The sequence below is a fragment of the Malania oleifera genome, chromosome 10 (genome assembly GCF_029873635.1).
Source record: "Malania oleifera isolate guangnan ecotype guangnan chromosome 10, ASM2987363v1, whole genome shotgun sequence".
Classification (NCBI taxonomy): domain Eukaryota; kingdom Viridiplantae; phylum Streptophyta; class Magnoliopsida; order Santalales; family Ximeniaceae; genus Malania; species Malania oleifera.
Window position 1 is genome coordinate 5,228,557 of NC_080426.1, and position 72,089 is coordinate 5,300,645.

A 72,089-nucleotide genomic window follows, 5' to 3' on the forward strand; every position below is an offset into this window, starting at 1 on the left:
AATTGAGAAAAACTAAATATTAACGATGTGTAAAATCAAAAATTTGTTCATGAATTTAGTATATTTTTTATTTTCTTTCCTACTTTTCTCAATAACCAAATGTGAAAACATAAATTCCTTGATTTTTTTCTTTCCTTTCTTTAATATTTTTTGAGTTCCAAATGAACCTTAGAGTTCAATTGAATAATGATTTATTGAACTGGTGTGTTAATTAAGACATAATTGAGCTTATACAGGAAGTTATTAAGCAAAACATGAGCTACATATTACATTTTTGAGTGATGGCACTTATAAGTTGACCTAGAATACATTTTGATTCGCTATATCATTTGGGATTTTTTTTTTTAAGCATTTTTTCTCAAGCACTGATGACATCTCTTTTTTTTCACAATTCAATACAGCAAAACACAAATAAAAATACTAACTTAATATTTGGAGAAATTTTAAATTTAAAATTATAATGAATTTACATAAAATATAATATAAGATTATATTCAAATTTATTTAAATGCATCGAAATCTAAACTAAAAATTTAAAATTCACACTGATAAATACAACGTAAGCTAATTTTAAATAAATCACACCATCTTGTGAGAGAGAGGATCAATTATTTGGAAATTGAAAATGCAAATATGCATATGTTGTTGGGGCAATACTGGCTCCTCCCACCCAGGAATCCACTACATTACTGCAAGAAACTCTGAAACCTCTCCGAAAAAGAAAGAAAGATATCAACCTGTTAAAGCTAGAGTTCCACCGAATCACTCAGGATCCAACATGAGGATCCACCAAAAACCATATTCAACCAAACAACACCACAGATTTCATCCTGCCAGTCCCCATCCCCATATGCACATATATACATATATATAGTCAAAAAACAATGATTTCTCTTCAGCACAAATCTCCTCTCTTTTTAGGTTTGACCAAAAAAAAAAAAAAACTCCTTCAAAATTAAGGGGAAAAAAAACTGATGTCGCTTATTATTTAACATGGCAAGATAAAAAAAAAAAAGAACAATATAAATTTCTTAAGAATCAAATATCAAAAATATTTCTTCAAACTTTTAGAGCCTCAGAAAAAGAGAAAGGGAAAAAGAATCTTGTCTTTATTAAAACAAACTTCTGAAGAAGTTCATAAAATTGCGGGTACAAGGGTACAAGCACAGACCCCTGCTGGATCTGCCTATGTTGTGATAATGTCAATGTGGAAGCATGGGCTTACGCTAATGGGAGAGTGCAACGCGTCCCAACCCCATTGCTTTTACTTTCCTAACAATCCAACCAACATCTTCACTCTCCTTTCCCTTCCCTTTCGTAGTTTTGCATCTCTAAATATAATGCATATGTATAGTGTATTCTGTATGATGAAGTACTACAAACTAGCCACTAGCTTAGCTAAGCTAAGCTAGTGATGGCAAATTATTATTTAAGAATTTGAAGGTTCAGCCCCCTTGCCGTGAATGAACCATTTGTGCTGCTTCCATTGTATTGCCTGCCTGCCTGCCCCATCATTCATGATGTGGTGTGCGCTCCTGTCACAACCATTTGTCTCCACCCACTCTCTCTCTCTCTCTCTCTCTACATGGCATATACATGCATGGCCTTGTTAGGCTTAAAACAGTAAAATTGCCTCACTAAGAAATGATAATCACAACCATGTACCCCCTCCAATTACAACAAACTAGTCAAAACAACAGTAGCGTAGGCAACCCAATCATGATTGACATTTGAAAACTACTGCTTCATTTATTTATTTATCAATCATCATGATGACTGGATACATGCAAGAACCATGGTGAAAATAAAAGTAAAAAACAAACAGAAGAACATCAAACTTACAGTAGTTCATTGCATTTGGATGATGATGAGTACATCCAAAGTCACAGTATAAGACTATGATCTATATCCCATCTCTGATGGATGCATATGACATCTTCACACTTACAAATCGACTGAATAGTTTCGACCAAAACACAAATATAACCTTTAAATATAAGGTTGGATTAAAAAAAATTAGTTGGTCAGTAATTAAGTAACACTAGCTAGCAACTGGCTTGAAGCTTGCCACTAAAATTCTGTAATGAAACGCTCTTAAAGTGCATCAGCTCCCCCCCACCCCCCCCCCCCCCCCCCCCCCCCCGCCATGCCGCGTTGGGATAGTTACACGCAAGAAGAGTATGTTGCTTCGTTCAGTTTCATGTAACGACAGAAATTGTTTCCAAATATATATATGGTGACCCTTATTTGAAGAACATGATTTTTTAAATGTATATATATCAAATTTTATACAAATACAATTTTTCTGACCAAAAACATAAAAATTCAAATAAGTTAATACCACAAATAGCATGTATAATTTAGTAAGCATGTTTAATTTCTTAAGCATGTTTCTAAAGGCCTAAATTTAATACAAATATTTCCTTTTTGAGATAAATAAATCTCTATCTAGCTCACGTATATGGACCAATCAACACAAGCCTACACAAGATCTAGAGTCGTTGAAATCTCTCCATGCAATGAATTGTTAGATATAAACAACATAAAGTCAAGAAAGTACAAACTATACACATAAACAACCTTATGATTATTGTAAGCATCATAATACCCACAAGCATACTATCATATCACTTGTATATAAATTTATCAAATCATGAGATTTATTGTCTAATTTCAACAACTATTGCTAACTATTGTACCCTGATCGAACTTAGGCTATGAGGCCAACAAATTTGTCATTGTGCAACATAAGCATTTGAAGTCTTCCCATTTCTACATCTGTCTTATGATTGTTGCAAGCATAATGAACACATAAAATATAAAATTATGTCCCTTATACCCAAATCCCACTTAATTTTTCAGACTATGAGATATACATGCCATCCAACTGGAATTATGGCTAATTGTTGATCAAGCCTAGGCCCCTACAACACAAGCATTTTGAACCCTAAGTCTGTATGTATATTAACCTCCGGTTGAGAGCATAGATTTCGAAACTTTGATTTACATTTGAATAAACTTTAATATAATTTTATATTATATTTTGTCTAACCACACAAAGACCTCTCCTAAACATAGAATAACTATCTCATGATTGTTGCAAGCATCACCATAGGTGCAAGCACAAAATCATGTCCCTCTGTCCAAATCCTTCATAAATATCTCAAACCACAAGATGTGTTGGCCAATTTGTGCAACTAACTACTACTACTAATGTCATACACCTGTCAAACTCATGCCATATTTCCGATACATCCATCATTGTACTATTGGGGCAAGCATAAAATCATATCCCTTGTATCAAAATTCCACATTAATTTTTCAAACCAAGAGATGTGTTGTTCAATTGAACCTAATCAAACTCGGGTCGTGTGCCCAATAAATCTGCCATATTGCAACACAAAGCCATTTAAACCCTTCCCAATCTGCAGGCACATCAACACTACCACGCAACTAAGCCTTGGTGACACAACAAGCACATAAGACACACAGCATGTACTTGCACAAGACATAACATTAGTCACGCCCAGCTCATGGTTTGGTTGATCAAATGACACATAGCTTATTTCAAGCCTTTGATCATTTCACTGGCACAGAGCCAATATCAAAGTAGCCCACATGATTGCAACCACTAAACCACCATATGCTACCATCTAAACCACTACAGTAGCAAGACAAACCATCAAGTCCGTCAGAAGATAGAATCCCAAAAACAATAGTACTGCTTCTACGGAGAAGTACTATTTAATTTACACTTAAATGAATGCTTAATTTAAAAAGTAGTTTTCTAAATTATATTTTCTTTTTAACAAAAAAATATTCTTGAAAAAATATTTTTTTTCAATTACTTTTCTAAAAAAATATTCATAACAACTAATCTCAAATTACTTTTAAATAAGTAATTTTTCATATAAGTACTTTTTAAATTTTCTATAAGTAATTCCAAACAATCCTAAACCCATAGTTTCCTAAAATATGATTTGAGACAATGTCAACTTTGTCGAGTAACCAATGCACACATTGTGAGAAACCACCGCAGCAGCCATTGTTTTTTCAAAATGTATAGCTACGTAGGAATAAGCATAGTTTCCTAAAATATGATTGGAGACAATGTCAACTTTGTCGAGTAACCAATGCACACATTGTGAGAAACCACTCCAGTGGTCATTGTTTTTTCAAAGATGTATTGGTACGTAGGAATAAGTAATAAGCATATAATCTTTTAAAATATGACTTTGAATGTATTTTAAATAACCTTGTTCAACTAACAAATACCTTTAGTAGCAAAATGATTGTTATATTAATTTTAGTGCCTTGTTTATGTGTGTATATGTGTATATATATACTTCTTGTAATTTTACTATTTTAATGACTAAAAACTGTAAAAATACTATTAAAATAGACAAGGAATTAACTAAAATATTAAAAAATAGAGAATTAGATTTAAAGGGTCTCTATCGTCTAATGAAATATCACTACCAAAAAATAAATATTACATATTTAATTACTCATCATATTTTTATTTGCAAAGTTATCACTAAATATACTTAACATGTGTAAATAGAATAAAAACTCCGCTAGTTTCAATGGAGAAGCGATTAATCATCTGCAACACTTAGCAATTGCTTGGTAAACTAAAGAAAAACATAAAGTGAACACACCATAAAAATAATCAAAAATTTTATTTTGAATTATTAAATAATTAATCTTACAATGGGAAAATGACAAAGAATTTTCATTCAAGCATAGAACTTTGTCTTTGAACTAAAAATCAACATAGATATATTAGGAGACCAATTTCAAACATAGATTATCAACAAACTACTGCCAAGAAATAAACTTAACCATATGATTGAAATTTCAAGCTTAAATCACTATTTTTGAAGCAAAAATTAAGTAAACCTAAGTTGGAGATATGTAACTAGTTTAAAACAAAACAAAACTTTAACAAATAGTAGGAATCTAACTTCTATGGGCTGATAGGTCAATGTTTCTGTAGTGACAAACCAATTTGCTAGGAAAAAAGCTTAATGTTACGGACTTACCCACTTATTCATTACAAACTTACTTGATGGCAGCAAAGAGGATGAAATACTGCGCAGCCCATCTTCTGCACTCATTCTGCTACTGTCACGTGAACCCATAATAATATATATGTTCTTGTATAATAATATTAGTCAACAAAACAAACATTTTCCCATAAAATTGTTGTTGTAGTATAGTAGTCGGGGTACCATTTTTTAGGTGTTAGTTGTAAGAACTCCAGGGACAAACAACAATAGGACACTTTATCTGTAATAACACTTCTCTTTTTTGTGTAGTGAGATTGTTCAACTCAATTGATTATGTGGGTCCAAGCACCCACTTAATTATTCCAAGTGAAAGGGATTGGACATAATCCCTCCCTCAATAATGTAGGAATTAAATATAAAAGAAAGGCATTCAAATTAACATGGAATTGTCTTTCATTAGTTTAATAACAAACATTGGCTCCTTAGTAGGACAATTACATTGAACACCATCATTTGTGCTTCCACAAAATCACTGATGCCCTCTGAAAACACCACAAGTGTCCTAAAGCACAACATAAAGATGTATTTGAGGATATGTATGCATAGGTCCCTTTCACAAAAGAAGCACACCACTCCCAAATTACCTACAACATTTGCAGTGATGCTTTTATTATTTATTCTAGACATTCCAAAGTGGATTTGGGGTAGTATGATTAGGAGGGCCAGCTAAATCTGCTAAGAAATTAAAAATGCTTCTTGACAATAATTAGTAAAGGCCAATCTAGCCAGTCTTATCACTTGGGTTAATTGGGAGAGATGAGATATGTACTATCCAAGCACGTGATAGACAAGGGATTTTTTTTTTTCTTTTTTGCAGTCAAATTGCAACACGAAAGCTCCATCTCTTTCATCATCATCATCATCATCATCATGGACCTATATAGCTATACAAATCCTGGCTGTGAACTTGGCCAAGACTATGTGTTATGTGAGGAAATTTTGATGTCACTAACCACCAAACCTATGACCTAACACAATGAAGGCTCAAAAACATAGTTGGCTCACGCTCAGCATGCAACTTTGATCATCATCTAAATAAATGTGCTATAGCTAGCACCAACAATGTGAGATCTCAATAATAATCAACAACCCAATTAAAACTGAGGCAATGTTTGGTACATAAAATAATAATAATAAAAATAAAAATAAAATTATATAGAATCAGTTACTTATGTATTATGTGAGGAAATTTTGATGTCACTGACCACCAAACCTATGACCTAACACAATGAAGACTCAAAAACATAGTTGGCTCACGCTCAGCATGCAACTTGGATCATCATCTAAATAAATGTGCTATAGCTAGCACCAACAATGTGAGATCTCAATAATAATCAAAAACCCAATTAAAACTCAGGCAATGTTTGGTACATAAAATAATAATAATAAAAATAAAAATAAAAATAAAATTACATAGAATCAGTTACTTATGTGTTATGTGAGGAAATTTTGATGTCACTAACCACCAAACCTATGACCTAACACAATGAAGACTCAAAAACATAGTTGGCTCACGCTCAGCATGCAACTTGGATCATCATCTAAATAAATGTGCTATAGCTAGCACCAACAATGTGAGATCTCAATAATAATCAACAACCCAATTAAAACTCAAGCAATGTTTGGTACATAAAATAATAATAATAAAAATAAAAATACAATTATATAGAATCAATTACTGATTTTGTAACGACCCAGCACTTTATATGGACCCAGGTGTCACTCACTCATACAGAATACATGTACCTGTTCAAGATACATAGACAACCCATCCTAAACAGGGACCTACGGGTATAAACCATACATAATTACAATGTAAATGTCACGGAAAAACATAAACATTCATTGAGATTTCTACTAGACTTATACCAGAGCTTACTAATACACCCACAAGTACATAAATCCATACATAAAATAAATCTTGTTATTACAATCCTCCAAAAAAGACCATCATCTAAGTATAATACATGATTCAAATGCTTACATAAGCTAAACCAAAATACAATCTCTCCAGTTCCTTTAGCTACTAGGACCGACGTACTGATGGACCTGAAAACAAAGGTTGTATAATAGGATGAGACACATCTCAGTAAGGAAGAAAGTGTTACAATAGTGTATGACTGCATATATGCATATTTCCATACAAACTCATACGTTTGAAACATTTGTTTATAATACTGTAACATATAACATTTATCTGCACATCAAATATTTAAATTATGCATGTGATTATTAGAACACCTCCAGTTTGGTATGACAATTTGCCTATTTACTCCGTGGCACGAGTTGTGCACTGATTGCCTCTGACAGTGTACTGTTCGTACAGATAAAGCCGAGCATCTTTTATAGTCCAACCGCCCCTTGGTTTATTTTTACCAGCAGCTTACTAACTCCTCGTAGGTCGACCATCTAACGTACCCATACTGATTTCTCATGTATGGTTGCACTATACTGCCAACATCGGTACCTAGCCCTATGAGTTTATTTCAACCCCCGAACTGGAGTATCTTTCAACCTTTTTTACTGAAGTTTCTTTCAACTTCTTTTGGTCACAAGTTGTGGTTCCAATATCATATATATAATTTATAGCAAAATATAGTAACCTGTGCAATTCCAGTATTTTCACAATTTCAGATAATCACATTGGGTTCAAATCGGTATCTATCTACTCAGTTTACCTCTTTTTGTTTACTGATACAGCTCGGTGTATCACCGGCCTCTGTTTTTTCCACATACTCAGTATAACAAATTAGAACTCAATTCCCATAATCTATATCAATAGTATAGAAAATTCATACATTTCCATTTCAACGTATTCAGTATAATAAATTGGAACTTCGTTCCCATAATCTATATCAATAGTATAGAAAATTCATACATTTCAATTCCAACATATATCACACGAGTTTAGTCCAAAAATCCGCTAAATGATATAAATTCAGTAAATGTCTTTTGAAAGAAAAAGTAAAGGATTCAAGCATCTCCTATTACAATATAAATGCAAATAAGTAATTTTCGTAAAATTTGGAGATCATACACCAAAATCCTTATTTTCTTACCAAAAACCATAAAATCGTAAAATTGGCATTTCCACTCGGTAGAATTTAATAAATAAGTAGTTAAATCATACATATAAGTATAAACTAATTTTTTAGCGGTTTAGTTTTTCAAAATAACTGTTGTAATCAAATTCCCCTTACCTTAAACTTGAAACGAAACTTCATATGAAAACGATCCAAACTAACAACCCGAGATCCTGAAAACCTAAAACCACAGAACATAACCTTACTATAATTTCGACTACTATCCAAATATCCAATCAAAATTAAGATCAAATCCTTACCTCGATTTTTGGGAAACCCGAAAATCCTCAAAATAATGATCCGATCCGCTAAAGTTGTAAAATTTCTTCTTCTGATCCCCGCAGGAACTTCCATTTTTAGAAAAGGGTGTCGAACAACGAAGATCCTTAGAGAGAGAGAGAGAGAGAGAATCGCAGGTTAGAGAGAAAGAGAGAGAGCTTTTGGGAGCAACCTTAGCCCTTAAGCAACCAAAATGGATATTTATAGGGCCTTTGACCAAGTCCAACTCATCAACGAGGCGGTGTCTTTGTCGACGAATCCACCACACAACTCGTCGACGAAACCATCCCTTAGTCGCCGAGCACAAGTTCTGGATATTTCTCTGACTCGCTCGGTATTTGACTTCGTCGATGAATGTGACTCCTTCGTCGACGAACCCAGTCTATTACGGTTTGGGTCTCTACAATCTCCCCTCCTTATAAGAATTTCGTCCTCGAAATTTACTAACAATTGCTAACGTAATCTTTTCTTATAATCCCTCTTTACAAAAGAGTCGAACGTCACCTACAAAGTGACTTTGGCCCAAATTCATTACATACCCTCACATATGGCGGAGGAATACTATGGTTACAAAAAAATATTTCGAAAGATTACATCTATAAACAAGACTCCCAAAGATCATACCATTAAATTTATACCATCTACACTACTATACATACTCATATTGTAACGACCTACTATTTAAATGGGTTTTTTTTTTTTTATTATGACATTTAACATGCTCTGATACCATATTGGATTAAATCCAATCATCAACCTAAGCAGCGAGAAGGGGAAATCAAATAAACATAACCATATGTAATTATATACAATATCAGAGTCCTAAAATGTTTCCCAATATATACATCTATGACTATTCCCCAAAATACCCACGACTGGCTAGGGCTATACAGAAATACTCCAAAACAAATACTCACTCTCTACTGACAGAGCAGTACTAAAGCCCCTCTACCTGCGAGCCTGATTTGTTCGTCTATCTGGATCACCTGAAAAATGTTAAATTAATTGAGATGAGCCAACACTCAGTGATGAAATATGCTATTGCTAGTGCGTGACAAATGAGTTACAATACTGTGAAAATCTATTATTATATAATCATATATCATTGAATATGTAAAGTACAGTACCAATAATATAAATCATCATCTTTTATCTGTTGCTTAACATTTCTATACTTTAGGCTTCTCCTCAGAATACTTCCAATAAATATATGTATTTTCTGTCTCTGTAAATATGTATAAATATAGTAATAACTGAAATCTTTCCTGTGGATAATTGTGTGTCATGATTTAACCCCTCATGACAGGGTTGTGCGGCCCATAGGCGGGATCTACCCTAACTGGCCAACTAAGAATAAATCATTATACTCTATAGGTCTGATCAGCCCTCCTCTACCCATATCTGATGGGGAGTCTGTCCACTCGTGGGCTCTATGCGATCGACTTTTATACCACGTATTATCTGAATAGGTGGTTGCACTCTATAAACTGTATGTAGCTACGGTACCGTGCTCTGTAAACTGTATGATCTAATAGAGTCTGATACTATAAAATACATCTCTATATACAACTATCTGTTTTACCATGATTCTGTAATAACTGTATAAACCATAACGCTGTGGAAAACTATATCTATATCAAATGTGTTTCTGTAATTAATATAAATATATATGTCATAGTACTGTAAAACTATATAATCATGGTATTTTTGTAATTGGTGTAAAATATATTCACTGTAACGACCCGGCCCTTTACACGGACTCAGGTGTCACTCACATACATCAAATACCTATACCTGTTCAAGATATGGAAACAACCCGCCCTAAACAGGGACATACAGGTGTAAAACATACATAATCATGATGTAAATGTCGCGGAAAAACATAAACATCCATTGGGATTACTACTAGCCTTATACCAGAGTTCACTAATACATCCATAATTTACATACATTCGGACTTAGAGTAATCGTCATATTACAACCCTCCAAAAAGGACTTTCATCAAGTTTAGTACAAAAATTTAGATGCTTACGTAAGCTAACCAAAATAACCTCCCTAATCCTTTTATCTACTAGGACCGACGCACGGATGGACCTGAAAACAAAGGTTGTAAGATAGGGTGAGACACCTCTCAGTAAGGAAGAAGGAGTTACAACAGTGTGTGACTGCATACATGCATATTTTCATTCAACATCTGGAATATAAATCAAATATTTTCAATACAGTAATGCATCAGGTATATCATTATTCATATTACAAAATTCCCACATCTGTCTTTCGACCATTTAATGATTTATCAGATGACCAACAGCAAAATATCCCTATAACCAGTTTTACCCCGTGGCTTGGGTTGTGCACTGGTACTCGTCCAATGCCCTGTTCGTGCAGACACTGTCGAGTACCTACATACGATCTGACTGCCTCCATTGGCCCAATATCAGCCAATGGTTTCACCCTGCTAGCCGACCATCTTGGTACCCACATCGTTTAGTACGTGTGGTTGCACGTGTACATCTAGCTACGATATCGTGCCGTATCATATAACAGTAGTTTATTTCAACTCTGCAAAGAAAGTATTTTTCAACCCTCCCGGGACTCTCAAGCTGTGGTTCCATGTATCATAAATTCAATTTATACAAATATGATAAGATTTTATTTCCCATAATCTATATCAATAGTATAGAAATAATTCCAGCGGGTTCAAACCGGCGTCTTTCCACCTGGTTTACCCCTCTTTGTTTACTGATGCGGCTCGGTTTATCACCAGCCTCTGTTTATCACATTGTCAGTATAACAAATTGGAATTTCATTCCCATATTCTATATCAGTAGTATAGAAAATACATTCATTTCCATTTCAACATATATCACACAAGTTTAATACAAAAACCCGCTAAATGATAGAAATTCAATATACATAGTTTAACTAAATAAATAAAGGAATCGAGTCTCTCCTACTATAGTATAAACACAAATAAAGATGTTTGTAAAATTTGGAGATCATACGTCGAAATCCTCGTTTTTACCAAAAATCGTAAAATCGTCAAACCGGCATTTCTACTTGGTAGAATTTCATAAATAAGCAGTTAAATCATACATAATAACGTAAACTAGCTTTTTAGCGGTTTAGTTTTCTAAAATAACTGTTGTAATCAAATTCCCCTTACCTTATATTCAAAATGAAACTTCGTACGAAAACGGTCCAAAACGACAACTCAAGATCCCGAAAACCTAAAACCACAGAACATAACCTTACTATATTTTCTACTGCTATCCAAATATCCAATCAAAATTAGGATCAGATTCCTACCTCGATTCTTGGGAAAACCCGAAACTCTTCGAAACGACGATCCGATCCACTAAAAGTGTAGAGTTTTCTCTTCTGATCCACGCAGTACCCTCCGTTTTTGGAAACGGATGACGAACGGCGAAGGATCTTAGAGAGAGAGAGAGAGAAAATGAGAGAGAGAGAGAGAGAGAGAGAGAGAGAGAGAGAGAGAGAGAGAATGAAAGAGAATAAGAGAATTTATAGAATAAATCCTTGTGAGAGAGAGAGAGAGAGAGAGAGAGAGAGAGAGAATGAGAGAATGAGAGAATGAGAGAGGATAAGAGAATTTATAGAATAAATCTTTACTTAGCCCTTAAGTAATCTAAATAAATATCTCCTCAAAGATATTTATATATAAATATCTCAAAATATCTTCTCCAAAATATCTTTTTTTTTTTTTTTTTGGGTCGGGTTACTACAATCTCCCCTCCTTATAAGAATTTTGTCCCCGAAATTCACCAACCGATACCAAACGTACTCAACCTTACGTCAGAGACCTACAGAAGAGTCGGCAGCCACCCTCAAAGCAGCTTCGGCGCGAAGTTATTATCTACCCTCGCTTATGGCGGAGGAATACCGTGGTTACAATGTGATGCTTTGGAAGATTACACACACAAAACTCTCCCGAAGACCATACCACCTATACTACTATACATAATTACATACCTTCCGAAAATAACTGCGGGTACTTCTGGCGTATTTCTGACTCTAACTCCCATGAAGCTTCCTCCACTGTATGGTTACGCCATAATACATTCACTAGCGGTATTTCCCTAGTTCGTAACTGCTGAACTTTCCGACCTAATATCAGTACTGGTACCTCTTCATATGATAAAGTCTCACTGATCTCTAGAGGTTCGTAACTCAGTACATGCGATGGATCTGGTATGTACTTCCTCAGTACAGACACGTGAAATACATCATGAACTCGGGATAATGCTGGAGGTAAAGCCACTCGATAAGCAACCGAACCTATCCTTTCAAGGATTTCAAAAGGCCCGACATACCGAGGACTTAGCTTCCCTTTCTTCCCGAATCTCATCACCCCTTTCATCGGAGCGATTCTCAAGAATACCATATCTCCTACTTCAAATTCCAACTCTCGCCGACGAGTATCAGCATAACTCTTTTGTCGACTCTGAGCTGCTTTAATTCTTTCCCTGATCAATGCAACCTTTGCAGAGGTCTGCTGAATCAGTTCTGGACCTAATATCTGCCGCTCACCTACCTGATCCCAGTACAACGGAGATCGACACCGACGACCGTACAAAGCCTCACAAGGTGCCATCTCTATGCTCGCCTGGTAACTGTTATATGCAAATTCAACAAGCGGTAGATATCGTATCCAAATATTACCAAAATCTAGCATACAAGCCCGCAACATATCTTCTAACGTTTGAATAGTTCTCTCCGACTGTCCATCCGTTTGTGGGTGAAAAGACGTACTGAACATCAATCGCGATCCCAAGGCATCTTGTAAACTTTTCCAGAAACGAGATGTAAAACGCGGATCTCGATCTGAAACAATAGATATAGGAACACCATGGAGTCGTACCACCTCCTGTACATAAAGTTCTGCCAGCTTATTCAAAGAGTAGCTGACTCTGATTGGAATGAAGTGTGCAGTCTTTGTCAACCGATCTACTATAACCCATATGGCATTCTGCCCATGCATCGCCGCAGGTAAACCCGTCACAAAATCCATTGAGACATGTTCCCACTTCCACTCAGGGACGTCGAGTGGTTGAAGTGGTCCTGCCGGCTTCTGATGTTCTGCTTTAATCTGCTGACATGTCAGGCACTGTTCTACAAATTGGGCGATCTCTCTTTTCATATTAGACCACCAGAAAGATTCCCTCAAATCCCGGTACATTTTCGTACTACCAGGATGTACAGTGTAGAGCGAACGGTGTGCCTCCTCTAGAATAACCCGTTTAATCACGGCATCATTCGGAACGCAAACCCTGCTGCGGAATCTCAGTATCCCATCACCAGAAATACTGAAGTCCGGCTTTAAACCATTCCGAACTCCTTCTACAACCTCAACTAACTTTGGATCCTCTTTTTGCGCTACACGGATCCTCTCTTGTAAAGTCGGTTGCACCACCAAGCTGGCTAGGACAGCCTGATGATTTTCTTCTACCACTTCCAAGCCCAACCTTTCCAAGTCCATACAAATTTGGTGCTGAACTCTAATCGCTGAAACAGACGCATCAACAGACTTCCGACTCAGAGCATCAGCTACCACATTAGCCTTTCCTGGGTGATAGCTAATAACACAGTCGTAGTCTTTAATCAACTCTAGCCACCTGCGTTGTCTCATGTTCAGCTCCTTCTGGGTGAAAAAGTATTTAAGACTTTTATGGTCAGTAAAAATCTCGCACTTTTCACCATACAAGTAATGCCTCCAAATTTTTAATGCAAATACTACCGCTGCTAATTCCATATCATGTGTCGGGTAGTTCTTCTCGTACTCTTTAAGTTGCCGAGAAGCGTAAGCAATTACTCTGCTCTACTGCATTAGAACACAACCAAGACCCTTCTTAGATGCGTCACTATAAATAACGAATCCACCATCCCCTGAAGGAATGGTCAGGATTGGAGCAGTAACCAGTCGCCGTTTCAGCTCCTGGAAACTCAACTCACATTCCTCAGTCCAAACGTACCTCACGTTCTTCCTCGTGAGTCGCGTCAAAGGACCTGCTAAACTGGAGAACCCTTCTACAAAACGACGGTAGTAACCTGCAAGACCTAAAAAGCTTCTTACTTCCTGAACATTCTTCGGTCTCGCCCAGTTCACTACTGCTTCAATCTTACTCGGGTCCACAGATACACCTTCCTTGGACACGACGTGACCAAGAAACGCAATCTGCTCTAGCCAGAACTCGCACTTCTTCAATTTAGCATACAATTTCTTATTCCTAAGCATTTGCAAGACAAGCCTCAAATGCCCCTCATGCTCTGCAGCGCTCCTAGAATACACTAGGATGTCGTCGATAAATACCACGACGAACCGGTCTAAATATTTGTGAAAGACCCTGTTCATCAAATCCATAAACGCTGCAGGTGCATTAGTCAAACCAAAAGGCATAACCATAAATTCATAATGGCCATACCGAGTTCGAAATGCCGTCTTAGGAATGTCTTCCACTTTCACCTTCAGCTGGTGATACCCAGATCGTAGATCAATCTTAGAGTAGATCTGCGTGCCTTGAAGTTGGTCAAACAGATCATCGATTCGAGGTAGCGGATATTTATTCTTTATCGTCACCTTGTTCAGTTCTCTGTAGTCGATGCACATCCTCATCGACCCATCCTTCTTCTTAACAAACAAAACGGAAGCTCCCCAAGGAGAAATACTAGGACGAATGTACCCCTTGTCTAGGAGCTCCTGAAGTTGTTCCTTCAGTTCTTTCAATTCAGCTGGAGCCATACGGTACGGAGCTTTCGATATCGGCGCCGTACCTGGAACTAGCTCTATCGCGAATTCCACTTCCCTATCCGGAGGTAACCCTGGCAAGTCCTCTGGAAACACGTCAGGGAACTCGCACACTACAGCAATTGTTTCCAACTTATTTTTTTCAACCGGCGTATCTTTCACAAACGCCAGATACCCTTGGCAGCCATCTAGGAGTAGCCTCCTAGCTTGCAAAGCTGAAAGAATTTGTGGTGTAGAACGCACACACGACCCCTGGAAATTTGAATTCCTGCTCCCCTGGTGGTTTAAACAACACCTCTCGCCTGCGGCAATCAATACTAGCATAACTGGCCGACAACCAGTCCATCCCAAGGATGATATCAAAACCATGCATGTCATAGACCACTAGGTTAACTGGTAGTATTCTTCCCTGAATTTCCACAGGGAAGTTATGGACTAACTTACTACACCCGATTGCAGACCCAGACGGCGTAGTCACTACCAATTCATAATCCAACAGTTGCACCTCCAAACCACATAATTTAACAAAATTATGGGAAATAAAAGAATGCGTAGCTCCAGAATCAAAAAGTACTATAACTTCATGAAAAAACACATAAATAGTACCTGTGACCACGTCACCAGCGTTCTCAGCGTCACCAGGAGTCAGAGAATATACCCTAGCCTGGGCAGTACCCCCCTGCTGACCGCCACGCTGTGTCGGAGCATTCCCTCTGTATTGCTTCTGTGTGACTCCATCATTCCTCTGCCTCGGACAGTCTCTCATCTGATGTCCTTGTCTACCACACCGCATACAGGCTCCCGTAGACAACCAACACTGCCCCTGGTGTTTCTTACCACATAAAGAGCAATGTGGAACACTTGCGGCATTCTGGGACGTGCCACCACTATTTTTCTTCCATTTACTCTGTCCTGCCCCAGATGAATAATTAGGAGGCGCTGGCCTCTTCTTCGTAACCTGAACCTCTGCATCCTCTAGTAAACACTCCTCTGCTACCGTGGCTTTATCAACCAACGTAGCAAAATCTTGTAACTGCAGAATCGCCGTCTGCTTACGGATCTCGCTCCTCAGACCCCTCTGAAACTTCCAAGCCTTCTTTGCTTCATCAGGAATCACGAATGGAGCAAATCGAGACAGCTCCTGGAACTTGGCAGCGTACTGCTGCACTGTCAGTGAACCCTGATTCAAATTCATAAATTCCTCCATTTTCGCATTTCTCATTGTGGCCGGAAAATAACGTTCAAAGAAGAGCTCTTTGAATCGGGCCCATGTCAACACTATCGGTATCGGTCGGTGCTCCTCCATCTGCTTTACCGACCCCCCACCATCTCTCAGCCTCCCCTGCCAACTTGAACGTGGCGAAGGTGACTTTCTGCTTTTCAGTGCAGTTTAACACACCTAAGATCTTCTCGATCTCCTGGATCCAATTCTCAGCACGAACTGGATCTGTACCGCCCACAAAAGCAGAGGGCTTCAATCTGGTGAACTGCTCAATAGAGCAACCCAACTCAGTCATAGGACGATCCTGCCCTCTATTCGTACGCACTACCTCAGCCATAAGCTGCTGTGCGAATTCACGTAACACACTAGTAGAGTCGTTACCAGCCTCGGGGCCGGCACCCTCACTACTACTGCCACCTATATTGGCAGTGATATCCCTAGATTCCATCCTGAAAACATTTACGAGAATTCATTAGAAGGTAATAGCCTAAGCATCAACTAACACTATCATACTATAGACTCAGTTCCTTAAATCCACATCCTGAATATCGAGGTACTCCATTAATTTAACATCATCATTCTAACTCAAGTTCTGCTCTTCCACTTGGAAACAACACCATCAATAGATTGCCATGATTTTCTGAACCCTTCGAATGATCCAGAAAAACACAGAAGTCTGCCAATTGTTTTCATCTCCAGGTATACAAAACAAAACTCAAGCTCATATCCATGTCCTATACTCTGGTATATTCTAGACTGTAACAACTAGCAAGTTTAGCACATATCCCTAACCAGGCAGTATGAATCAAATCATACTTCCGACTGGCTACGGGCTCTGATACCAACTGTAACGACCCGGCCCTTTACACGGACTCAGGTGTCACTCACATACATCAAATACCTATACCTGTTCAAGATATGGAAACAACCCGCCCTAAACAGGGACATACAGGTGTAAAACATACATAATCATGATGTAAATGTCGCGGAAAAACATAAACATCCATTGGGATTACTACTAGCCTTATACCAGAGTTCACTAATACATCCATAATTTACATACATTCGGACTTAGAGTAATCGTCATATTACAACCCTCCAAAAAGGACTTTCATCAAGTTTAGTACAAAAATTTAGATGCTTATGTAAGCTAACCAAAATAACCTCCCTAATCCTTTTATCTGACTAGAACCGACGCACGGAGGACCTGGAAAACAAAAGGTTGTAGGATAGGGTGAGGACACCTTCAGTAAGGGAGGAAGAGAAGCAGTTACAACAGTGTGTGCCCCTGATACATGCAGTATTTTCATTCAAACATATGGAATATAAATAAATATTTTAATACAGGAAGCATCAGGTATATCATTTTCCTATTACAAAAATTCCACATCTGTCTTTCGGACCATTTATTGATGTATCAGATGACCAACAGCAAAATACTACCTCTAAACAGTTTTACCACGTGGATCGGGTGGCACTGTACTCGTCCACATGCCCGTTCGTTGCAGGACCTGTCGAGGACCTACATACGATCCGACTGCCTCCATTGGCCCAATACAGCCAATGGTTTCACCATGCTAGCCGACCCATCTTGGTACCGCACATCGTAGTAAGTGTGGTTGCACGTGTACATCTAGCTACGATATAGTGCCGTAAATATAACAGTAGTTTATTTAAACTCGGGCAAAGAAAGTATTTTTCAAACCCGCCCGGGACCTCTAAAGTGTGGTTCCGTTGTATCATAAAGTCAATTTATACAAATATATAAGATTTTATTACCATAAATCTATATCAATAGGTATAGAAATAATTCCAGCGGAGTTCAAACTGGCGTCTTCCACCTGGTGTACCCCTCTGTGTTTACTGTGCGGATCGGTTTATCACCAGCCTTGTTTATTCCATTGTCAGATAACAAATTGGAATTTCATTCCCATTATTCTATATCAGTAGTATAGAAAATTACATTCATTTCCATTTCAAATAATCACACAAGTTTAATACAAAACCACGCTAAATGATAGAAATTCAAATTACTACATAGTTTTAACTAAAATTAAATAAAGGATCGAGTCTCTCCTACTATCGTATAAACAACAAATAAAGATGTTTGAAAATTGGAGATCATACGTCGAAATCCTCGTGTTTTTACAAAAATAGTTTAAATCGGAAAACGCCATTTCTACTCGTGGTTAGAATTCTACAACTAAGCAGTGTTAAATCAGACATAATAACGTAAACTAGCTTTTTAGCGGTTTTAGTTTTCCAAAATAACTGTTGTAATCAAAATTCCCCTTACCTATCCCACTTCAATAATTGTGCTCTTTTATTTTTTTAGTTTTCCAAAATAACTGTTGTACTCAAATCCCTTACCTTATATTTCAAATGATGAAACTTTCGTTACGGGAAACGGTCCCCCAAAACGACAACTCAAGATCCCGAAAACCTAAAACCACAGAACATAACCTTACTATGTTTTCTACTGCTATCCAAATATCCAATCAAAATTAGGATCAGATTCCTACCTCGATTCTTGGGAAAAACCCGAAACTCTCCGAAACGACGATCCGATCTACTAAAAGTGTGAGGTTTTCTCTTCTGATCCACGCAGTACCCTCCCGTTTTGGAAACGGATGACACGGCGAGGATCTTAGAGAGGAGAGAGAGAGAGAAAATGAGAGATAGAGAGAGAGAGAGAGAGAGAGAGAGAGAGAGAAGAGATAGATATGAAAGAGAATAATAGAATTTATAGAATAAATCCTTGTAGAGGAGAGAGAGAGAGAGAGAGAGAGAGAGAGAGAGAGAGAGAGAGAGAGAGAATGAGAGAATGAGAGAGGATAAGAGAATTTATATAATAAATCTTTACTTAGCCCTTAAGTAATCTAAATAAATATCTCCTCCAAGATATTTATATATAAATATCTCAAAATATCTTCTCTAAAATATCTTCTTTTTTTTTTTTTTTTGGGTCGGGTTACTACATTCACTATCTGTATATTCTGTAAAACACAACTCAGGAAAATACTGTAAAACATATTTCTGTATTATATCAATATTCTCAAGCCACACAGTAATTTTAAAACATATTAATCATACTTGATAAACTGTATAAATCTCTACTGTGAATAATACTCTGGTAAAACATTTATAATTTTATACTGAAATCATACGCAAATAACCTAGCATAACATATTTCGTTTACCTGATTTCTGCTAAAACCCCCTTCTGTAACGTGTCCTATACCCGTAGGGTTCTCCACTCAATATCCTGAAAATCATAAATCTCAGAGAAAAAAAAAAAAAACATTACTATTTCTATGTCTATTACATTTCTCACAACTACTAGAAACTCAAATTCCGAATAAAAGGCCTTACCCTGGATTTTGGATGAATTTCGACTTCGTTCCACCAACGATCCGCTCCGATAGACTTGAAGAGAACTCTGCCAGGAATGCCGTGGTGGCCTCATATCGTTGATCTGGCGACTGACGAGAATCAAAAAGAGAAGAGGGAGAGGCCGTAGGAGAGAGAGAGAGAGAGAGAGAGAGAGAAGAGAGCGGCGCTGAAATTCTGCGTAAAACTGAGTTTAAGCACTATTTATACTACGGGATTCATCGACGAGCCACGTCACCTCGTCAACGAGTCCTTCAACAATTTCATCGACGAACTTCCTCCTTCGTCGATGAATTTCAGTCTGTCCCAAAAACCCTTCTCGATATCTTCTCGTCGATGAGGCGTAGTTTTGTCGACGAGGTCCCCTTATGCACTCGTAGACGAATTCCTTGTGTTCGTCGACGAGGCCCTATGGCAAATCTTTCGGGTTATTCTATCCAAAATGTATTTTCATCGACGAAACCTACTGTCTCTTTCTGTTTCTGTTTCCATTTTCCTCTCTTTATTATTTAAATACCATTATTTTTAAGGTCGTTACACATATACTATCAAATAATAGTGGGTACTTCTAGTGTATTTCAGATTCTAATTCCCATGAAACTTCTTCCACTACATGGTTATGCCATAATACCTTTACGAGAGATATTTCCTTAGTCCGTAACTGCTGCACCTTCCAATCCAATATTTGCACTAGTACTTCCTCATATGATAAGGCATCACTGATCTCTAGAGGTTTGTAACTTAGTACGTGTGATGGATCTGGTACGTACTTCCTAAGTACAGATACGTGAAATACATCATGGACTCTGGATAATGCTGGAGGTAGAGTCACTCGATAAGCAACCTAACCTATCGTTTCAAGGATCTCAAAAGGCCTGATATATCGAGAACTTAGCTTCCCCTTCTTCCCGAACCTCATCATCCCCTACATCGGAGCATTCCTCAGGAATACCATATCTCCTACCTCGAATTCCAACTGTCATCGATGAGTATCAGCATAACTCTTTTGTCGACTCTGAGCTGCTTTGATTCTTTCCCTAATCAATCCGACCTTTGCAGAGGTCTGCTGAATTAATTCTGGACCCAGTATCTACCGCTCACCTACTTGATCCTAGTACAACAAAAATTGACACCGACGACCATATAAAGTCTCATAAGGTGCCATCTCTATGCTCGCCTGGTAACTATTGTTATATGCAAATTCAACAAGCAGTAGATATCGCATCCAACTATCACCAAAATCTAGTACGTAAGCCCGCAACATATCCTCTAACGTCTAAATAGTCCTCTCCGACTGTCCATCCGTTTGTGGCTGAACGTCAGTCGCGATCCCAAGGCATCCTATAAATTCTTCCAGAAACGAGATGTAAAACGTGAATCCCGATCTGAAACAATAGATATAGGGACACCATGGAATCATACCACCTTCTGCACATAAAGTTCTGTCAGCCTATTCAGAAAGTAGCTGACTCTGATTGGAATGAAATGTGCAGTCTTCGTCAGCCAATCCACATTAACCCATATGGCATTCTACCCATGCATCGCTGCAGGTAAACCCATCACAAAATCTATCAAGACATGTTCCCACTTCCACTCAGGGATGTCGAGTGGCTGAAGTGGTCCTGCCGACCTCTGATGTTTTGCTTTGATCCGCTGACATGTTAGGCACTGCTCTACAAATCGGGCGATCTCTCTTTTCATGTTGGACCACCAAAAAGATTCCCTCAAATCCCGGTACATTTTCGTACTACCAGAATGTACAGTGTAAAGTGAACGATGTGCCTCCTCTAGAATAACCCGTTTAATCACGGCATCATTCAGTACACAAACCCTACCACGAAATCTCAATATCGCATCGCCAGAAACACTAAAATCCCGCTTCAACCCCTTCTGAATTCCTTCCATAACCCCAATCAACTCGTGATCCTCCTTATGCGCTACACGGATCCTCTCCTACAAAGTTGGTTGTACCACCAAGCTAGCAAGGACAGCCTGATGGTTTCCTTCTACCACCTCCAAACTCAACCTTTCAAGGTCCATATAGATCTAATGCTGAACCTCCACTACTGAGACAGACGCATCCACAAACTTCCGACTCAGAGCATCAGCTACCACATTAGCCCTTCCTGGATGATAGCTAATAATACAATCGTAGTCTTTAATCAACTCAAGCCATCTACGTTGTCTCATGTTGAGCTCCTTCTAGGTGAAAAAGTATTTAAGACTTTTATGATCAGTAAATATCTCATACCTTTCACCGTACAAGTAGTGCCTCCAAATTTTCAGTGCAAACACTACCGCTGCTAATTCCAAATCATGCGTTGGGTAGTTCTTCTCGTATTCTTTGAGTTGACAAAAAGCGTAAGCAACTACCTTACCCTGCTGCATCAGAACACAGCCAAGACCCTTTTTTGAAGCATCACTATAAATAACAAACCACTATCATTGGATGGAAGAGTTAGAATTGAAGCAATGACCAATCGCTGTTTCAGCTCCTAGAACCACAGCTTGTGACCAAAAGAAGTTGAAAGAAATTTCAGTAAAAGGGGTTGAAAGATACTCCAGTTCGGGGGTTGAAATAAACTCCTAGGGCTAGGTACCGATGCTGGCAATACAGTGCAACCATACATAAGAAATCAGTATGGGTACGTTAGATGGTCGACCTACGAGGAGTTAGTAAGTTGCTAGTAAAAATAAATCAGGGGGCGGTCGGACTATAAAATATGCTCAGCTTTGTCTGCACGAACAGGACACTGTTAGAGGCAATCAGTGCACAACCCAAGCCACAAGGTAAACAAACAAATTGTCATACCAAGCTGGAGGTGTTCTAATAATCATATGCATAATTTAAATATTTGATGTGCAGATAAATGTTATATGTTACAGTATTATAAACAAATGTTTCAAACATATGAGTTTGAATGGAAATATGCATATATGTAGTCACACAATGTTGTAACACTTTCTTCCTTACTGAAAAGTGTCGCCCTATTATACAACCTTTGTTTTCAGGTCCATCAGTACGTCAGTCCTAGTAGCTAAAGGAACTGGAGAGATTATATTTTGGTTTAGCTTATGTAAGCATTCGAATCATGTATTATACTTAAATAAAAGTTCTTTCTGGAGGATTGTAAAAACATGATTTATTCTATGTCTGGATTTATGTACTTGTGGGTGTATTAGTAAGCTCTGGTATAAGTCTAGTAGAAATCCCAATAAATGTTTATGTTTTTCCGCGACATTTACATTGTAATTATATATGGTTTACACCCGTAGGTCCCTGTTAAGGGCGGGTTGTCTATATATCTTGAACAGATACAGGTATTATGTATGAGTGAGTGACACCTGATCCGTATAAACGGTTGGGTCGTTACAGATTTATACATGTTATTCATATAGTTTTTGTTTCGCTCCACTTCTAAACCATTATGTTCCTAGAACCAAACATCAGATTGTTCTCTCCCATATATATTCTAGAAAAACCACATAGCTCTCTAAACTTTATTTTTAAGTCAGGAAATAAATGTAGAGAAATAGGCATGCATTGAAAGGTATTTTAGTTTGATTAGGATAGTAACGAGATAGCTATAAGAGTGTTTTGGCATTCAAATATCAAACAAAGTTGGAAGAATCCCTTTCCTTTGTAGTATAGTTTTTAATTTAAAAAATAACCGCATAGAAGATAAGCTTGGGAGAATTCCCTTTCTGGTATTTTGTATGTGTATGTTTATTGTATCTTCTATACATATATAAAAAGGATTCACTCATTATAGCACTCTTTTTTCACTTGCTAAAATGTTTTATATAAATATCATTTGACAGATATTAGGTGTAGACACCACAATTTTTACCAAATCTTTCTGAAAAGACCTAGCGTAATAAAAGTTTGACTTTGAGTTCCTAATGATCCCAAGTTCTAAAATTAAGACCCTAAGTCCCCATAATTTACAAAAAATTTGAATACTTTTAATTAGTTGAGTTCTTTAAAAATTTCAAAAAAATTTGAAACTGAGTTTTGTAAATTTCCAAAAAATAAAGTCTCTCAAAATCCTTTTAGAGAAATTAAGTCTTCTTGATTCTTGTTTAGAATCCTAGCATAGATCTATTTAGTTGCAAAATTAATCTCGTTTAATTATCCTTTAGTTGAGACACCCATAATTATTTTTGTTAGGCTAGGTATTGTTAGTCTTGAAAATAATTTCTCTAAATTTTTTTTTAGTTGAATTCCGTTTTATTAAGTCCTAGAATTTTTAAAATTTGAGTTTTTCTAATTAAATCTTTCAATCGGGTCTTTTAATTTTAAAAATCGGGTACCTGTTTGGGGTGTTAAGGTCATGTTTTAATTAACCATGGTTTTCTTGAGTCAACGTAGGTCAACCAGGAAATTGGGGTTTTGTTGGTCAAAATTGAAAAAATCAAACATAAGGTCACATTTTATTGAAAGAGGAAACGGGAGAAGCACGTGCAGAAGTTTACAACAAAATTCAGAATACAAAACCAGCACATGGGCAAATAAAAACGCAAAGTTACAAAGGAAAAGGAAAGTCACAAGGAAATGTACAAGGAAATTGTACAAATACATGTTGCAACATAGGCAACACGGGGGTACATTCATATTCATAAAAGTTACAAAAATAAATATAGGTACATGAAAAGTAAAAAGCCCTCCGCCCTTAAGGCGCCACCTGGCCAAGATTCCAAAACCCTCCAATCTTCAATTGTCATTTGGAAACATTCGCTCAAGATCACCTAAGCACAACGAGGAATGACACATCAACTAACAGATTCACATATGCAAAATGAAATTAGTTAAAGAAATATTCCTTGCCAACGCAAGGAATAAGGGAATTCTATTAGGCAATTTTTGGCGCCAAATCACTCCAAAGTCTCCCTATAAATAGGGAGGCTGGCACTGTAGTTGGACATACTTAGAGTATTAGAAATACCCTGCCAAATTGAGAAATGAGTGCGAGAAGAGAGCATAGAAAAATACTGCAGAAATTAAGAGAGAATTAGAGCAAGAGAAGCTCTGCAGAGAATTGCATCATTGCAGGAAAGAGCAAAGAAACTCTACAGGAGCGGAGGGCAGAATTCAAAACCAGACACCCTGGGCTTTCTGTTCGTGGGACATGCAGCGAGCAGGGAGCAGAGCGATAAGGGGCAAACCACACCACACCTTCAATTACTAGACCAACCAGACATAGACAAGTTTGGTAAAAGAGGAGAAGAAGGCCGAAGGGGAACAAGATTGTAGGTAATTTCCCCTTCCTGCTTCAATCCTTAATTGTTAAAGTGTATTAGGTTATATGCAGGTCCCCCCATTTTAATTTCAGGTTCAAGACTGAACCCGAACAGAACCTCTCAGAACCAAACCCAAAACTGGTTCGAATTTCTTATGAACCCGACCCTGATTCGAACCCAAGTCCAAACTCATACCCAAATTGAGGTCTGAACCCCCTACCTAAAGTCCTGAAAATGTGATCCGGACCATCAGACCTAAATCCCCTTACCCGAACTCAAGTTCGAGTTCGAGGTCACTTAACCAGCCCAACTCTCAGTTTTAAATAACCCTGGCCCAACTCTTGTTTTCAAACTCAAGCTCACTAAGCCCATTTGTTTTTAAACCCTAACCTTGGGCCTTAGTTTTTAAAGATCCAACACCGGGCTTCTGTTTTAAAATCTAACACTGGGCCTCATTTTGAAAACCACCCAAAGCCCGTTTTTAAATCACTAAGAGGCCCATTTGCTTTAAAGTGCCCGATGCCAAAGTTTAAAACAAAAATCCCCCAAACCCATTTTTGAAAATACCTAGAAGCCCAACTAGATTTTAAAAATCCCATTGGGCTTTGTTCTATTTTTTTAACTCCCAAGCCCATTTCAATTTTTAAAATTACCTTGGCCCGTACACATTCTTAAAACCCAACGCCTGGCCCTGCTCCTATCTTAAATGACCCGAAGCCCATTTTAAAATTAAAACTGAAGCCCATTTTTCCCACTAACCCGGGCCCAAATTTAAAGGATTCTACCCCAGGCCCATTTTTTTTAAGTGACCCAAGACACCCCGCACGTGATCCAAACCCAGCACATACCAACTCTACTCACCCGAGTTCACATAACACCTATGGGTTGACTCGTGCGAGTCAACCTGGCACCAATTCACTAGTTGAACACGAGTTGGGTCGTCTTCAACCTGAGACCAAACCCTAACACCTCACCATCAATGCACAAAGCACAGCCAATATTCGATCAACACATCACACACATCACCAGTATTTTTCAACACAAAAATAAAAAAAAAACAAAAATTGCAAATAGAAGTGGGAGGGCGAAATACTTATTTGTTGCTAACTATGAGGGCTAAGAGTGTCCTCGTCTCTAAAAGTTCAATTCTTTCGAGATCTAAAAGACCTTGGGTCTCCAAGTTCATCCTTTGCCTAGCAGAGAGACTAGAGACCATTTTGAAATCGTAGGAAAGGATGGTCAGGGACTTTGGCTTCGTTTTGTGGTCAGGGATGGGTCATGTATTGCCACGGGTTTAGGCAAATAGAGAGAAGAGTTTAGCGTTTCGAAGGGCTACAAGGTTTCAGAAAGGTGAGGACCCTCAGAAAAGAACAGAGGCAGAACCAGGGACTAGAGCTTCGAATCTCATAAAAGAGTTTTGATTCACAGAAGAAAGAGAGTGGGGATAGAGTGTAAGAACCCAAACCGTGATAAATGGGTTAAATAAATAAAAGAGGGGCAAAATTGGGAATTTGGTAGATTTCGTCGACGAAACCATATTTCGTTGACGAAGCCATATTTCGTCGATGAAGCCATATTTCGTCAACGAAATTCAGAGACTCGTCAATGAGGAGAAGCCGAGGAGTCTCGAAAAAACCGGAGATGCCAGATTCGTCGACGAGGCCACCGATTCGTCGATGAAGTTAGTGAAAGATTCGTCGATGAAGGCACCATTTCGTCGACGAATTGGGCCGAGTCAAAGGGCTATAAATAGGAAATTTCATTTTTTCTTCATTAAGAAACTTCAAATATCTCTCTCTCTCTCTCTCTCTAAACCTCTCCCTACTCTCTCTCTCTAGATTTCTTCGCCGATCGTTGATGGAATCGAAAATCTGAAGTTACCACTAGGATCGTGGAAGGATTCTCTACAACTTCTACGGATTGGAATCTTGTTTCGAAGATTTTCAGGTTTCGGTGTAAAATCGAGGTAAGACTCGATTTTCAATTCTGATTCGGTAGTTTTGTAGTTAACAATCTTGTGAGTATATTCTGTACTGTGATTTGTAGGTTTTGGAACTCGATTCGTTGTTTAAGGACCTTGGAGTTCGAAATTTGTTATTCGAGGAAAAGGTAAGGGGAACTGTGTTTATATTGGTTATTTTTGAAATCAGACTCGATAGAACTATGGTTCACGATCCTGTGTGTGTTTTGGCTACTCATTTGGGGGGATCTAACGAGAAAAACTATAAGTTTTTCATTATTACAGTTTTGGGAAAAAGGAGGCGACGGGCTGCATCCCTAGTTTTGTTGAAAACTGTGGGTATATGTTGATTTATACTGTATTATTGGGATGGTCATGCCTTGACTTTGTTTAAACCATATTTGTTTGGAAAACTATGATTTAGATTACCAAATGAGTGTGGTTTGTTTGGTTATATGAGCATGCATGTGTGTGTGATATGTTGAAATGTTAGTAGGAACAGGGTTCCGAATTGTTCCAGGTACTGAGAGTGTCCGGCTCTATATCCGAGGGCGTGAGCCTATACCGACAGATCAAGCCGAAGGGTGTGAATTCACCAGTTAGTGCCGGTACGATGTCATGGGAGTCAGGGACTAGTCATGTGCTAGTGGCGCTGTGCTTCGCAGGTTGGCTATGGGCCAACGCCGGATTGTCGCGGACCGGCTTCAGGCCAAAGGGTGTGACGACACCGGGATTGCTAATTATGTGTTGTGTGTGCGTGTATGCACTGTGTAAATTAGTACTGGATTGCATTCACCTGCATGTATGTTGCATCATGATAACACTCAAATGCCACACACCGATATAACTTGTGCTCTTCCTTACTGAGGGTGTCTCACCCCTACTGTACGTACATTTTTACAGGTCTTTTGAGTAACTGGAACTAGCGTCCTGGTGTAGGGAGCGTAGTGGCTGGTGTACTACGTTTAACGCTTAGGTAAGTGTTAGGATTGTATTATGATGGGTTGCCATTTTAGGATGTGTTGGGCACCCAATTTGTACATTTTTGATAAAGTCATGTTCTAGTCTTGTATAGACTCAGGTATGGTACTATATATGTTGATATAGAATGACCTTTCTTCCACTTCATATATGATTGTGATTATATCTTTGGATGTTTTATCAAATACAGGGACAGGTTAGGTTACTTTCTCACCGCCGGTTCTCATTTCTGGGTTCGGGGCGTGACATAGAGAGTCGAAGGAGTTTCAGTAGAGGCTAGGTTTAGATTTTAGGGTTTCGGTTTTGCAAAAGAGAGGTGGGAGGCGAGTTACAAGAAGGGGATTTGCATATTCGCGGTTAGGGGTTCGTTAGAAGGAAGAAAAGAGAAAAAGGATTAAGAAAGAAGGAGTGGCAGGTTTCGAATTGCGAGGGGATTAAGAGACTGAGAAAGGAGAGAGATTGAGGGAGTTGCAGAACGAGGAAACCCTAGCGTTTCGTCCGTGAGGAAGGAGAAAAGGGAGAAGGGAGAGAGAGGATGTCTCGAGAGAGAAGTGTGAAAAATGAACCCTGTGGGAAAAAAGTGGCTTTTGTATGTTTGATCTCTAAATTGCAGGATGCTGACACGTGGGGTCATTCATTACCGCACAATTGAGATCATGTTTGGCCATATCCTAGCCGCTCATTCCTTGTTTTTGCTAAACATCTTGGATTATTCCATGTCAGCAGTCCATGTCAATTGAATCTCCATCGTTAGATCTCATCCCCCATCAACGGCCAAGATTGCCCCAAGACAGGTGACTCTTCGAGCTCCACACCTCCACTCGCCAGGTGACATGTGGGTCACCTGTTCCCCAGGGCTACAGAGGAACGCGGGCATGCACCTTAGCCAATGGATTTCCCTCATGTCAGTAGCCAAGATGGTGCCACGTAGCCCATCCCGATCCTCATGCTCCTCCACCCAAAGATAGCCACGTGGCACACTGGCCCTAACCCGGCCTTAAATTAGTTCTCTCCCAGACCAATCAAAGTTTGACCGATTTTTCCCCTTGAACCGATTTTCACCGATTCTTCTCACTTTATTTATTTCATTTGTTTTAATAATTTAAATAACTCAAATAACCTCAACAAAAATCATAAAAATACAAGAAAATTTAGAAAAATTCTAAAAAGTATTTTAAGGTTAGAAAATCATTTTGGCACTTGAAAAAATCATAAAAATTAGGAAAAAGCTACAAAAATCCAAAATTTTCTCTAGGTGAGAGAATTTCCTTTTGTACTTGGACAAACTATAAAAATTCACAAAAATTCTAGAAATTATAAAAAATTCTGAAGAACTCAGGGGAAAGTTTTTTAAACTTGATTTTACTTAATTGTCTTTGTGTTATTTAAAAATTCAGGAAAAAACTACAAAAATGTGAACAAAAAGAATTTTGAAGCTAGAAAAATGTTGTTTGCACTTGGAAAAATCACAAAAAGAATCAAAAAAATCAAGGAAAATCATAGGAAATATTTGTGAGGTCTAGAAAATTGTTTTGCATCCTAGATAAGTCCAAAAACCTCTCTAAGTATTTTTTTTCACTTAGAAAATTTTATAAAAATTTCAAAATCGTGAGAACGTATTTTCCTAATTATTTTCTCGATTTTTCGATCTCGATGATTTTAAAGGGAGGCATGAGCTCTTCGGAGTTCGATATGCCTCAGTTCTAAGGAAATACTTACATAGTATTTTATTTTGGGCATCTATTTACAATTTTTGAAAGGGGGCAATTTCAAATGTTCATTGAATTTGATTTACAGGATAATTTTCAATAAATTAGGTACCATTTGTAAGAACAGGCGCGTAGGGAGTGCTAACACCTTCCCCTCGCGTAACCAAACTCCCGAACCTGACTCTAGTAACGCAAACCGATTCTATCCTTAATTGGATAGTAATCAAGTATTCTAACCACACTTCAAAAGGTTAGTGACAACTCCACTACACCATGCTTTCCACAAAAATACTTTTTAAAAAAACCACCCCATCCTAAGTTCACGTTCGGGAACTTCGCGACATTAGGTAATCAATGACTCAAAACTAATACATAAATATGTTAAAACTAATTTGATAACTATTCTATAACTTCAATTTTGTTCGGTGCCTATTTTTTAATACTCTAAAATATTCTTGCAAATTTTAAATTTAAAAAAATTTACTAGACCTTGTTTTATTAGCCAATGTTAGAGAATCAATTTAGCAAAGTTATAAAAACAAATAAAAATAAATAAAAATACAAAGAAAAAGCAATGACATGAGCAAACAAATAGACATATTACACACCATTGTATGTATCCAATATAAAAGAAAACTATGTGATCTATAACTAATCTATTACTACTTATATCTAACAAATAAGTGGTGACGGTGGTTGGAGTTCCCAAGTTATCAATAAATAAATAAATAAGTGTCTCTTAAGAAAAGTCAATGCTTGACACAACCTTGTTTAAGGTCCCAGGCTCAAATCCTAGGAATGATAGATGGGATAAATGGCTACCTCTCATTATGTAGTTCAGGCATAATATCAACTTCCAATTGATCCAAAAAAAAAAAATCTACCATATAAATATGCATAACTAGTTCATAAAAAGATTTAATTAAATTACTAAAATAAGCAAAAAAAACTAAAAAAATTAATTAATTATGTGAACAATTAAATAAGAACATATTACACAAACATCATAGATGTATTTTTTTTTTACTAAAAGAGTGCGGCACCTCCATTTATTTATTAATAAACCCTCACTTTTTGCGGAAGAATACCATGGTTACAAGATAAGCAAAATGGAGATTACAAAAAAATAAAATAAACTCTCACAAAAACAACACCAGCCACCAAACAAATCAGGACAACAAAACTAAACAAAACTAACAAAGAAGATAGAGACACGAAAAACAACCATAAACAAATCAAAATTCATTAAACAAAACACGAGGGTTGAACTAACGACAAATGGAAGTGAGACTCCACCTATCCATTCGAAGAATACATTTCAGATAATGTGATAGAAGGTATTGTTCTTCATAAATTGCATTGTTTCTCATTTCTCCTTCTTTAATAAGAAAATCAATCGCACTATTGTCTTCCCTATATTGATGTGTCACCGTGACGTTCACTTCTTCTAACTCCACCACAAGCTTCTCCCAAAAATCCCAAAGATACCACAAAATACATCTACCTTTCCGAAACCAATCAACTACAATTCGGGAGTCACTTTCAATAATCATAGTAAAATAAAACAATCGTTTGCACAATCGAATTCCTTCTCTAATTGTTTTTAATTCCACACTATTATTTGTACTATTGCCAAAATAACTTGAAAATGCCGCTTTTGCCATGTATGGCAATCCTAAATAATTCCTCCACCTCATGAAGTACCTGGATTGCCCCTACAGCTCTCATCACAATTAAGTTTTATCTACCCTGCTAGAGGTTTAACCCATGAAATAATTTTTCCAAGCCTGTCGCAAACTCCTTAATGCTTAATTTAAAACTTGTTCAAAATAATAATGTCTGACTTCTTCAGTTTTTGAAAAGAATTGGTGCTCTCAGCTATAAAACTAACCCAGAATCAAACACTTCTCCACACCTGATATGCACTTTGATAAACTTCCTCCATTCTTACTTTACATTTTCGATTCCAAAGGCACCACGTAATCAAACATGGAATCGACCCAATTAAAATACCTTTAATAGACGATTTCCAAGCATAGTAGAACCAATTTGCTATTCTATTTTTCCAAGGAATGGATCGTTGGAAAGAAATTCCCAACACCACACTAGCCCGACGTCAAACTTCTGAAGTCAACTCGCCTAAAGAGAGAATATGATCAATGTTTTCCTATCTTTTTTGTATGCAATAATCACAAGTCGAAGTCATGGATATTCCATTGGCCTGAATTATATCATTAATAGCCAAACATCTAAATCAGACTCTCCATAAACACATTAAGATTCTTCTGGGTAATAAAGAATGTCAAAACTAGTCATTCCACACAAACTTATCACTTCTACTCCTCACTGCCTTCCAAGTCGTTTTTGTAGAAAAATTACCATCAGGGACAAGTTTCCAAAAGAAAATATCCTACCTACTTTTACCGGCCGGCACCATTAACCAATTCCAGTAATAAATCAAAGTTCCAATTATTATTCAGCCAGCAATCCTTAATACACGGTTTCTTATTCATAATATCCTTAGTGCTCACAGATAATGGGCGTAATGACAACCACCTATCGAACCAAAAAGAAGAGTTCCCACCTCTCACCAAAATTTTAACATTATCCATAATTTCTGGAATGATGACCATAATTGATTTCCAAAATCGAGTCATTTTGTGTTCTCTTTCTTATTAATAAATGATCATTTCTACAATATTTAGCCCTAAAAAAACCTACCCATTGATTGTTAGAAGTGAGTCATCTAAAAACAAATTTCATGAAAAGAGATTTCTGAACTTCCTTAAGATCTCTCAGGCTCATACCCCCTTCCGAGGTAGGTTTACAAATTTTCCCCCAAGCCAATGAATCTTCCTTTTACCTTCCACCTCTCCCCATAAAAAATTAGTAAAAAGAGAGTTAATGCGAGAATATGTGACCTGCGAAACCTTAATAACAGACATCAAATAAATAGGCATGCTAGACAACAAATGTCTTAATAAAATCAATCTTTCGCCTTGCGAGAGCAACTTAGATTTCCACCCTACAATTTTCTTCTTAATCTTCTCCACAAGAGTCTCTAATGTTTTGGAAGACAATTTTCTTAAAACCAAAGGCGCACCCAAATATGTAACTAGAAATTTACCTTCCATGAAACCCGTGATTCTCAATAAACCACGTTTCTGAGCAAGAGTGATGTATTTCAAAAGGAATAACGCTAACTTTGTCTTACTGATTTTTTAACCCGAGCACTTTTCATACATTTCTAGAGTGTAAACCAAATTTCTAATAGGCCTCTTCCCACCATTTGCAAAAATAAAAATATCATTCGTATATAGCAAATGCGAAACCAATGAAACCCTAATCGAATGATTAAATTAACCAATACGACCTGTCTCATAGTTTTTCCTAAGCAACATTGTCAAAATCTCCTCCATTATGATGAATAAATAAAGAGAGAGTGGATCCCCTTACCGCAAGCCTCTCATAGATTGAAAAAACTCTTTAAAGGTTCCGTTCATCACAACAGAAAACCACGGAGACTCCACACAATTTTTATGAGCTTACAAAACCTCTCAGAGAAACCAAAAGCCTTAAGAACTTCCAGAAGAAAATTTCAATTCACTTTATCATAAGCCTTAACCATATCAAGTTTTACCATCACATTGTCGCCAACCATTTTTTTGTGCAAAGAATGAACCATTTCTTGAGCAAGCGTAATATTTTCAAAAATATTACGCTCGAGAATAAAAGCATGCATGGCAAATCCAATCTATACAACATCTCTCCTATAAAGTAAAGGATGTATATTAGTTCCCCGTCAATTTAATTGCAAGACTATATACAAGATCAATTTAATCCCAAGATACCAGCACTGTGATCACAAAATCAAATTGCAGCGTCAAAAACATCTTCCACAGCTATATATCAATAAATATACATATATTTCATGCACCTGCCTATACATGCAACCTCAATTAGATGAACTTAATTGGGTAGGTTAGGCAGTTTCCATCTAGCTAGGTGTGCTAGCACCAATATGTTATCCCGCACCACTGCGACTATAGCCTTATAGCTAGCTGTTCAATGCATGTAACATGAAGGATACAAATGTATGTATATTTGTGGGTGCTTGCATATAAATAATATTAGACCACCAACTTGGAACTGAATTTTGTTTTTCTCAAATTGTAATGATGAGGAAAGTTTAGTTTTGGAGACAAATCTGAAGTCTCTCAACTCAATGAGGCATACGGCCTGTCAGGAAAGGGACATTGGTGCATATGCAGGAACCAACCTCAAACCAGTCACTCATGGATTTAGATTTTTTTTTTTTTCTTCTCCCATGAATACACGCAGACGTGTCAATGCCGTTGGGCCGGAAGGTGCAAAAGAAACAGTTATCTGATATCCCAACACTTTCTTGAGATTATTATACCTCTCATCTCTTATTTGTGTACAAAAATCAAACCAAAACTAGATCAAAATCACAAGCTATTTGATTTTTTGATATTCGATTTCGGTTTCGATCATAGAAAATAGAGATTTTCAGTTTCGGTTTCCATTTTGATTTCCAAAATATAACCAAAAAACCAAAAAAACTAATTTGAATTTAAAATATATATTAATATAATTACTTAATTAGTATGTTAATACAGTCCATTTAATATGAAATCAAAATGCACAATAAATTCTCAACAACCCTTATGAAAGGTAATTGTTAAATAATTAAAAAAAAATTGGTTAAAAGTCGAAAAAACCGTAACCGGATTCTGCAAGGGGCAATAAATTCGGTTCAGTTTTGACTTTGGTTTGGAGAGACTAGAAACCACATGATTTGGCTTAGTTCGGTTTTCAATTTGGCTCACAACCGAACCATAACAAACCGATTACACCCCTACCTACATTTAAGATTACGGAGTATGGAACTTGATTTAAATATATGTGGGGTGAACACAATGCAATCTAAAATTATATTGCATTTTTTTAAAATTCATCAAATTTAAATTCAAGATCCAAAATTTATGTTTTCAAAGACTACCTTATTGTTATTTTTTAAAATCATTGGGTTCCTTTGAATTCCTAAGAGAATTCTTTACCATATCTTTCATTTATTTTTGTTCAGCTTAATTTGATTTAACCATATTAGCTTTTTGTACATCGTATGCCAGAGACAAATCCAGTTTAATGGGCCAGCTGCCCCCACTCAAGTCAATGAAGCCCTTATAATTTTCTACTTGTTCATCTATAACCCCCCTCTGCCCCCTGCGAGCATTAATTTAAAATGTAATAAAAGAGTTTAATTATAAAATATTAAAAAAAAAAAAATGATTATCGTACTTTTGGAAGCATGAACTACAGATCTTGAATTAAGATTTGGACAAAATATATCATAAAATTGCATCAGATTTCTTATAAATTTACACAAATCTAAACTCAAGGCTTAAAATTCATGCCCCCAAACACAGTTTTGTAATATTTTAACATAATTTTTAACATTTTTCTACATAATGCTCAGAGTCATTTATAGGACTGTTCAGTTAAAAGATACATGATAAAACTTTGGATTAAAAGTAGAAGTTATCTTTAGATAAACCTTCTGCACTGTAATAGTCCAAATTGATTAAAAGGTAATGTTTAGTGAAGAGAAAACACCAACAGAGAGGAACACAAATAGAGACATCTTTATTTTAGAAAAATATTTATAAAATTTTAAATATATTTCATAGTATTAATTGTATAATTGAATAAGAGATTGTTGGAAGCATGAATACTTGGTCATGCATATTGAAAATAAAATTGGAAGTGATATATAATTTTTTTTTCTGTTTTTTTCTTTTCTTTTCTGGACTAGCAAAAAATAATAAATTCATTGAAAATAAGACGATAAGTACATCAAAACAGCCCCAAAACACAAAAAATAAGAAAGGACTCGGGGACAAGCACTCCCAACAGAGGACAACAAAGAAGAATCAAACTGAGTGAGAGGCACAGCGGAAAAAACAAAAAACACAAACAGAACTAGCCAAGCCACCAGAGACTACAATGGAGAAAAAGAGCAAGAAAACCCAAGACGAGGGAGCAACAGCACAAAACCAAGAGAGAGAACTTTTAAAAAGGAAACTGAACACAAAAGAATAAACCGGACAATTAGAAGCTCGTAAATAAAACTGCAGCACCACACCACCAGAGGGTTTGAAACCGTACAATGGAAGAAAAATCCAAGGAGAAGCACTACAGACCACCAAACCTGAAGCTTGAAGACCTTCTAACACCTATATGATCCACTTGAAACCACAACACTTAAGGATAAAGACCCTTCTACTGCAACAGTGACTAGAAGCGTGATGAAACAAGTAGATGAAAAATACTTGGGCAAAAACTCCTGGGAAAACCCACCGGCAATAAAATAATAAAATAATCAAAATGATATTCATGAGAAGAACTGATGCAATCAAATTTGTCTCAGGAGCATAGAACCAGCAGGCTGAGAAAGCTTCAGCTCAAGAAGGAAGCAATTATCAAATTTGTATGATGCAACTGATGCAGAAGTTGAAGGGGTAACACAGCAGCAACAAAGCTTGAGATGAATTTGAGGCAGCTGTTGACGATAAATCACAACAGCAATCGACAGAGTTGTTGATAGCATCAATATACTGAATTGATTGTGAATTACATGCCTTTGAAACACTAAATTTCTTTTAAAAGTATTGTAAGATTTATTTGTTCTGAAATAATTGTGATGGAAACAATTTTACTCTGAATTTTTTATTTTAACTACTCACATCTTATGAATAAATTGAATCTTAAGATTGTGGTAATATGTTTTTGATATTTCATTTTACACGACATATGTACATATTTTCTTAATGTACCACCAATCAAATGTCATGACTCTAAGACAGTGGAGCTACAGACTACAAATATACAACCAAAAAAAAAAAATCTAAATGTATTTACTCTTTTATCCTCAAAATACATTTCGCCTCGAGGAGATTCCTTGAAGTATCATACACTTTCACAATTCTTCAACCCATGGCAAAAAAACAGAAGAGACGTGTATTTCTTAGAAAAATGCAAATTAAAGGCATATTCCCTTGAGTAGAATATATGTATACAGAGTAAAATATCACCACCCTCGTGTTTGCCATACACCCATTGCAGTCTCATTCTATCACTCATACATGAACACATATACACATGCACCAATGCTAAATTCTGCACCTATTTTATTACTGCATGTATTACTTGCAAAGATAGTATTTATCACTCAACTAAATCAAAGAGAGACGGAAAACAGAAAAGAGGTCTAATGATTGAATAGCAAACTATGCATCATTTGGGCCTTGAATTCAAGATGAGGTCTGCGCCCCCAAAATAAAGTTCAATCAAACCCTACTCCAGCCCAAAGTTTGGACCAGACTCAAAGAGATTGTGAATATTCCAAGTTCAAATCACACCAGCATTACATTCTTACACTCAACAAGAACAACAACAACAACAACAATAATAATAATAATAATAATAATAATAATAATAATAATAATAATAAAAGAAATAAAAAGCACACTATTCTTAATTACAAGAAAAAGCAAACATTTGATCTAAAGGAATTGAATAATCATGTTTTGCTCTCAAAACCAAGCTGACCATCACTTTGTGCCAAGTCCAATAGTTATTGGTTGCTTGGTCTGAAAAGACAAACCTGATTCTGCATTTGGCACAGACTGTTTTAGTCCATCCAAGCATCTGCAACCCCCCCCCCCCCCAAAAATCTCCCAAAGGCCTGAGGTGAACCAAAAGATAGTGGACTAATTCATTTTTCTCATCTGAGCATGCAATACCTGAATTGAACTGCTACTTCTACATCAGTGAATGACCAGACACAGCGCAAAGAAGCCAGATGAAGGAACCCATTACAACCAACCGAGAAGGAGATGAAAACATATGGGTTCTGAAGTAAAAAAACTTGATAAACATTGTTTGCCCACAACCCAACAGCTTAAGCTTTTAGGTAAAGTGGTTGCTAAAACGGTAACAGAGCTATTACCAATAGGTCCTGGGTCCTATTCCTGTTGCCCATGTTTAGTCATTCAAAAAAATTATGTTCTTCCCCATGGTGGATATGCTTCATTGTTAGTTTATTTCTCCATGTTTGAGCTGCATGTGCTGGGGAGTGTTAACAACTTGATGTATATTGTTTGCCCATAGCCTGGCTTAAGCTTTTTGGTGAAGTGGTTGGTAACATTCATCATCCCAACAGACCTTGGCTGAAGATTATGAGACTTGAGGTGATGAAGCACCATTGACAAAGAATTAAAAACAGTGGAACAAATACGGAATTGTTACTGATCCGGGAGAGCTTAAGAATCTTAACTGCTAACGTCTCAAAAGAACCTGACCATGATTCTGGTTAGAGCTTGATATATGTTGTTGGCCCACAACCTAATAGCTTAAGTTTTTGGGTAAAGTGGTAATCTAACATAGTATCAGAGCAGGTTACCAGAAGGTCTTGGGTTTTAATCTTGTTGCCTGCATTTATTGTTTGGTGTTTAAAAAAAATTATTGTGTTCCTTATCATGGGTGTTATTTATCAACTGTTTATCTCTCTCCATGTGCTGTCGGGCTACACATGCAAGGGAGTGTTAAAGCTTGATATACATTGTTAGCCCATAACCTAATAGCTTAAGCTTTTAGGTAAAGTGGTAATCTAACAATTCCTACCCAAGAAAGGCCATGAAATGAAACACAAGAAATGAATAAAATATACAGTTGGCCTCTGCATGCGTGAATATCACTTCTTTCATATGAAAGGCTTCCAAGTCTCATAAATGATCCTGTGGGCTACTTGTTTTTGAGAAAGTAACCTAGTATAGAGCTGAAATCCTGTAGACATGATTATAGATAATTAAATCCCATAACTCCTGCTTTAAAGAATCAGTTCTTCCAATCTCATTCTACAAACTATATTCACCCATTGCATCTACCTAAAAAATGAGTATGGAATGCAGAAACATATTCAAGCTCCCTAGGGTTGCTTAATAACATAAATACTTTCAATAGCACAAATTACCTAAGGTCTCATAATATCCATAATTGCTCAGTAGCACTATATCTCATGGAACCTCAGTTTTGTGATTTTTATCTTAAGAAGCAATCAGTTTCCTCATATGCCACAAAAAAAATCAAACACTGATCCTTGACACAATAATGCATACTCTACTTGATTATAATAGTTAGGGCAGTCCCTAGAAAAGAGTAAAGCTATAAAAGAATTTGTCTGTGATTTTAACCAGAATATCTTCAAGGGGCAACAACAAGCAAGCATACAGGCCAACGATGAGAAATCTCAATTTTGGAAAAATAAAGGGCATAGCAACGTCAGAATAACCTTTCGAAGAGGAAGTGATAGGAATTAGAGCTTAGAAACAATGGAGGAGTTGAATGGGGATAAAGCCCCAGAGCAAGACAGATGCACCCCAAAGGTCTATCGAAGCTGTTGTGGAACTTCAAAAGCTGATCTAATGGGCAGTCTTAAGGAGTTGTCGAATGCAAGATTGAAAGGGGGGGCTGTTGCATTAATTCCCAATCCAGTAGGTGTAGAGGGAGGCACTATCAGACTTCAGACCCATCAATCTTCTAAATTCAGCCTGCAAAATAATTATCAGAAAGGCTTAAAACAACACTTAACAACATTACAAGGCAGGCAAATGTTGGATACCTCTCTAATTGCTAATGAATGCACTGATGAGACCATTAGGAAAGGAACGGAAGGAATTTTATGCAATGGCATGGCATACAGATGTCCTTTGACAGTAATGAGACGAATGCAATTGTATGGATTCATCCTTCAACAGAAATCCTAAAGGGAAGCAAAAGTTGCACCTTGCATTGGTAAGGACTGGACCTACCCCACAACCTGATTTGGGACTTCCATTTGCCATCCAGTATCTGCTTCTTTTCATGGACAATCTGTAAGGGAAAAGTTTTGAGAACAGATAAACTAAATAAGCAAGGATGAGAAATACCAAGTTGCTGCTATTTATGCAACAATAGTGAGGAGAATTTCAACCACATTCTCATATGCTGCTCATTTATCTCTTTTTATCGAAAAGGAAGACATAATAATTAAAGAAGAATAACAAATTGAACCATAAGAAATCCTCCCTAGAAGAATAAGAAAAACTAAATAAATAAATCAAAATAAAAAATCAAAATAAGACTACTCGCCAATCACGTGCAAAGGGAAGGTAGTTAGACAACAATCTAGATGATGGTCATCCTCCTAAGACCCCTATCAGCACCCATTCATGGAATGATAACCGCACTTAAGTGTGTGTGTGTCTCCCCCAAAAAAACGACATTTTATCAAACTTATACAGCGGATTGAACCCCACGGAGGCTCCACTACTCATCCTTTATTTTGAAAACTGGTTTAGGACTTGATTAGGAAGGAAAAAATGTTCTTGTTTTGAACTAGACCTACCCCTTTCTGAGTAAGCTACTTACGTACCCGAGACCTAGGATCAAGCCGACATAATTTCAAAAATTTAAGGTTTGGGTACCTTCGAAAAATGAATTCCCCGTGAGAGGGTTGATCTTCTGAAAAAGGAAACAAGGGATTCCAACTTCTTGAAAACATTTGGGGAATCCGGGATTTTGAATTGGGGGTGGCAACAGGTTTTGGAAAACTAGGAAATAGTGCCTAATTATGAAAGAAGACATGACTTCATTTTGAGAAACAAAACTAATCAAGAAAATCCAATTTGGAATAATCCAAAAGACTTTTTAAGGTTGAAAAAGCATTTGGGACAAAATCCAATTTTGGGAAATACGAGCTAAGATTTATTTCACGAATGAGGCAAAATAGGCAAAAATTTTGAAAGAAGATTTTGCGGAGCCCATGCAAGAATTAATCTCACAGGGTCTCATTATTTCCTCAAAGATAATTTTTTATAAAAAAAAAATAGTACCCATTGTTTTAAATTTCAAAACTTGGAGGAAACGAGTTTTAATTTTTTAAGGGAGGCTTTCCTGGGCCCATGCAAGGAAATTTATCCCACAGGGGTCTCATTACTTCTTCAAGAACAAATTTTTGTGAAAATCAATACACATTTTTTATAAATCAAAAATTAGGAAGAAACGGGTTTGGTTTTTCAAGGAAGCTTTAGTGGGACCCATATAGGGAAATTAATCCCAAAAGGATTCCATTACTTCCTCAAAAACAAATTTTGCAAAAAAACGATACTCTTCTTGCAATTCAAAAACGAGTTCTGATTTTAAAAGAAAGCTTTCATGGGGCCCATGCAGGAAAATTAAGCCACAGGAGCCCCATTACTTACTAAAATCCCATTTTTGAACCTAGTTATCCCAATTTCAAAATTCATATACTAATGAAAAGAGGCAACTTGATTTTACATGACAAGAAGACACCTAATTTCCAAAAATAAGAATTTCACCAAAAAAAAAAAAAGTTACACAAAAACAATTACATGACTCTTATGAAAGTAAGATACCCAACTCCCACGCAAAATGTAATCTATTTAGAAAATATACACAAAACAACATGTGAGGATGACAATGATGCATGAATTTCATGAAGAAGAAGAGTATGCAAAGTTACATGTGAATCTGGCACCTTCTACATAAAATAAATAGGTGAACTCCATAAAAAATGCCTTTTAAAAAAAATAAAAATGCTAGTTGTATGCACGTTCTGCAGAATCACATGTAAAAATTATTATATTCCTCAAAAGGACAGAATATAGATTTTTTACATAAAATAATGACCACAAATAAAAGATGCACCATTTTTCTTTTCTTTTTTTATTTTCAAAAAATGCAAACTACATATAAGATTACATGAAAGATGATTTTTTTTTAATTGGTGTGAAAATGATGATTACATAAATTTCATAGAATGAAAAAAAAAAAGAACAAACAATGCAAACTTTTCAAAATATAAATTACATGCAAAATGTATATAAAGTATAAAAAAAAAAAAAAAACATTTTCTCCTGAAATAACAATTACATGGAAAAAAAAATTCATGCTAATGGAAAATAATGTGAGAAAATGGACGAAAATCGTACTTACCGGAGGAGCATTGATTCGCCAAAAGAGCTTAGAGAAGGAGAGGGGGGAATTAGATAGAGAGAGAGAGAGAGAGAGAGAGAGAGAGAGATGAAATTAGAATAAGGGATCAAGACAAAGCTCTCCTTATAGAGCAAGAGAGATAAGGGACAATGGGAGAGAAGAGGAGAAAAAATGGTGAGAGTGGGAAAGAAAAGAGGGTTTTTGTTTTTTGTTTTTTTTTTTTTTTGAGGATTTTCCAAAATTTTTAGGGAAGTGGGAGATTAATGGGCGAGCTAAATTAGGGGGTGGGAGGTTAAAGACAATTTTATCTGATTTTTCACCCAAAAAATGGAGAAAATACGCTCCAAAACAGCGCATTTCAGCCAGGCGCATGTGGCCACATGCCAATTTTTTTATCCTTTTGATTTTCAATTTTTTTAAAAAAAAAAATTTAATTAATTAAAAATGTTTTTATTTTCAATAAAATATTAATTTCCCAAAGTGGGGAGAAACACCAATGGAGTGCGTGAAAATAATTTGAAAATCTAAAAAAAATTAGAAGAGGTAAAAATAACCAAAAAAAAAAAGAGGAAAACTTCTGAGATAGGAATTTTTCAATTTTTGCACTGAAAATCTAAAATCCACCCGAGTCATTCCTAACCTTTTGAACTGTTCTCAATCACTCGGGATGTCAAAATTGGTCAAAAAGGAGCAAAAACACCTAAAACAGGCTGGGTGATTTTCTCAGTTTTCATGTCGAAAACCCAAAATCTGTCTAGATCGTTCCTAATCTTTTCGGACCATTTCAAATCACTTGGATTAGTCAAAATTGATCACAAAGGAGTAGAAACACCTAAAACAGGTTGGGTGATTTTCTCTATTTTTGTGTCAAAAATTCAAAATCTGCGCAAGTCACACCTAACCCTTTCAAATTGCTCTGAATAACTAAATCACTCAGAACGGTCAAAATTGGTCAAAAAGGAGCAAAAATGCATGAAACAAGCAGGGGTATTAGGATCAATCTCTGGTGTGAGATCTAGTCGCTTGGTTTCCCTCTTGCCCCATTATATGCTTCTTGCATACTCTCAATTTCTAATGAAATACTTTCTTTCTCCACACACACAGAGACAAAGATGTAGGGTGGTCCACTGTAATGTAATTTGCACTAAAAAATATTTCGCATACCAGAAGCAAATGTAAAAGGTTAGGCTGGACACTAGGTATGAATATAATCTCTGCATCTCACATACTAACATGACCTCCAATACTTATATGAATTGAAAAATCAGAGAAATCCTTTACCCAGGAGAGGGGTGACTCACTCGAAAAATGAGCAGCTCGAAAGCTATCCCAAGTATAGGAGTTCTGTCGTGTAATATTAAGCCCAAGGGCTAGATCGTCTCCTCAGGGAATGCGTTTAATCTCAGATTTTACGTTCGTCCAATCGAAAATAAAAATGCACTGAACTCAGTTCAGATTCGGGTTTTTCAAGATTGTTGAGTTCCACTTTGAATTAAATGACGCGTAATTTAAAACTCTAAACTAACATTCACTAAATAAAAGAAAACAAGAATAGAAACCCTACGTCTACTTAAAGAAACATTAGGACACACATTAATAAAAACTGGAAACCTAAAACATGGAACTAAAACATGCAAGAATGGAAACTCTAATCTACCTAAGGAAACATCGAAACACGCACTAATTAAAAATGGTAACATTAATCATGGAATTAAAGCACATAATGGAAACTCAATCACACACACACAATTTAAAAATCGAAACTTTAACAAAAATCAAGAACTCGAACCAAAATAAAAAAGACACAAACAAAAACCTAAATTTAAATGCTATCGAAACACAATAAAAATGCAAACTTTGATAAATCTGACCCTAATTAAGCTGAGCTTCAAAAAGAACCAAAAATTAAAAACATTCGCAATTCAAAATTTCAAATAACCCAATAAAAAATTAATACTTAACAATTATCCGACTAACACAATATTCAAATTCAAAACTTTAAATAATCTTCAAAAGATAACATTTAACACTTATTCAACTAACCAAAAATTATATAAAAAGAAAGAAAAGATGAGAGAAAGAGAAAAAGAAAAGCCATGAAAGCTTTAGGCCGTGGCAGCAGGGTGCTGTGCTATGGACTGTGCAGCAACTCGTGGAGGCTCACGGGTGATTTGTTGATTCACGTACAGCAGAGAGGCTGGAGGTTGGGTAAGAGAAAGCAAAGAAATTGGAGAGAAGAGAAGAAGGAGAGCAGGGAAGAATAAGAGAGAAGAGACAAAGAGCAAAGCAGAATTGAAAAGAACAAATAAAACAAACTAAAGAAGAAGAAGTAAAAGAAGAGGAAGGAGAAGAGGAGAATGGGGAGCCATGGGGGCTGCCTATGCAGGAAGAGAAAGAGAAGGGTTAAATAGGATAGGGGGGAAAGCCCTAGACCTGAATAGGAAACCCGAATTGCTATATTTTTTCATTTTTTTCATTCTCTGTTCATTGCAAATTCTGCTCTTCTGGAGCCCGTATCTCACAAAACTCAAAACATGAAAGTTGTAGATAATCCTTTCCTCTTTCTCCAAAAATTTGAATCATCTCAATCGGAGATCGGATGGAAAATTAATGTACAAAATACAAACAGGTGTCGGTTTTGATTCCCGGGAATTTTCCTGCGACAAAAAATTACCAAATTCTCATAAATAGTGCAATAAAATTCAAGAATGATGATTTTGACACTTTATTAAAATATTGAATAAATTTGGACATTTAATTAAAAATATAAACGGTAAAGCCCAGGTTAAGCGTCCAATTGCGCAGTTTTGACGCGTAATCAAGGGGCAACCTTCAGTCCCTTCTAGTGGATTCTACACAAAACCCTTATCCAACTACACCAACATTCTCTCCCCCAGATTTTTTTTCCTCCCTCCCTCCTTTCCTCCCTCTCTCTACCATTCTCTCCTCTCGAAGCTTCTTGCTGCCACGAATGGCAGCCATCCTACTGCCATGACTGGAAGGATCTAGAATGAAGAAACCAACTTCATCCAACCATAAATGGGAAGCCCCCTTTTATGTGTACAATGAGGTGAGTGTTGTACATGGCGCATGGTGGGTACAAGGGTTAAAGCCAAGCACCAAATTCAATGTTTGGGGTATGTAAACATTTGAGTGGTAATGAGGGTACAAAATCCTTTGGTGTGAGTAAGCATAAATTGTAGTTGCAAGTGCTTTGGTGCAAGTAACCAAGTGTAAGGTGCTAGGAACATATCCAACACTTTATAAGCCAGTCTATAATTATAAAAAAAAAAAAATTAAATTACATTTAAACATTCTGACACTTTTTGGACACTCCTTAGACACTCTTTTAGTATTTCTTTGATATGTTTTATACATATAAAAATGCATTGCGATATGCTTTGAATATTTTTGTTTTATTATGTAGAAAGAATATTTATTAAGAAATGGGGGAAATAGATGCAAGCTAAAGTCGGACAAGTCCTCCAAACTAAAAATGAAAATTAAATAAGAATAAAAGGAGAAAGACCCTAAAATCCAATATCTTCAAAATTAGAACAGAGAACAAATAGGCAAACCAGTTCATGGGTCGATCAGTTTGAGTTGGATGGAGTTAACTTAATGTAATAATTATATTTATTTAAAAATCATGACATAAGGGGGAAAAAATTCAATGCCATCAACCCTTTTTTAACATCACCATCCCCAATCAAACCCACCACATCCCACCTTTCCATAAATCCAACTAAACAAAAATCATCAGTCCACAAATACTTCCCCAACTGTAGGAATGTTCTCGGAGAACCCATGGTGTAGAGGTCCTTGTTCAAGAGGAGCTTCCTGGCATCTGGCAGTGGTGGTGCAACAGCCCTAAATTTTCTATTTTTTTATATGCGATTGGTGAAATATTTTAGGAATTTTAAAAAAGACTGCATGTATAGGATCGTTGAGGAAGACTCTAGATGCACGTGGCACACACTCAACGGGCAGCCCATGAATCTGGCTGCATTTCTTGCATCATATGAAGTCCTTTGGGCATCAGACTCACACTAGTCCCTTTGGCATGGTACTTATTCACATCTTCAAAGCAGTGTAGATTTCGATGGTGAAATCAGTTAGGTGCATTTGCAATGAGAAAATCCACAATCAGCTGCACTTGAAAAACATACTATCTAAGCAAAGGTATACAAAATATTGAGCACACAGTCAGGAGAAGAAAAAGAAAACTCTTGGCACACCTATTATTATTGACATGCCCTCCAGCTCCACCAACCTGGAAACCATGATCATGGGAGTCCTTAATACCCAGACAAATTGACAAAGTGAATACCACCACCCCTCTGCTGAATTCGATCAAAAGCTCATATGAGGGGGCTACTTCTCAGCAGTGCTTCTTCCTCCTGCCCATGACTTGTGCAAGTTATCCAATGTTCCCCATATACCCTCTCTTTTTGAACAATCCTATTTTCTTTTCTTTTTGATATTTCTGGAAACTACCCTGCGTGATTTTGCCAGAATCTCATCTCTACTTACCTGTTTATTTACATCCAGCTTTTCTGTTGGATCAAATTTTCATAAATCCTTGTTATCCTTAATTTAAGAAAAAATCTTATCCAGTCACATAATTAGTCAAATATTTGTAAGATTCATTTTTCCTATTTCATTGAGCAAAGGAAATCTTAAATCCTATCTTACAATGAGGATAAATTAAATTAAATAATACATACTTTACACTTATCATATTTATTTGGAACAAGGAAATTTTGAATACTGGCCCCTAAATTACTAAATTAGAGAGAATTTCCTTTTGGTTTGGAAGAAATTGACATTTAAAGGTTTAGGGTTATTTTGGATACTTATAAAAATGCTGAATGTGTGAACAGAAGGCTGAACAGTGAACTGCAACTTGCATGAAGCCAATTCTGAGCTTTCTCATCAGCCTAATTAATTTTTTTGTGCTTTATTCCCATTTATTACTTTTCTAAGGTCATTGTTATTGGACAAGATGTCCTTGAGCTGAATTTTTTCTTCATTGTTCTATGATTTTTTTTGTTTTTAGGTGAGAGGACATGTGAGGACCCATAATCATAGCATTGTGCAAGGGTAGGTGCCTTGTGTGAGGAAGTTTCTCCTTGTTGAGAACCATTCTTGTAAATGCGACTTGAGTTTCGCTACGAAGAAGGTCAGAACTAGCCAAGATCTGAAGGGGGATGCTCAAGGAGTAGACGTAGACACTAGAGATTGAATTGAACCACTACAAATGTTTTACCATATGACAAATTGGTTGTTTAAATTTGTTTGGATTTATCAAAATTACATTTTAATTGAGAATTAGGCTTCAATCCAAAAATTGTTACTTGGGCCAACAAATTTGTCATCAATGTCACAAGTCAGAGCTTCTAGAAATTATTTGCTGTTTTGCCCAAACAATGTTGAGGATTAATAGAGTTAGAAGCCTGTGGAGTGTGGATGCACTGATTATGGAAGGAGAACGGTTAGAGTTTGTCCAACTAATGTTGCAGATGTGGGCATGGTAAATACTATAGAAAAAAGGACGTGAAAGCTGACTTGTGGCATGCACGACTAGGTCATGTCAGCTGCAGAAAGTCAAAGATAATGATTAAGAAATCAATGCTCAAAAGTCTCTCCTGGTTAAATATTCAAAAGGTATCGTATGCATTGGATGCCAATATATGATGCATGTTGGAGTTGAAAAAGCTAATAGCCACTTAAACCAGTTCGCTTGAATGTATTTGGATGAGTAAACCAATTGTCTGTCAGTAGCTTCCAATATATGATAACCTTCAGACTTCTCCATGTATATCTAGGTTGATTTTATTAAAAAAAAGAAAAAAAACCCAGAAGCACTAAACAAGTTTAAGGAGTTCAAGGAGAAGGTGAAAAAAGAAATAGGCCAAAATCGGCAGGCATAAGCATATATAACAGGCCAAGGTAGACATAAAATGAGTTCTTAAACTATTTGGAAGAATTTAGCATACATCAACAACTGACTTGTCCAAACTCCACATCAAAATGGAGTAGTAGGAAGAAAGAATTGGCATGTTGTAGAAATATGCAAAAGTATGCCAAGATTGGGTCACAGAAATTTTGTGCAGAGTGCATAAAAACAGAACATCAAACACAAAGTGAGTCACTTCCAAATATTTGGTTGTGTATGTAATGTATTTGTGACTAACCATCTTGACAGAAAGTTCCTCAAGAAGGCAATTTGTTGCATAGTTGTGGATTATGACAGTCAAAGAAATGGATAGAGATGTTGCACAGGCAACATCGTTTCCAGATGCAGTAGGAAATCAGAAGTTGCAGGCAAAAATGCAGGAGCAGTCTCAGATTGATAGTTCCAGCCAAGTCAAAAGGGTTTAAGGCAACTGAACCGATGGAAAATCAAGATAGATGAGAGTAGAGCCATGTCACCATAGAAAGCCATGAGTCCATGGCAAACAGGACCAGAGGAGCACAAGATTACAATAGTAGATAAACCAAACCAACAAGGAAAGGTTAAAGAAGTAGTAGCTCCTTGGCTACAGTTTTGCGGGTCAACAACTAAACACAAAAATTGAATCCAAAGTAAACAAATGTGTCATTAATTGAGGAGCGAAGACCAAATGAGCCTAAGAGACTTGAAGAGACAGCTCAAAGCAAAGAACAACCAAAGGGACCAAGGCAGAATCAACGTTGGGACTTAGTACCAGAAATTTGAGATAAGCATGTATATTGCAAATGGTTGAACAAGATGAAAATCAGTCCAAACAGATCAAGGTGCAAGACTCAATTAGTTGTTAGCGAATGCAACAACTTTCGAGGATAGTTGGGATGACAAGAGCTGCAACTGCATACTCTCTCCCTCTAGATTTCTCTCTTTAGAGTTGTCCTTCCCTCCCCCCCCCCCCCCCCCGGGCCGCCCCCAAAAGAAAAGAAGCTTCTTGTTTGCCATTCATTGTGGTATTCTACTTCACTTGAAGGCATCTAGAAGGAAGATATCATTTGCTTAACCAACCTCTTCAAGCCGTAAAAGGGGCAAGCCCTGTCCTGTGCAGGTATGAGTGAGAAAACATGAGCGTGTATGGAGTGTGGTGGATGAGACTTTTGGTGTTGAGCACCAAATTCAAGTGTGTGGAGTGCGAATGTTTGTGTAGTGACTGGGTATGTAAATGTAGTTTTGAGTGATTTGGTGTGAGTAAGAAACATAAGTGCATGACGAAAATTCTGGCAAACAAAATGCAAAAGAGCCTCGACTCATTTGTCAGTCCAAATCAAACATCATTCATAAAAGGGAGAAGCATTCATGACAACATCTTGTACCAAGAACTGCTGTACAACTCCCATCTGAGCCCTAAAAGTCAAAGACTGAACCTCAAGGTGGATTTGGTGAAGGCATTTCAACAAGTTCATTGGGATTTCTTAATACAACTGCTTGCCTGTATTTTGGTACCGCAACAAACTTTCATGTAGTTAGAAGAGTGTATCTCAACCCTTAATTTTTCCATCATCATAAACAGTTCTACAGAGGGACACTTCAAAGGAAAAAAGGGCATTAGGCAATGAGGGGACCCTATCTCCCACCACCCTTTCGTCACACTAAAGGAAGTCCTTACTAAATTGCTTCAAGGGGATCCCAACTCATCATAAGACATGTTCTTTTCAATATTCTGTCAAATGACTTGCCTTAGATGCTACCCAAGAAAGTCTGAACTCTTCTGTTCTGAGCCATCCCCATGGCCAGCTGCCAGTCAAATACCTAGGGCTGCCTCTAGTCACAAAGAAGATCAGCAGAGAAGATTGTGATCAATTAACAGAAAAGATATCAACCAGCATTTTCACTTGGACACACGAACTCCTATCCTACACAGATAAGCTGCAACTGATCAAAGCTATACCATTCAAGGTTATTGGGCTACAGCTTTGTTTCTTCCAAAATCAGTCCAGTAAGAGCTTGAAAGGAGATTTAAACCATTCTTATGCTATAGAAAGGAAATGACTAGAACATATCTGGTTTAAAATCAAGTTTCACTATACAGCTTAAGAATTTCACATATTTTCTCACTACCTATGGCACTATTTTGGTGCTCTGCCCTAGCATTTTCAACTTGAACAAGTCCCAACAACTGCTGGTCTTCCTTATTCCCAAATTGTCCTCAACTAAGCTACCTCTAACCCTTTGACATGACTGTCTGTTTCACATTCCATCCTTCCCTGTTTTTTTTTTTAAATCAGTAAAGAGAAATTTATATTAGCAAGGCATCAAGGGGATGCCATCCAGCGGTACAAAACATCAACCACTCTGTAGAGTGTCGCAAACATCAAGGATTGCATTAAGATGATAATACCATTAACAATTTGCCCACTAAGCCAGCTGGAAACAACAGCAATCCACTGCTCTCTGCAAATCTGAAGCAGAGTAACCGTATCTTTGAAGGCTCACTTATTTCTTTCTTTCCAAGCACACTAGAAGACAGTGAGAGGGATGAGATTCAAAACCTTTTATTTCTCCTTGGTGGCTCTGATGCCTTTCCAACCCCAAATCTACCCTCCAACGAAATTTGCAGTAACCCACTGGTATCCAGTAAAGGATAGAACCATATTCCACAAGTTTCTTGTCCAGGGGCAGTGGAGAAGAATGTGATTGACTGATTCTGCATCAGCCATAAAGCCCCTTTTTCTGCAAATTGTCAAGGGTTAAAATATTTCCATGTGTGGACTCCCAAACAAAAAAAGGCAACCTTTGAAGGAGCTGCTGTCCTCCAAATATGAATCCAAGGGGAGTTGTTGCAATTTGTTTCCATCGAGGAGAGTTTCTTGTAGAAAGATTTAACAGTGAAACACCATTTTTGTCCAAAGCCCATTTTGGTTCATTGGGGATGTTTTGGTAAGAGAAATTATAGAGATTCCTGTAAAAGTCAGAGAGTGCATAAAGTTCCCAATCTGCCACATTCATAGTAGAAGAAATATTCCAAAAAATTCCCTGATCAATGATTTAGAGATGACGAATGACAAGGGCATTTTTGTCACAAGCCAAGCTGTAGATGGAATGGGCAGCAGCTCTTAGATTACTGTTCTCATGCCACACATCATGTCAGAAGTAAACTTTGGCCCCATTTCCAAACTTGAAATCACACAAAATGGAAAACATCAACCCCTCTTTTCCTAATGAATTTCCAAACTCCCACTCCATAGGATCCCTTACTATTGTGTGTTGCCCAACCGTTATGCTCAAGCCCATATTTAGAAATAATAAAAGTCCCACCAAAAGTGATCTTTCTCCTTCATGAACCTCCATAACACTTCCCAAGGAGGGCTTTATTGAAAGTGAGGTGAGATTTCAGCACCAAACCTCCCGAACATATGGGTTATTTAACCACTCCCCATCTAACAAGGTGATATTTAAACTCCTCCCCTAAGCTTCCCCAAAGAAACTTCTCTGTATTCCCTCCGATCTCCTATCAACTGAAGCTGGTAAGAGAAGAAGGGACATAAAATAGACTAGAAGATTCATCAAAGTGCTCCTGGTAAGGGTGAGTATGCCTCCTTTTGATAAGGAATTTCTTTTCCATCTTGCCAATCTCCTTTCAAACTTCTCAATAATGGTGTCCCAGACTCCTTTATCTTTAAATTTGACTTTGAGGGGGAGACTGAGGTAATTAATTGGAGAGGATCCCATCTTGCAACCCAAATGACCAGCAATGAACACCCCCCCCCCCTCCCCTAGTGTTCTCTCCAATTGGAACAAACTGACTTTTACCAAGGTTCCCTTTTAAGCCTGAGACAGACACCCTAACAAAGTGCATCAGAGGTTGAGGATATGAAGGGGATCATCTTCACAAAAAATGATAGTATCACCTGCAAAAAGGAGATGAGAAACTTCTATAAGTCTTCCATTTCTATCACCGATTATCTAAACATCTTTATAGTTCTATAGGTATCCTCAATTAAGAACAAATTGAAATGGAGTGACGCTCCATGCTAAAAAAACTAGGAATCCCAAAATTCAGGCAAATTAAATTTTAAAAAATGCAATAAGAGATCCTAGACAGGTGGAGGAAGATTATAGAAGCAAGGAGAAAAAGGAAATGAGGATCTTACTTAGTGTGGAAATGGGAGGAAAGAAAATAAACTAGCCAATAATAGAAGCTATTTGGGTGCAACCACAAATAGGGTGCAACATCAATGGAGTTTAAGTGTTTAACTAACAAGTTTTTTGACAAAGAACTCTTCATAGGGCATATAGAAACCTCTTGTAAAGAAACTTGAATGTTTGTATCATTCCCTCAAAACTAAATTTCCAATACCAAAGCAATGACATTAGGATAAGATACAATTGAGCATAAGCTAATGTAAACACATTTTTCAGGAATGATTCAACTTCAATTAGAAACTCACTTGTCTTGGTGCTAAGATTAGCCATGATGATAAGCTCACAATATAGCAAGAAATGGTGAATTCAACCCATGACTGAATATTGTAGCTCTTTGCACAGCTCCTGTCACTTTACAAAACTTAAGTCAAAATCCAAGTACCTACGACTAAAATAGCAACATCTTATATGTAACTTGCTATTCATGCTATTTCTTTTCCTTTGTTTTCATCTTTGGGCAACTAACTCCACCAGTTATGCACTCATTGTCCTAATCTTTTCACACAAGGTTGGTCCCAAGCCTATGTAAAGGGAGGAAGGTTGCATTAGGTAGTTGACAACCAGCATAAAACTTGTCAGATCACTATGATATGAATCCTTATCGATTATTAGCTAGCACGTCCCTACAAGCAACACATTGTACTTATACTACCCAAGTGTAGCGCAAAGTGAGAGAGCACGTGCTAGGTCATCCCTCGAAGCGACGTGCCATGTCGGCGCCTAGATACGATGTTAAATATGCGAGCGTTCCCGCATCGTTTTGGACATGAACAAGCATAAAAGTTAGTTGACAAGACTAGGATTAGATTAGCAACTTAAAATATAGTGACACTTTATAGATAAAAGCATGGAGATGGTGGACACAATGATTAGAAGAAAAGTTATGTAATTTGCCTTCAAGAAGCTTTATGGGTAGGTGAGAAAGCTAGAGAAATTGAAAAATAAGGATTCAAACTTTGGTACATTGAAAAGGAAAAATATAAAAATGGGTTCGAATCATTGTAATCAAAGACCTAAAAGATAGTGTTGTAAATGTCAAAAGAGTAGAGAATATAATCACAAAAATCAATATGATCAAAGTCCAAGAGATAATAAATGTCATTAGTCTTATGCTCCTCAAATAGACTTAGCAGAAAACCTTAAAAGAAAATTTTTTGGAAAATATGGATAGTACTATACAAGGGATAATAGGGATTAAGAAAATATTTATAAAAGTTGATTTGAATGGAAACGTTGAAAAGGATAATAAAGGTTATGAGAGGATACATGGATAATATGGATAAGGGAATAAAAATGAGTCTGGAGATATGATCTTAGACTTCCTCATGTCACATGATTTTATTACAATGAATACTTACTTTAAGAAGAGAGAACACTTAATAACTTTCAAGAATAGACAAAATAAAAGTTAAATAGATTTTTTCTTAACTAAAAGGATAGATTGTTTATCATGAAAGAGTCATAAGGTTATCCCAGGTGAAAGGTTAACTACAAAACATAGAGTTTTAGTGTTAGATTTACATACTAAAAAATGGAAGGGAAAGGATAATATAAATATATGCAAAACAACTAGGCGGTGGAACCAAAAAGGGAAAAATATAATAAAATTTAAAGATAAAATTATCAAAGATGTGGATTGGACAATAGAGGATGGTGTAGACACTAACATTCTTTGGAGTAGGATAGCTAGCTCTATTTAAAAAATAGCAAAAGAGATTTTAGTAGAGCCAAGAGGAAGATTCTCAAATAGCAAAGAAAGTTGATGGTGGGATCAAGATGTCTGTAAAGACAACAAGAATTTAGTATAAACATGGCAAAAATATAGAAACAAGGAAAACTTTAAGAAGTATAAAAAAAGTCAAAAAAGATTCAAAAAAGGTCATTAGTAGGGGTGAACAAAAATTACTGAAAAATCAGAAATTGCATTGAAATCAGACCGAAATCACAAGAGATTCAATTTTTCGGTATTTGATTTCGATTTCGATTTTTGGTAATAATGGAACTAAAAAATTGAATTAAATATAAATTATATATATAAATTAATCAACTCTAAATGTGTTAGAATATCATTGGTCCTTGTCCTAGCTTTAGTAGAGGGCGAAACACTAGAATATGAACCAACTATAAATTTTTGGGCTTCTTAATTCTTACTTCTTATTATCATTTCTCACTTCTCACTCTCAGATATGAAGGGGTAGGGTTTCTCAAAGTGACTATGCAAATGCCTCCAAATTCCAGACCCCCCGCCACTGCTGCCGCATCGACGCAACCATGCAGGTCGCCGATGATCGCCGCAACTCTTGATCGCCATTCGCCACAACCCTTGATCCCGCCACAAACATCATCAACCCTCAAGATCGCCTCGCCGCCTCCAGGTTTTCTGCTCAATGCTCATCATTCGGAGTTCCATTGCTTGGGCTGTTTTTTGTTTTTTTGTTTGATTGATTTGAGCTCTTCGATGGATTAAACCATTAATGCACCTCATTTCACCCAAATAAAGACCCCCATACAATTATGTGTTTACTTAAATGTCAAATGCAAAAATTGCATTAAAAAATAAATAGGATTTTCTATGGTGAATGAATGTGTCCTGGGGGGCCCAACCTGGCTACAACATTTGATCTTGGCTACAACATTTGCAAAGGGTACCACAAGAGCATTGCATGCACTCAATCTCAACAACCTATGTAAGAAAGTCATTTTATATTTAAAAAATCGGTTAAAAACCTAAAAAAAACAAGTCGATTCTCCGTGGAGTAGCCAATTCAGTTTTGGTTTTAGTTTTGATTCGCCTAAAATGAAAACAGCAATTTTTGGTTCAGTTTTCGATTTTCCCGCATTTTTCGGTTCAGTTTTCGATTTTCCCCATAACCAAACCAAACATAACCAAGTTCAACCCTAGTCATTAGTGATGCTAAACATAAATCATATAACAATGTAAATGCCAGATTAGATACAAAAGAAGTAGAAAGAGATTATATTTAAATTTTATAAAGTTCGAGAAAGAAAGAGCAAGAACTTAGGCAATGTAAAATGCAAAAAAAGTGAGGAATTAAGGAAGAAGGCATAAAAGAAAGGTGGCGAATTTACTCTGATAAACTATTTAATGAAAACCAAGTAAAAGGCTTAAATATAGAATTGACAAATGAGGAAAAGGCTAAAAAAAACATGAGATTTATTCACAAAATTTGAGCTAATGAATTTAAGTTTGCCTTAAAAAAATGAAAAATGGAAAATTTAAAGGACCGTATAACATTCCAATTGAAATTTGGAAATGCCTAAGTGATAATGGAATTATATGGTTAACTAGTTTATTTAACACAATTATAAAATTTAAGAAAATGTCAAACGAATGGAGGAAAAGCCTCTAATAGCTATATACAAAAATTAAGAAGATATTCAAAATTATAAATTAATGGTCATCGAATTAAAAGGATAGTAAAACAAAGATTAAGGTTAGAAACGAGAATCTTAGAAAATCAATTTGGTCTTATGCTTGAAAGTTCTACAACAGAAACTATATATCTTTTAAGAAAATTAATGGAAAACTTTATGGAAAAGAAGAGAGGCCTGCATATGTCTTTATTAACTTTTAGAAAGCGTATGATGAAGTACCTAGGGAAGTTCTATATTGGGCTTTAGGGACAAAGGGTGTATGTAGTAGGTATACAAATGTCATTAAGGACATGTATGACAAAGTAATAAATAGCATTAGGACTACAGGTGGAGAGACTAGGGAATTTCCAATCACGATAGGTGTCCAACAAGGATCTACTTTGAGATCTTATCTTTTTTACTCTAGTGATGGTAGAACTTATTAGGAGTATTCAAAATGGGGTTCTGTTGTGCAAATTAATGCGCAACGGAAACAAACAATCTTACAACGCAACAACCAACAATGAAATATATAGAAAAACGCAATCATGCAGATTATATGAAAGCAATAAAATAATGACACGAAAAATTACGTGGTTCGACAATACCTACATCCACGGGAACAAACAACAGTGATTTTTCACTATCTTCTGTCAAAAGACATATGGATTACAACATACAACATGTATATATAACCCTCTCAAAGGTTTTCCCCCCAAAACCCAACCTATACAACTTCCCAATTCAAAATTTGAAAACCAACGCTGAGAAACTGAGCAATACCGTCGACGGTTTGATGTAGAGACCAAACAGTCGATGTGATACTACAAAATAGTCGACTGTTTCTTCTGAACTTGCCAAAAGAGTCGATGGTTTTAGGAAAACCGTCGACGGTTTAGTCCTACAGAACAGCTTCTTTGTTTTCAACCATGTTTTCTTTCATACATGTGTTTCACTCAACATATGAGCCACATATTACAACAATCTCCACCTTGGCGAATATACACCCTTTAGGAGAAAATCGAAAACATAACTCGTTGCTCCACCTGGGACAATAGGTTGGGTCTGCCTCCCATCTAGCAACTGGAGACATTGAGCAAGTACAAGCAATGCTTGAACTTATCTGTGGTTACAGGTTTCGTCAATACATCTATTGCATCCTCAAAAGTGTGAACTTTCTTAAGCACAAGTTCACCTGAAGAAACCAACTCCCAGATCCTGTGGAACCTCAATTCCGTAACTTCCTCAATTTACAAACCAAATGCTCCTGTCCAGATTGACTAAACCCTTCTAGTTGTGCCATGTAAATCTACTCCTCCAAATCACCATGGAGAAATGCTGTTTTTACATCCATTTGCTCCAAATGTATATTGTAATGCGCCACTAATCCCAACACTACCTTGATAGAAGTGTGGTTGACCACAGGGGAGAAGATTTATCATAATCAACTCCTCTTTTCTGCGTGTAACCCTTTGCTACTAACCGAGCCTTGAACTTCTCTCCTTCCTTTTCTGATACCGCTTCTTTCTTCCTATACACCCACTTGCATCCTATAGCCCTGTTCCCTTCAGGAAGCTCCACAAAATCTCACGTCTAGTTCTTATGCAATGACTTTATCTCCTCCACCATAGCACCCATCTACCTACATTTCTCTTGACTGTGCACCGCCTCCTGAAAAGTAAAAGGATCCTTGCAACTGGTAATGAGAGCATAAGATACCGGATCATCAAATCCATACCTGGGCGGTGGCTTGATAATACGTCTAGGCCTGTGTATAGCAATACTGTGATCCTGTTGGTTTTTCGAACTAGAACTCCCTGCATTCTGAACAATGTCATCACTGTCTTGAGTCTCTAACTCCACCTGCACCACATGTTCATCTCTACTCCACTTTTCCGGCACCTGTTTCTCTTCATCTTCCTACTGAGTACGCTTCACCATATGTCTCTACTAATCACCACCTTATTTTCCATTGGATTCCATAGCTTGAACCCTTTCACACCTTTCTGATACCCCAAAAAAATGCAACGTCTAGACTTTGCATCAAACTTTGATCTCTCCTCACTAGAAATGTGCACCTAGGCTGGACAACCAAACACTCTCAAACAAAAGTAGTCTATCGCATTACTTGTCCATACCTCCTCAGCAACTTTCCCCCCTAGTGATGCCCTTAGTGATCGATTAACCAAGAAACACATCATACTCACTGCCTCGGCCCAAAAGTTTTTTACTGGCCCAGCATTCAACTTGAGACACCGAGCTCTTTCAGATAGAGTTCAGTTCATCCTTTCTGCCACATCATTCTGTTGTGGTGTCCGGCGAACTGTGAAATATCTACTTATACCATGCTGCTTGCAAAACTCCATGAACCTTAAATTAGCGTACTCGGTTCCTTTGTCTAACCTGAGGCATTTAATTCTCCTCCCGGTCTAATTTTCCACCCCAGCTTTCCATAATTTAAACCTGGCAAACGTCTACGACTTGTACTATATGAAGTACACCTAGACCTTCCGTGAGTAATCATCGATAAAACTCATGAAGTATATATGTCCACCCCGTGATGCTACTCTCACCGGCCCCCAAACATCTGAATGAATGTAATCAACAATACCCTCCGTCTTGTGAGTGACTGTTTTAAACTGCACCCTATTCTGTTTCCCAAGAACACAATACTTGTTGAAATTCAGCCTGCATGTTTTGATACCCTTCAAAAGATTTCCCTTATGAAGTTCTTCAACCCATGCTCACCCATACGCCCTAACCGCATATGCCACAAAACAGTATTATCTAACTTAGAATCTACTACTGCAGCTCCACCTACAACTGTAGTACCCATCCGTGTATAGATATTTCTCGCTAACTTCTGCCCCTTCATCACCATTAGAACACCTTTACACACCTTCATTATCTCACTTTTAGGCTTGTAACTAAATCCATTACAATCTAAAATGACTAATGAAATTAGATTCTTCCGTAAATCCAGTATGTACCATACATCACATAATGTTCTCACAACACCATCTTACATTTTAATTCTGACGTTTCCTATTCCAACAAATTTGCATGAAGCATCATTTCACATCAGAACAAAACTAGAATTAATTGACCTGTAGGTGCTGAACCATTCTTTATTTGGTGTCATGTGATAAGAACACGCCGAATCTAGCATCCAAGAATTTGTGAGGCGATCCAAACCTGATGAAACAGAAAACATACCACCACCACTCTCTGAGTCTCCCCCTTCAACTACATTCGCCGATTTTGAAGAAACCTCTTGATTTTCTGCATTCTCCTTCTTCCTTTTTGGACATTTCAGTTTTATGTGCCCCTTTTTTCCGCACTTAAAATACCTTATGTCTTTCTCCTTCTTGGACTGCGATCGAAACCTATTACTACTTAATCTGTTCCGAAACTTGTTTCTCCACGTACCCTTTACCACAAGCCCTTCACCTTGTAAAATCTCATCGCAGGTCTTCTTTCTTTGATGAAAACCCAACAGAGCACTTGTTACCACTTCCAAATTCAGGGTTTCTTTGCCCCATGTTAGAGTCGCAACCAGATTTTCATACGTATGAGATGCAAGTAGGGAATTCAATAGCATCAACGCCTTGTCTTCTTCCTCAAACTTCACATCAACCCATATCAAATCACTTATAATCTGATTGAATACATTGATGTGTTGGTTCAAATCTGAATCCTCCGTCATCTTAAGCCAATACAATTTTTACTTAAGATACAACTTGTTCATTAAAGACTTAGACATATACCGGCTTTCAAATTTCTGCCAAACAGTCGCAAGAGATTTCTCATCCATGACGTAATACAACACATCATTAGTCAGACAATGCCTAATAGTAGCCACAGCCTTCGCTTCCAACTCCTTCCAACTTGTTTCATCCATGCCTTCCGGTTGACCACTAAAAGATCATTAACCCTTCTCTACCATAGTCTAAAGTTTCCCGTTCCATTGAACTTAACAACATCAAACTTTGCAGAAGAAATTCCATAAGCCATTGTAACCAATTGCTCTAATACCAATTTGTTGTCCAAATTAATGCGCAGTGAAAACAAACAATCTTATAACACAACGACCAACAGTGAAATATACAACAAAACACAATCACGCAAATTATATGAAAGCAATAAAACAATGACATGAAGAATTACGTGGTTCGGCAATGCCTACATCCACAAGAGCAAACAGTAGTGATTTTTCACTATCTTATGTCAAAAGACATATAGATTGCAACATACAACATGTACATATAACTCTCCTGAAGGTTTTTCCCCCCAAAACCCAACCTATACAACTTCCCAATTCAAAATTTGAAAACCAGCGCTGAGTAACCAAGCAAAACGATCGACAATTTTAGACATACCATTGAAGGTTTGACGAGACCAAATAGTCGACGTAACACTACAACACAGTCAACTGTTTCTTGAACCTGCCAAAACAATCGATGGTTTAGTCCTACAGACCAGCTTCTCTATTTTCAACCATGTTTTCTTTCGTACATGTGTTCCACTCAACATATGAGCTACATATTATAACAGGTTCCATGGTGCATGTTGTTTAAAGATAATATTGTCTTGATTGATAAAACAAGGAGTGGAGTAGAATCTATGTTAGAGTTACAGAGAAGCTTTAGAATCTAAAGGATCTAGAATAAGTAGAAATAGAATCTAAAATATAAACTGTAATTTCAATCATAATAGGAGGAATATTGAAGAAAAGGCTATACTTGATGGTCAAGAAATCAATAACACTAATAGATTTCAATACCTTGGGCTTAAAATGCAAGTTGAAGGAGAAATTGAAGAAGATGTAATGCATAGAGTTAAAACAGTTTGGGTAAAATGGAGATGTACTTCAAATGTGTTATGTGATCATAGAATACCCTTGAAATTAAAAGGGCAGTTCTATAAGACGGCTATAAGACCTACTATATTATATGGATCAAAATGCTGGACAACTAATAAAGAACATATCCAAAAAATTAAAAATTGTTGTAATGAGAATGTTAAAGTGGATGAGTGATGTAACATTAAAAGATAAACTAAATAATGAACATATTCATTGTAAGTTAGGGATAGCTCCTTGTCAATAGCCATTTTCTACCTAACAAAATAATAAGATCTAAATTAACATATGTAAAACTAAGATAAAAATCAAAGAAAAAAGTTGAAGCATAGAGAAGTCAACCGCTAACCCACTTATTGTCGGTCAACTGCCCTTTCCCCCTCCTTTGAATTGGTGCCACCCAGTAGTGGTCAACCGACTTCTGCAAGTGGTTGACAAGCCCAATGAAATTCAAATTTTTGAGTTGTTTTCATTTGATTGACAATGGATTTAGGCATACCAAGTGTCTTAAAAGTTGTCACGTGTCAAACAACGACCAAGACAATTGGTAGTTATTGGTTGGTGGTTCATTAGTTTAAAATTTGAATTTTTGAAATTCAAATTTAAATGTCGTTTCCTTCCATCACTTGAGAGGTCTATAAAGAGACTCCTTGGAAGAGTTTTTGGGCACGTCCAAAAGGGGACAAAGGAGAGAAAGTACAGAGAGTTTATGCATTCTTGGGGTTAGAAAAAGTGGTTGTAATTGAGAGTTTGTGAAGAGAATTACATCTCTTCTTTTACTTGAGAGTTCTTTGGGGGTGAGCATTATTGAGTGTATCTCCACTTAATCTACATTGATTGCAGTAAGACAAGGTCAGTCCAACTATCTTCTTTTGTGTTTTCAATGCTTACTTTGGAATTTGCATGAATTTGTCCATGTTGTAATATAGGTTGTGTGCCTTTGTTTTTTACATGATAAAGTTGCATTTTGTGATGTGAAAATGTTATCTAAGTGTAGTTTGGAGTGAAATCATAACCTAACTTGTGAAGAAATTGCATAAATTTGCATTGAACTTACATTCTTAAAGATGCAGCCAACCGGCTTGCAAGCATGGTCAACCACCCCTTAAGACTTCAAAAAAATAGTCGACCCCATTTAGTGAAACTGAACGCTTTGTTGCTGTTGGCAAGGAAACACTTGGTTATGGGTTCATATTACAAGTTTTTTTTTTTTTTTCAATATATGATATTCGTAAAAGAATAAGCCAAAGTTAATTATGTTTCTTCCTTCACTCGAAAATCCATATAAATAACAAAAACTAGCCACGGGCATGCCTTGCGTGCTCCATAACTCTCTGTTTAAAAAAAAAAAAATTTATTTAAAAAATAACAAAGAATTAGAGTGCATACATGGTTGAAAATAGTTACTAGGTATTTTAAGATAATTAAAGAGTAATTATATGAATAAATTTGATATAATTATAAAGGTGATTTATGAAAGTTTCAGAGTATTTTGGAATAATTATTAGTGTTGATAGGGATAAAATTGACGTCTTCGAAAGAGGACGCCAAATGGAATCCTTTTAATGGGCATAAAAAATTAGCGCGCGCAATAAAAAAAAAAAAAGTTTACCATGAATTCGCAAGTGAATGTTAATATAACAATCGATCATTGAAGACAACCTCGTTGTCACTTGTCACAGCCCAAAGCCTGAATGGTAGCCGCAATGCGGATCGGAGTGCACGCCCTAGGGAAAGTGGGGCAGTTTAGGTGCCGCGGCGAAGAGCGTCGAGTGCGGCAGATAGACAACCAAAGCTCGAAGGTGCTAAGTTGGTATAGGGCTTCAATTCCAGGTTTCGCCAGTTGACGTTCGCGAGTTGCTTCGCGTTGACGATTGTCCTGCACAGATCGAAAGGCTTCAATGGCGGCAAAGTGACTTCTTTTCTTTTTCCCCTTTCGTCAATTTGGAGGCCCGCCAGCGCCAAGTCCAGCTGCGACTCCAATTGCGATTCGAAGATTGGGATGGCCCGGATGGGCACCTGCGCCCTAAGATTAACGGATTTACCCTCGGGGTGGCGTGGCGTGGCGTTTATATATTAAGGGTGACTTTGTCTTCTCGTGTAATAATAATATTTTGAAACTTTTTATTTCAGAATGAGACGCCGTATAAATATTTTTATTCAACTTGGCAACTCTGAAAAATGTATACAAATCTTTTTATTCACATAAAAACTCTAACAGTTATTTTAAGAATTTTACTTTGATATTTGTAACCCATGAATGAAGAGTAATTACATTTTTAACATAAATTTTACTAAAAATAGAAACATAATTAACATCAACACTTAAATTATCATTTAACCAAAATAATTGAAAGTAATATAATATCTTATCATTGACCATTATATTAATTTTTTATAGCATAATAATATATTTATTTTATTAATAATTTATTATTTCAAATATAACAACATAATGTAATGATACTATATTATAAGGACATTATTGAGGTATTCACCAAAATGATAAAAGCAAATTTGGTACAAATAAGAGAATTCCCTTTGAATGAGATTCTCATTAAACTTACAGATAAGAAATGTGAGAATAGGATAACACTGTTTTGTAAAATCCTTTCATGGTAAGAATATAAATACTCTTGTCATGTCAAACTCTAGGTGGAAATGAGATGTTATAGATATTACATTCCCAAAAATCTTTAAAAAATGTTTAGTCAAACGTCTCGTAAATGGTTTATAATTTTCACTTTTCCTAATTCGTGCTTATGATAAAATTATTATATTAGATCATCTGACCATGTCACGTTTTAAACAATTAAACATATTATTATATTTTTAATGACACCAAATTAAAAAATATTGATTTCAAATTTTTCTTCTTGAAAATTGGATGACTTTGAATTAAAATTATTGATTTTCAATTTCTATCACTTATGAGCGTGTTTATTAATGGTAAGTGCTTGCATGTGACATACTGCTATAAGAATGAAAGTAACTCTCGATATTTTTTATTTTTTATTTTTAAAAGGACAGTACCTCCATTTATTTATTGATAATCTCTCATTTTTTGCGGAAGAATACCGTGATTACAAGATAATCAAAGGGAGATAACAAAAGACAACACGTTAAAAACCTCCCAAAAAACAACACCAACATCCAAACAAAAATTGAGTTACAAGTCCAAACAAAACAAAATAAAATAGGACTTACAAAACAAATCTTAAGCAACAAAACAAAACAAAAGATAAACAACATAAAGTATAAGCTAAAACCAATAAGAAATCAGCTAAACATACCTCACATAAGTCGTACCTATCTTCTCCAATTTATACAAACCATTGCTAACTCTAAGGAATTGACTACTATTTGTAAACAAATTATTCCTCCCCATAGCACCTTGTCGAGCCAAGACATTTGCCACTTTGTTCCCTTCTCTATACCAATAATTTATCGAAAAATTTACTCCCTCCAATAAACCAATAAGCTGCTCCCAAAAATCCCACAAATACCACAAGGAGCACTTCCTGGCTCTTATCCAATTAACTACGATATTCGAATCACATTCAATATCGATACAGGTATAGCCCAACTGTTTGCAAATCTTTATTCCCTCTAACACAACTCTCAATTCAGCTTCATTATTTGAACAAAAACCAAAATATTTTTTAAAACCAACCATAAAAGAACCTGTATGGTCTCTAAGGATGCCACCACCACTCGCCGGCCCTGGGTTCCCCAAGTTGCTCCCATCCAAATTTAGTTTCAACCTCCATTGCCTCGGTTTTAGCCATCTCACACTTTGCATAGTTTTAATTCTTTTATTCACAATTTGCACTTCCAGATTCTGCAATACCCAAAAATCAGCATCCTTTAACTGAACCATTTCTTTCATGTTCCTACTCAAAACCCCCACCCAATACTTAATGGAGAGCCACACATCAATACTACTCTCTAATTTTCCTCCCATTCTAATCACACATCTCCTTCTCCACAGCCTCCAAACTACTAAACAAGGAATCAAACACATCAATGAACCCAGTTGAGAAAACTTGGAAGCCCTATTAAACCACATTTGGACTATTTCTTTCCAACTTTGATGCCTAAGGAAAGGAACACCTACCTCCACCGAAACCTTCCTCCAAACCTCATAAGTAAGGTCTCCTTTATTTAACACATGCTCTAAATCTTCTGATTGTCTCATCTCACAACAATACACGCTTAAACAAGTGAAACCCCCACTTTTCTCACTTTTTCATCAATACTTAGGCACTCAAAAATAACCTTCCACATACAAATAGAAATTTTATTTGGTAACCACTTGTTCCAAACCCACTTAGCCCAATCAAATTTTGGAGCTCTAACTCTAATAACATCTCATGCGGATTTTGTATTAAAGCAACCATCCTTTTCCAGGAGCCATAACAGAATGTCCGAAAAATTTCTAAGATTTCCCACCTTTTCCATCACTTCATCCGCTTTACTAAACCCCAGAATCCTCTGTAAATTTTCCACATCCCACGCATTATTGATAACCAAATCTTTTAATTTGATATGAGATTGTGCATCATTTGGACAATCTGCAAACAAAGGTCCCGAATCTAAAAACTTATCATACCACAATTTTACATCTCCTTCTCTAACCTTCCACATAAATTTACTTAACAATTCAGGCATTCCCTGCAGAACTTTCCTCCAAAAGGAAAAATCTGATCCATGCGATTTGCAAAGACCAATATGTCCTCCTTTCACATATTTAGTTTTAAAAAAATCTAGCCCATAAAGAATTTTGCGTTAATAAATGCCGACCAAACTTCATGAACAAATACCGTAGCACTTCCGAAATGTCTCTTACTCTTATGCCCCCCTCCTCCACAGGAACACACAATTTCTTCCAAACCCTCCATTCCATTTTTTCTTTTCCATCCTTAAATCCCTAAAAAGAAGAAGCAAACATACCTTGTATCTTTTTAATCACCAGTTTTAGTACATTTAGTACAGCTTACAGATGTAATGACATACTAGAAAGCACATGTCTCAACAAAACAAGACGACCTCCTTGAGACAACATTCTACTTTTCCAGCCCTCAACTCTCTTACTGATTTTTTGGATTAAAAGGTCAAAATGACAGCCTTTCAATTTACCATCCACTATTGGCACACCCAAATACGTAAAAGGAAATTTACCCTCAATAAAACCAGTCTCTTGAAGAATTTCTCTTTTCCTCTGAATACCTAACTTGTTTGAGAAAAAAATAGCTGATTTATCTTTATTCACCCTTTGACCAGTCCAGTTTTCATACTCCTTAATCACCTCCATTAATTGACTAACAGATTTTTTTCCAGCATTAGCAAAAATAACAACATCATCCGCGTACATTAAATGCGAAATAATAGATACACCACACAGGTGTGCAAATGGTAAAATCCGCTTCTCAGACAACTTTTTTTGAATTAATTTAGAAAGAATTTCTTCCATGATGATGAAAATATACGGCGACAATGGATCCCCATGCCTCAAGCCCCTTTTTGACTCGAAAAAACCTCTATAAGTGTCATGCATCATGACAAAAAACCATGAAATGGAAATACAATTCTGAATCAACTTACAAAACCAATCTGAAAAACCAAGAACCTGAAAAATCTAATCTACCACCTGCCACTCCACTCGATCATACGCTTTGTTCATATCAAGCTTTAGCATTGTATTACCTCCTCTCACCCGCCTATAATAATTTTGTCTTCTCTTGAGTAAGCATTATATTTTCAAAAATACTCCTCTCTTTCACAAAAGCACCATGTTCTAAAGATATTAAATCACCCATCACCAACGAAAGCTTACCAACAAGGATTTTGGATAATATTTTATAAATTACGTTACAAAGACTTATCGGTCGAAATTTATCAAAAGACTGAGGATCCTTTACCTTAGGAATAAGCACTATGTAAGAGAAATAAAAATACCAAGGCAACATATCACCTATGAAGAATTCTCTTCCCGCATCCATCACAACATTTTTAATAATCTTCCAACGAGTAATATAAAAAGAAGACCCAAACTCATCTGGTCCCGAGCTACTATTCACAGAAATAGACGAAACAGGTTCATAAACCTCCTCCTCAGTCGGTTCTTCCCTCAGCTGACCTATAGACTCCTCAAAAACTACCGAATGTATGATATCTTCCAGGTTTGACCTTTGCACTGAACTATTTTGCCCCAAGAATTGCTCAAAATACTTCACAGCCTCATCATGGACCATCTGCATATTTTCCAACACCGAACCATTAGGAAGCGTCATTGAATTTACACAAGAATTTTACCTTTTTTACGTAATCACAGCATGAAAAAACTTTGAATTATGATCCCCATCTATCAACCATTTCATCTTTGCTTGTTGCGCCAATCTAGCCTCTTCCCTTCTATACCAAACCTTCAATTCAGCCTTAGAAACAAGGAACTCTTCTTCAACTGATTCCAAGTATTCTGTCTGCAGTAAATTCTCATAATTTTCCACCCTTTCCTCCAACTCTCGAATAAAACTACCAACACGACCGAAAGTCTGTTTATTCCACCCCCTAAGCCTTTGTTTTAGTCTTTTTAATTTACCCGCCAATTTACACAATCTTGAATCCACCACAATGTGTTCTCTCCAAAATGATTCAACCATTTCCAAAAAATCTCCATGTGACGTCCACATGTTCTAAAACCTAAAAGGCGCTAGCCCATACCTCTCCACACTCGCACACAGCTGTAATAAGATAGGAGAATGATCTGAAGTATTTCTTTTCAACAAAGAATTCTTAACTTCACCATATTTTATAGAAAAAATATTATTAATCAACACCCTATCTAGTTTTGCCCAACTTCTTCTTAACCCTTGTTGGCTGTCACACCATGAAAATTGACTTCCTTCGAATTTGAGGTCCAATAACCCACAACTATTAATACAACCATTAAATTTAGCCATAGACGAACCCAAGCGAGGTCTACCTCCCACCCTTTCCTCATCTGACCAAATTACATTAAAATCTCTCATAACAACCCAAGCCACATCAACACTCGACATCCCCTGAAGTTGTTCCCATAAATCTCTTCTCTCAATATGATAACATTTAGCATATACAAAAGTAAGAAGCAGGGAGCCTCTATCCTCTGTTAACAAAACTGTCACACATTGATTTAAGGTACCCACCCAATCCACTTGAACATCATATTTCCAGAAAAACCAAATCTTCCCACCTTCCTATACATTAGAGCAAAAGTTAGTAAATTGCAAATACATCACCCACCTTCGTATCTTTTCTATATCTTGAAAAGGTTCCGAGACTGCCAAAATCGAAACTTTCTTTTCCTTCACAATTTGTTTCAATCTTCCCTTCGATGTGCCCAACCCTCTTATATTCCAAAACATAATTTTGTCAATCATAGGTTCAACTTTTGAGGTACTGCCTTAAACCTCTTAGACTTTCTCACTTGTCCATCATCTTTATTTGTTTCTTCCGATTCACCCACTGTCACATTACCTGGATTAGAATAATATTCTTTTTGAGTATCAATGCAAACCTCCAAATCTCCCTCAGATAACACATCATAATTATCCCTCCACCCTTCACTTCCCCCTCTCTCTCATCCACCTCCTCTACTAAAATCAACTCTCCATCCTTATCCTTTTCAACTTTTCCCCTCCCCCCTTCATAAACAACTCCAATTTCCTAAACAGACCTAAAACAATCTCCCAGTTCTACCTACACCCCTACCACCCCTGACTTTTGGTCTTTACAACGATCGACTTTCTCTCCACTATTCGTCTCTACCAAATTAACTTCCTCCACTTTTTTAGTACCCTCATTATTAACCTCATTCACAATTTCTTTATTTTTCTCAATCACCTTCGACAGACCATTCACGTTTCCATCATTCTTCTCCTCCACCCGTTGTTCCTGACTCTTCAAAACAGGACTTTCCTCTTCAACTATCATGTTCTCTTTTCTACCCACTTCTTTCCAAACCATCCCATCTGCCTCCCTCCTCATACCTACCTTCCTTTTATCCTTAGGTTTAACTCCAAACCGGCATACTACTTCGGTGTGACCTTGCCTACAACATTTGTTACAATAGAAACCCCTCTTCTCATATATTACCCCTTGTCAATTCTATTTTTGTCCTACCACCAACGGAAAACCCTCCACAGGATCCTTCTGCAAATCCACTTCAACACATAATCTCGCACCCATGGCTTGTGTTCTATATAACTTGGCATTATCCGTTCCCAAGAATCTACCAAATCTAGTGGCCAAACTCTGTAAACAGTCCATTCTATATAAATGTAAAGGTAGACCTGGTAAGAAAATCCACTGACGTGTGATTGATGGTTCCTTGTTGACATCAAACTTCACTGACTAGTTAAAAAACCGAAATTGGCACCTTGCCACCCATCTTCCTTCTCGTGCCCATGCATGAATGTAGTCATTTTCATTTACCAAATGCAACAGAACATGGTAGTTATCCATAAAACTTATCATGGGAACCTCTGAGAGGCCCCAGGATTGGATAATATGCCTCCGAAGGACATCGATAGACGGCCTTGTAGAAAGAAATTTAAGCACCAATGCAAACTTCAGATCCTCCACAACCTTTTCCATCTCCACATATGAGAAAATAAAACCTAATTCCCATTAATTAGTTCCGATTTCCTCAATGCGATTTTGAATTTTGAAAATGGAATTGGCCTCTTCAAGGCTTCCGCAAACGATTTTCCCCCAGCAAAACCTTCCCCCTTTTCGACCTTAACATCCCCCGAACCACTCCCTATCTCCCATATACTAGCATTGACACCTCCCCTCAACCCTCTAGTAACAGCTACCAAAGATGGCTCAGTTATGTCTAAAAATTACCTGTTTTCTATATTGACCACCACCACTTTGTATTTTCCTCAACCCTCCTAAAAACGCTGGTTGATCGGTAAAGTTCAAGGTTCAAGGCTTAGCGAGGTTCCAATCGCAAAGGCAATTTACAGAGTTGGAGGTGGTTCAATTCAGATGGCGATGGCGTGCCTACACGTTGGCCGTTCATCGGAGCCGTGTAGTTCAATGACTCCCCGGATCTAGATTTTTCGGCCGCCAAGGACTCGGATTCATGCAACTCTTCTTCAATCGGGTCACAGGTAAACCGCCACCACGACCTTCGCACAAATCAGGGCATCAAAAGCTTCACCGACATACCAAAAGCTCCAAATCCCTAAGACCAATCCTCAACTGTACTCAGAAATAACCGAAACTTCAACGGCGACACAGTATCTCAAATCCCTAGAAAAAATGAAACTTTCAATAGGAAAGTATAAATTTCGCCACTTGGATCACTGGGAAAACCGAATTCACTCACCGGAACAAGAAAAATGAGCGAATTCATGGAGAAGCAGTAACCCTAATTTCGGCACTGCAAATCTTTGGTGAAAAAAAGGTCAACTCTCGATACTTATAAAATATAAATAAATACCTTTTTGTTTGAGTCATGATTTCACAACGACCATTTCAATTATAACTCTTGAGAATTCCACTTGTGAGTTTGTCCCACATTGGAAAATTTGAGTAGATAATGGGTGCTTATATACATGGTTGGGCCCAAAACCCAATAGGCTTAAGGTTTTGGGTTAAGTTGGTATTCACACATGTGTACTAGGCTCACCCATGGGCTCCTCTGATCCCAACAAGTGGTATCAGAGTTGACGGTTCGTAACTCTGGGCGAGCAACATCGTAAAAGTCGAGACGTGAAGCTAATTCTCCTGACGTGTTAACAGTTTGAGGACCAAATGTGTGACTGAGGCCAATAAGGATCATCTACCTCTGGGATAGATCATAACAAGGTAAAGACGTGGGAGGTAGGATTGGTTCGGAGGCACGTAAGACGCTAGTGGTAAGGCCCACTTAAGCAACTGTTGGGGAATTGCGATATAATGACTCGAATAATAATAATGGTATTTAAATAAAGAGAAAGGGAAATGGAAACAGTCAGAAGGAGGTAGCAGACTTCGTCGACAAACGCGACATTGCATTTTGGGAGAAATAACCGAGGAAATTTGTCAGGTCCTCATCGACGAACACAGGGGATTCGTCGACAAGGATACAAGACGACCTCATCGACGAAACCAAGTTTCGTTAACGAGAAGATACCAAGAGAGGATTTTTGGAAGTCTGAAATTCGTTGACGAGGGTGCAGGTTCATCGACGAACTTTCTACAGGATTGGTCGATGAGGTGACGTGTCTCGTTGATGAATCCAGCCCTATAAATAGCTGAAAATCAGATTTTAACGCAGAAAAATAGAAATCACTCCCTCTCTCCCTCTCCCTATGGTTTCTCTCTCCTCTCTCTTCGATTTTTTTTCCGTCGTTCGCCGAATCGACAATATGAGGCCACCACGACGCTATTGGGGAAGTTCTCTCCAAATCTACCAGAGCGGATCGTTGGCAGAAGCTAGTTGAAATTCATTCCTAAGTCAATGTAAGACTTTTTATGCCGAATTTGATCTTTCCACAATTGAAGGAAATGATGTACTCGAATAAATACTGAAGTTTAGTACTAGGAGTTTTCATTTTCAGGGTATTGATTGAAATTCTACGGTTGTGAGTCCAGGAATTCATAGGGGCTTTTCAATTGCCAGGTAAGGAGATAAATTAAAACAATTATTTTTCGTTGAAATTATTATTATTTAACGGTAGAAAAATTTTCTGAAAACATGCAACTATATATAAGTATAATTGAGAAAATGTAAGTTTGGGAAAATACTGCAATGTACAAGAAATGTGTTTTCATAATGGAATTTATGGTTTCATTTAATTTGTGTGACATGAATATTATTTTATGTATATAATATACCATGTTAAGTTAGATTTACAGTATAAAGCATGTTGATAGATATTTTCAGGAATAACATGATAAACACAGTAAATTTATGATTTCAGAATATATGATATGTTCAGCGCAAGGTCGTAATTGATGTTTGGCGTGAAGCAATATTTACTCATGTTTTTGGCTCGAGGCCGTATTTATCCATGTTTTCGGCGTGAGGCTGTAATTATTATGTTAAAGTAGAATTCAGAAAAATGTTGTTATTTGATTTATGATAAACAGTATTTGATTATGCACTATATGTTATCAGAACCCGGATGTTAGTTTAGTACAGTTTCAGGAGCACGGTACCGCAACTTATAGATCAGATATCTATGATTAGATTGGTGTTACCACCTTACGAGGGGGTGGGAGATGGATAGTCTATGAGGCTTTCAATGTAGAGTATAGACGTCCATCTGGCAGTCCAGACCAGGGTGTGGCGAGTCTATCGTACTTACAAACATTTTTGACTTGGCAGTGGTCGGCCAGCCATTGTCGGGTCCCGCCTTTGGGTTGCACAACCCGTCATGGGGGGTAATACATGACATCAGCTAGCTATTCATCCTGGTTAGTTTTCAGTATTATAAATTATATCAGATAACACATGATTAGTACGATTACTTGAAAGTATGAAATTATATGTTTATCTAATCATATTATGATTTATGTTTATGGTATGTGAAATGTATGGTATATGTATTACAATATTAAATATTCATGTTGTCACACAGTTGATTTTAATTTATCTACACTTACTGAGAGGTGTCTCACCCCGCATATTAAATGATTTTTTAGGAAACCCGAAGAGACTGGCGGGTCAGGGTCGCCGCTGAGTGTGTTAAGCTTCCCTGCTAGAAGGGTAAGTTCTGATTTAGGATCCGGAGATTTTGTTGTGAGATCCTAGGTTTATTTTGGTATTTTTGGGAGATTGTATATGAACTTAGATATTTGGGAATGTAGTTAACTTGGGTATTATGTATTCTATGGTTTAAGAATGTGATTTATATTCACCGCTGCTTAGGTTTTCGCTGTGTTT